Source organism: Nesoenas mayeri (assembly GCF_963082525.1).
Source record: "Nesoenas mayeri genome assembly, chromosome: 16".
NCBI lineage: Eukaryota > Metazoa > Chordata > Aves > Columbiformes > Columbidae > Nesoenas > Nesoenas mayeri.
In genome coordinates this window covers 15,499,371-15,569,585 of record NC_137562.1, presented here as the reverse complement: position 1 = coordinate 15,569,585, position 70,215 = coordinate 15,499,371, and the positions used below count along the sequence as shown (strand labels likewise).

Below are 70,215 nucleotides of genomic sequence, written 5' to 3'. Positions count from 1 at the left end.
AACTCGGGGCCAGAGTTCAGCACGGCTGAGCACGTAAACCAGAGGAGGGACAAACAGAGCAAAAAGGGATCCCTCAGGGCCGTTGTCAGGGATTAAGTCCCGTCATGCCCGAGTGAAGCAAGTGGTTACCGTAGATGTTGCTGTAACTCCCAGCAGCCCCATTTGCAAGAAGGGCTTGGGTCCGCCCCATGTGTGCTATGGGACTGCGGTCAGGTCTCTCCCTGCCCTGCTCCCCATCTGTACTGGGATGCCAGCAGAACCCTTGGGGTGGGGACTAACGCCGTCTTGGTCCCCACATCAGGGCCACCTGCTCAGATGGGAGCTGGAGTGGGACCCTGCACAGACGGGGAGCGAGGAGGCAGCGAGGAGCATTCATCCCACGGTGCCCACCCCGTCGGAGCCGGCGCCGCAGCCCCAGCCCTGGCTGAGCCGCCCGGGGGCCGAGCAGCCTGTCCCAGCACACGGCGTCCCTCCCCGCGCGGCACAGCCCGCGGCTCAGCCTCCACCAGCACAGTCTGGCTTTTCTTCCTCCTCCCGCTTTCTCTTGGCAGTTAGTTCGCTGACGTCTTGTAAACTAAAAGCAGGTTGATTTGAATTTTCCGTGGATGGCTCGGAGTCACGGATAATTCATTATTCACACCTCTCTAATTAAACTGCTGCCCAGCAGGCAAGGCAAGGCTGAAAACAGCCAAATGTCCCCTGGCCAGTGCAGGTCAGCAAGGTCCAACGTGGCCTGAGTTTTGGCTGCAATATCACTTACCCTTCGCTACACGGAGGACACAGAGCTGCTTTGATAAGCCAAGTCCTGCAGGTGGGAGGTATGAGAGCAGTGCAGAGGGGACAGCAGCCCTTTGGGGAGGGCTTTTCCAAACCTGGAGTCCAACACAAAGCCTCTCCAGAGCCTTTCTGCCCCTGGGGATGGGCTGGACGCGGCTCTGGTACCGCAGCAGTGCCTTGGAGCCGTTCATCTCGCTGTGCGCCCGCAGCAGCTCAGCGCAGCTCGCAGCCAGCTCCTCGGGGTTCGCACTCCCGCCTTTGGCGCTGAGACTCGCTTTCTAATTCCCGCTGAAATCAGACTGACCGATACAATTTCATTTTTTAATTCCAGTTAGCTATAAAAACATCTGACTGCTGCAGACAGAGGGATTGGTGCCTTGGGCTACCGGAGCCAGGCTGGGGACGCACTGGGGGGCTGCCCCAGCCTGGGGGTGTGTGCCCATCACCCAGAGCGGGATACGGGCTCCCAGCCCCATAGGATGGGCTGAACGGGCAGGTTTTGCTGCGGCAGCGCCCCCGGTCCCCAGAGCATCCCGGAGCCGCCTGCCCGTGGGGTCTGTGGGGCGGGCAGGAGGGTGCGCGTTCCCAGCCCCCTGATGAGAACTCCAAATGCGGCCGGTGGGCTGCTCTCCGCAGGCAGCTCTGCCGCGAAGGCAGCCAGGGCCATTTTAATCATTTCCAGATTTGTGTGGGAGGTCAGGGCCCTGGGGTGCTGCTCCATGTCAGTTTTATAAACACGGCAGTTTTTCCAGATGGTCTCTGGCTCCAGCCTGGCTAGCAGGTTGATTGGGCCAGACCAAAATAACAACAGGTGGAGAACAGGCCATGGCTGCCTGACGCTATCTCCTTTTCCATCTATTCTCCAAATGATTTTTTTTTCTCTTTGCAGAAAACAATTAAGTTTTGCTGGGGAAGGGGCGGGTGCAGCCAAGGGGCTGCGAGCTGAGGCCCCGCGCCCTCACTGCACGTGTGGGAGCAGCATGTGCGCTGCCCCCGGGCCGGCCGTGGCCGCGCTGCTCCCTGCTCGCTGCGGCACAGCCACCGCGGGCTCCCCGCGCTCGGCAGCTCCGCAGATGGAGCACTTTCCTCCATCCTGCAGGCAGGCAGCTGAGTCAGCAGATCAGTTGCACACCAGCAGCCTTTTCCATCCCTCCTGTTTATTCTTTTTTATAGCGAGATGCATTTTTTACATCTTTTTTATTAACCCCCTGGAGAGCGAGAGGAGCCGGCAGGAGCGTTGGTGCAGCACCGCCGGCTGGCCCCGCGGCTGCCCCGCACACCCGCTGCAGCGCAGGCAGCGCTCGCGGTGCAGAGACGTCTCCCAGCTGAAAGCCAGAGGGATGGAAAAACCACAGTTGTGTGCTGGAGACAAACTGAACTGCTCTCCACATAGAGGGCCCTTTCATATTTCCCACTCGCCTTCGAGTTAACGTCTCTCCGCGGGCCAAATCTTCCCATTCAGGAGATGAAGTTTTTGGCCGGAGATTATAAACTGATTGTGGGTGTAAATAAAAAAGTCGCACATGTAGCAGTGCTGCGAGCCAAGCCCAGCACACGCGCCCCCGCGCATCTGCGCGCGCAGCACAGCGAGCGGCTCCGCCCGCGCTCACCGGCTCCACGCACGGCACGGGGACCGAGCTGGGGACAGACAGGACAGGGGGAGATCGAGAGAGCTTCCCAAGGCCCCTGCTCAGAAGGAGGTTTCCAAGGACCAAGGGGAGGCGGCCACCATCTCCTCTGTCCCCGTGCCGCAGCCCCTTCTTTCCACCTCCACCATCCAAAACCCTGGGCAGCATCCCCTCCTTGCTCCACAGCGGCAATCTGGCGTCATGCAGCTTTATTTCCTAGGCTCGGGCCAAAGCTTAATTAGCCCAGCCCTGTCCCTGCTCGCAGAGCTCACACTGACACCTTTCTTCAGCCTGCCCTGATTTCTGCCATTGCGAACGGCTGGCTCCTGCTCCCGCACACCGACTCGGAGAACGCACATCCCCCTCTGCTAACCTCACAGACCCAGAGTAAATTTGTATAAATTGCTCACTGTGTTGCAATTTCACATTTAAGTCCAATTTATTTTATGTCAATTAATGGGGAAGAGGCTTCCCCTCGTGACCAACAAAAAGCCATGGCAGGCACAGGGCCCCAGCACCAAACCCCGCCGGGCGGCAAAGCCGCGTCTGCCAGGGATGCGGCTGGGGCAAGCGCCGGGTTTGTGGCCAGTGTGCCGGTCGCAGCGGTGCTGGGCTGGGGGTGCTGGCACGGGAACCAGCAGGCGGGTTCATGAGGGCGCCTGGCAATGACGTGCACCCAGAAGCGGTGGGTGCACCCAGACACCCCAGCCCCTCCGGTGAGAAAGGGGGGGGTTTGAACGCCTCACCCTGTTTCCAGCACCTCCTAAAATGGAAGCGGCGAGCGCGGGGCGGTGGGTCTGGACAGCTTTACTGCGCAGGCAGGTAGGCAGCGAATCTGGAAACCTTCTGCAGTGTGGGAACCGGCGGCAGCGGCGCGGGGCTCGCCTCCCCCGGCCCTTTGTTTAGGAATCCCATTTCTGCCATGTCTAAATATGCCCTAATCCTACAAACACTTCCCCTCCAGGAGAAGGAACAGGCCTTGCGCTGATTTTTCTCTGCAGCCCCTTGTGCGCACACCTGAAACCTCGGGATAATGAAGAGCGGCTTGGCTCTGGTACAGCACCTTTTCCCCTTGAATCTTATCACCCTTCCCATGGCTTGAAAGTGTTATCGGCCCCGTTCGCAGGTGGAAAACTGGAGTTGCATTTCAGCGACGGGGGAAATCTGGTCTCAGCGCTTCCGGAGCATTGCCACTGCATGATGCAAAACGCTGATCCGCTGCAAATGCATTCTGCCCGAGCGCGTATATTCACATTTTTTGGTAGGTTAATTTTGTCCGGCCACCTTGTTGCCAGCTGACATCTCACTCGCCTCTGCCGCGCCAGCTGTGCAGCACATCAGCCCTTGCCTGGTCACTGCTGCCTGCAGAAGGCAACAAACCCCCGCAACAGCAGCGGGACCAGCCCAGCATTGATCTCTGAAGCCCAAGATTGAGCTGCAGCGTATGTGTCCGTACCTCTGCGGTGAACCAGGTGTGTTCCCCAGATTTCAAACCCTCATAGCAATTTTTCCTCCTATTGGTACTAATGGCTTTCTGGATCCTGACACCTAGAAAGTGCTCTGGCAAATGCTTTATTTTCAGGCGTAAGGGAATTGTTCATATAAAATCATCGAGTTTCTTCGGAGGATTTGGAAGTTCAATAAATCAAGTAACCAGGCAGGCTACAGCCAACACTCCAGGAGTTATAATCCAAGTGACACGCTGAGGATCTTTGTCCAGAACAGCAGTGGGTGGAAATTATATCACTTGGGAAGGATAAATGGATGATGGGGCGAAGGGGTGTGAAAAGAAGTGCATTTTTACTAGGGACACCGGATAGAAGAGGCCCCGGAGGCCATGCCGAGCAGCCCGGGCACCTTCAGCTGCAGCAGTTGCTGCTGCCAGCCCTGGGCATGGGGACAGGGACGAAGCACCACCGGGTGCCACAGCACTGCTCTGCGCCAACCCAGACTGGGCCCATGGGGCTAATTCTTATTCCTTCAGGACCACTCCTGCCTGCACCTCCTGCTTGCAGGGACAGGTCGTGCTCCAGAAGAGCAACGTCTGTAAGCTGGTAGCTTCTGGACAGCCTCCCACCCTGGCATCCACTTTTTATTATTGTCTACGAAGGCAGCGTGTTTCTAAAATTAATGCAGTAAAAACGGCACACATACATACTCAGGAATGGAAATGGGCTTAAACACCAGCAGACGCATTTGGAAGTGCCAGGATGGAAAAACGTCTCCGAGCGCCGCGTGACCGTCCTGCCGCGGCAGCGCGAGCGATCCTGCACCCGGGGCCGAGCCAGGGGGACGGATCACTGCAGCTGCTGAAGAGGACGTGTTTATATACATGCACATGCATTAATGCACATACGCACATGCGTATAAACTGCACATTACTCGCCCGATTGCATTAACACCACATGCATGTGCCCAAACTTTTGCAGGCACCCCCCAACACAGAGAGCTCTGCCTTTGCGTATATGGACGCGTGCAAACATATAGATGCATATGTGTGCATCTCCCACGCTCGTTCAGCGCCGAGGGAAGGAAACAAAGGCTGGGATCCCCGTGGATGAAAGGGGAGGCAGAGGAAGGGCAGGAGCAGCCCACACAGCGAGCTGCCCGGGGACTGCCCCACCGCCCCGCGTTCCCAGGCTGCTTGCAGAGGCGCGGGTGAGCGTCTCTTATTGCTTGCACCTGGCTGCTATTAAGTATTCAATCAAAAAGGGATCACAAGCCAGATATAACTAATTCGGAGGAACTTTTTTTACACAACAAGCCCCTTTCAGTTTGCTTGTTTGGTTTTATATCTGAAGCTAACTCCGGCGGGTTTGAAAATGAGCAGGGCTCTTGGCTGCGGCGGATAGCGGGGGGACGCGCCACGTTTCCAGCAGACGGAGGTGGGAGCTCTCCTTTGGTGTTTTAAAAATAGCACTACAAAGAGAGGCGGGCTGGGCTCCTGGCGGCGCCGGAGGGGGTGACGCAGCAGGACGTGCCCCGGGTCCCCGCAGCACTGAGGGTGTCCCCAGCGCTGCGCTGCAGCTTGTGTGCCATGAGGGTCTGGGGCTGCCGGGGTCTCCCCACGGTGCTGAGGAAGAGATGCGCCACCGCACAGGGTGCTGCCCTCGGCAAGGTTCCCCGTCACCTGCTCTTGTCCCTCCCCAAAACTGCACCCAGGCAGGGCAGACCATGAGCTGGGTCTTGGCTTTGGGTGCGGGAAGCTCTCCCAGCCCTGACCGTATTTCAACACGGACCTCAAAATCTCATCAATGATCTGTGACACTTCCTTCCCCTACAACTAAAAAGTCCCATGTTCTTTTTTTTATATTATTAATTATGAAAAATCCACATTTAAAAGCTCCTTTTCTTCCACCTTCCCAGAAGCCCAGCAGCAAACGCTGCCGGCTCCTCCACAGCCTTTTCTAAATCCCCGTCCTAAGGGCAGATGCTTTTCTGAAATTCAAAAAAATGAAGGGCATGACACCAATAATCACGTGTGTCCTGTGGCTGCTGCCCGCGGAGCCTCCAGAGGGGCAAGAGCCTTAACCCCCGCGCACCCGCGCTGGAGCAAACGCGGGATCCCCACACCAGCCCAGCTCCCGCCCCGCTCAGCACCAGGGACTTGTCATGACTGGTCTGTCCTGGTCGCACCATCTACATGCAGTAAGTCACTAGTTTCCTCCTCTTTTCCCCCCTTTATGTGGGCGAGGGGCAGAAACCAGAGGCACCCGCAGCTCGGAGGCTTCCTGCCCCGCCAGCCCCCAGGAGCCTGCCCAACGCACACTTATGGGGACCATACATAAGGCATTGCCGAAGGTGCCCCTCGCACGTGGGCGAGCTTGGCTGGGACATGCTGGCTTTTAGGGAAAGGCTCCAAAGAGGTTTTAATTCAGTGCTGGTACTTCCCCTGGGAAGAATTTCCCAAGTAGGTGGAAATTTGGGATCTCCATCAGCACACGGAGAAACAAGGAGCAGGGAAGACATTGTCCTTCCACACTCACCTTCCTCCTTTTGGGAACAGTTTTGGGTACTCATTCCACAGCCACTGATTTTCCTGTTTTACAAACGTGGCTAGCTTTTCTGTGCTATTTACACCAGTTTCAGGTTCCCATGCTGCCCGGCTCGTGTTGGTGAGGGGACCCGAAGGACCGCAGGGACTTTTTGGGGCCACGGAGGGTGAATGGCCCCCCTGCCCGGGACCCCAGCACCGGCTTCCCAGCAGCCTGGGCTGGCTCAGGACCGAGCTTGCTCACCAGCTGCTTTGTGTTCACTCGGGATGACACTCGCTGCTCGTCTTGGTGGTTCCCAACAGATCCCCCTCCCTCCGCGCCTCTGCTGGAGGCGTCTGGGAAGATCAGCATCACCATGGCCAGCACTTGAGGGACCCCCAGCCCCACTGACACCCCTGGCTCGGTGGCCCTGGGAACGCTGGATGGTGCCGGCAGCCTCCTTCTGCTGGCCCCAGCCTGCAATGGTGGGAATTAAGGAGCGGATTTGGCTGGGAACAGCCCCCAGGTTGCTCTCACAGGGGAAGGGGGAAGGCAGATGCAAAGCTTTGTCCTAGGAAGGACATTAAAGCTCTTGCCCTGGAGAAGCACCGCGGCGCTGGGTGATGGCCAACGTGACTAAGCCTCCTCTTCCTCTCTCCTCACCCTCTGTCTGCGATGTCAGGGCTTTTGAAAAAGCACCTTCGGTTTTGCAATGCTTTAGCTCAGGCCATTACTCAGGCTGAGCTGTCCCGTTTCCTCGGAGTGCCGCATCCCCTGCCCGATAAGATAAGCTCCCCAAGAAAGGTTTTGGGACCCTGACTCACTGGAGAAACTTTTTCTGTGGGGCATTCATAGAACCTCTAACACACTTAACTATTTGATGGGCTTATCACTGAAATTCAAACGTTCATCGGTGTTCACTGGAGGACAGTCCCTTATCCAGCAGCAAGGTCATCCCAATCAGGTGTTAAGCACGGAGACTCGCCCTGTGTGCACCCTCCCGCCTCGCTACATATTCACAGCCCTTTCTCAGCCCTGTCCACAAAACCTTCCTGGCCAGGCCTCCTGTGGCGCCTCTCCTGGTACCTCTGGTGCTGGACCCTGTTCAGCTTGGGCTCAGGTTAAATCCCCTTGTGCCCATCGCCAGCCCCCCCGGTGTCCATGCCCAGCTCCCGATTCACGGGCAGGATCTGGCCCTGGGTTATCGCTCCTGCTGCTCCTGCCAGCCCACATCTGGCTTTGCTGTAGGGCAATAAATCCCCAAGGAAAAGCAGCTCTAAGGTCTTGATCCAACTGATCACGGACCCTCCGAGAGAAAGCAGCTCCAGACCCCAGGTATTTGCTCTGGTTGGCCCCTTTGGGAAGGCACCAGTTGTTTTCTTTCCCGGGTCTGGTAAGCTCTCCCCGCAAAGGATGTCAGCCCGGGGAGCTCTGATTGCATCAGCAGGGCTGCAGACAGAGCTGATACGGGGTGTGGGGGCAGAAATCCTCCTTCTCGGGCGATAAACCCACACCAGGTCTAGCAGCAGTTTGTGGGTGCGCTGGGCTCTCGGCGGGTCGATTCGCCGGGCGCTGCTAAGGCAGAGGGAGCCTCAGGCCAAAACCAGCCAAAACCAGCACCCCGGGCACCCCAGGGCTGCCCCAGAGCCCCAGGCAGCGGCCCCACCGCGGTGCCGAGCGCGCCCGCGCTCCGCACGCCCAGCTGTGCCCCTGCAGCAGCACCCAGCAGGTTCCTGGGAGGCGCTGGGAGCCCCTGACAACTGCAAACCATCAACCCCAGGGGGATTTCTTTCCTCCCCTTGGCTCTGGAGTCAATTGTCAGCCCTGCTTTTAAAGACACCCTTGTTGGCAGCCCGGCTATGCTTTTCTGCTTTGGAGGAATTCCTCTAAAACAATAATAGTGACATTGTTCCTCACTTTGCTGGCGGTTTTATAGGGCTCACGTTGGAGAAAGGTGACCATGGCTGCCTTTTGGCCACATGTGTTTACACAAGGAAATGCATGTGGGTTTTGGGGTGGCGCCTGGAGTCAGCAGCCGCTCTCTGTACTCCTGACCCTTACAGAGCTGCTTTCTTGCTTCTGGGTACGTTTACTGCACTCCAGATGTGAGCTGGCTCCAGCAAGGCTGCGGAGCGCCAGGGATCTGGCATCCCCAGACTCATCAGTCCGTGGGGTAGAATGCCATGGTGGTTGTTTTAAAAGCTGTAATGCGTCTTGGTAACACATCATGATTTATTCAGCCCTTGTTTGACAGGGCGCCTTTATCAAAAGCTGATGTGGAGCCCGGCTGCACCGCGCTCGGCTCGGCTGGCGAGGGGCAGCCCGGAGCCGGCCCTGCCCGCGGTGGGGTCTCTGGGAACACTGGGAGCAGGGCTCCCCGGCTCTGCCGAGCCCCCCGGGGCTGCGGCTGGGGACGCCGGTGCTACCGGAGCACCTCTGGAGCGGGCGGATTGAGCTGTTGCAGCAACAAGCCGCGGAGGGTGTTTGGGGAGGGGGACGGCTGTTCCCCAGCGAGCACTGGGGTGTCCCGGGGCGGCTGGGGGGTGACAGTCCCACGGGCCACCAGCAGAGCCCAGCTCGGCGCTGGCCTCGCTGCAGCACACACGAGAATCACTGAAAGGAAGGGAAAGAAGTGAAAAAGAGTTTGGGGAAAACCAGGGCAAGAGTGGCGAGAACACGGGCAGCGGGAGCCCTGGGGAGGCGGCACAGCCAGGGAGTCCCTGCCCGCCTGCGGCTCCCCTGGCCCCGCCAGTGCCCCGCTGCTCCAGCCCGTGCTTTGTTTCATTTTGCTGCCCTTTAACCGAATAAACCACAAAACACGGTTACGGGGGGAAATGGGAGGGAGGGACGGTTTACAACCTGAAAGCAGCTTGCTGCTGGCCCCGCCGGCAGCCGAGAGGAGCCCAGGGAAACAAACCTGCACGGGGCCACGGCCAGAGCCTGGCAATGGGGACAGGCACCCGGCAATGGGGACAGGCACCCGGCAATGGGGACAGGCACCCGGCAATGGGGGACAGGCACCCAGCAATGGGGGGACAGGCACCCGGCAATGGGGGACAGGCACCCAGCAATGGGGGGACAGGCACCCGGCAAGCCCCCAGCCGCGTTCCAGTCCCCCCGGTGCCATGGAGGTGCCATTCTCACGGGCATGGAGATGACACGGGACACTTTAGCCCTGGATTAGGAATGAGCCTTTGGTTTAGAGATATTTGTTTGCTTTTTATCATAATGGGAAAAAAATGAAACAGCAGATAGAAGAGGAAGGGAAAAAACCCCAATCTGGGTCAGGATCTCACACTGGCTAGTTCACTTCACAGTTTAAGTAAATAGTTCTCATCCCAAAACCCTTCGGGGTCATATAAATGTGCCTCTTCGCATAGAAGAGACTATTTTGATAGTAGCTGGGTGCCTGATGAATTTGCAACTTTCCCAAACTGTCGGTGTCTAGAATGTGACTCGGTTTTTCACAGTGAGATATAAAATCCTATCAATTAATCTAACTTTTATTGCACCTCTGGGGCATGAACGTGATGTTATTTAAACAAATGGTTCCCATTACCTTCAATTATTTTATAAATGTTTTTCAGTGATTTATAGGCTTCTATTAAATGGACAATATACTTCTGTGCTCCTCGAGGGGGTAAACAGTAATCTAAGGGCTCGGGCTTGCTGATCTTTCTTTCCTTTTTCTCCTTCCTTTTCCACACGCATAGGAGGCTGTGGGTTAATCACGGGGAGGTGGGACGGAGCCCGGCCAGACGCCCTGCTGACGGCCGCCCTCCCAAAGCCCGGCCCGCGGGGCGCTGGCAGCGCCGGGCACTGACACCCCATTTGCACCGCACCCCGAGGGTGCTGCCCGCCGGGCCCCATCCGCCCTCCCGGGAAACCTCCCGCCTTCCCCCTCCGAAAAGCCGGGACGGGGGCTGGTTGTCCCTGGGTTCCCCAGCACCTTTGCCCACCAGCTGTGCTTGAGCGGCGTGCAAAAGGGCTGGGGACCTGCCTGCGGTCACCCGGCTTGTTCTGCAATGCCCGAGCGATGCAGCTCTGCTGCTGCTCCGGAAGGGATGGGGGATTCATAGTTTGTTCTTTAGGACTGCAGGAATGTCTCCTGCCCAGGGTACCTCCCTGACGGATGGAGAACGCCCCTGGCCAGATGCTCCGTGATGTCGGGGACACGACGCTGCCACCAGCAGCCCCTAGAGCCTGTTCCCCTCTGCAGCCCCGGGGACCCGCAGCCCTGAGCCCAAACCCCCAGCCGGCGCAGGGAAGGGACAACAGACGACTTTTTGCAAACCCAGGCCCGTCCCGCAGTGTTTTCATTCCAGGCTGGGATTCAGGGGGGCCGGGGAGGGTCAGAGCAGCGGGACCCAGCGATGGGGACGGCGCAGGGACCGCTTATCTCGGCGGGGGTCACGCCGGGACGTGGTTTCTGGCGCGGTGACCCCGGCTGCCACCCGGCGCGGGACCCCATCCATCTCCCGCTCCCCTGCGAACCCTCAGCGCCGCACGCTGACAGACAGGACAGCAATTAAGTCCTCGCTGAACTAATTCACTTGAGCCTGTCTACATTTCAAACAGCTTTGGAGATAGGCTCTGTTTACAGAGCCTGCCGCCGTTTATTATTTTTCAGGGGGTGTTGCATGGAGCAGGGAGGGGAGATGTCATGTGGGGAAGATAAATAGGGCAGAAGACCCCGTACAGACAAAGGGCTGAGCGTGGCCCCGCTCGGGCTGGCAGGGGGAGCAAGGAGAGGTGCCCCGCGCCCCGCTCCCAGCCCCGGCGGAGGACGTGCAGCGCTCGCTGCGCACACGGGGACAAAACACTTTTCTTGGCAAACAGCAGCTCCTTCAAAGTTGTGGAGCCACTGAAAATAGCTAATAAGGTTTTACTTAATTAAACAACATGAAGCCTCATAATGCTGACCATCGCTTCTTCCCTTCACCGGGCACCACTGCAGCACCCCAGGTGGGAACTACCCAGCTCTTGTGCACAGGGTTACACTGAGAGGGGTGCGGAGACACCGACAAATCATCATCATAAAAATGCCTTTACCTACCCCCTTGTCTTTGCTCAAACCAGGGCACGTCTGGGAGACAAAAGCACTGCTTACAAGTCAGAGTTGGGAGCGATACAAAGGGGAGTCTTGTCTGAAAGGACTGGCCGGGAGTCGGGGGCGAAGCCGTCGCTGTCCGGGCCGTTTGCACAGCAGCGGCTCCACGATCGCGATTCCCTGCAGCAGCAGAGGCTTCATCGTGTCCTCCAGACTTGGGCTCGGGTCTATTTCTCACTGCAAGGTTATTAAAAACACTCGACCCCTGAAACAGTCTCATTGTGTCCACACGGTTGCTATTTATTGTTACAAACAAGAGCGTCAGGGCCATTAAAAATAAATCAGAACGGTAAAAAATGAGCAAGAAATACAAGGAAACGGAATGACTGAAAAGAGCCATGCAGGGCCGACCATTCCCGCCTGCAGGAATGCCTTCGGTGCCGGAGACACGGAAAAGAGCTTCTCGTTTCCAAGCAAACCGGGACGCCGAGCCGCGGGGATGGGGAGACAACGCTCTGCAGCCTGAGCGAGAAACGCTGGGTGAAACACCTCCAGAAAGCCACTGTCACCCCGTGATTGTGAATCGCACTATAGAAACCACACGCAGGGCTTATCAGAGCCCAAATCCTCAAAATTACAGCTCATAACAGCACGTTTCTGCCTTACAAAATCTCCTTGCTCGCACACAGAAATAACCGATCTAACCAGAGCTCGTGAGCGGACGGGATGCCGCTTGACTCGGAGACACTGATTGTGAAAGTCTGATTTCCAGAGATTTTATATTACTATTACATGTAATCACACACCCAGGTAGGAACGCCACGAGGCCATCGGAGGATGGATTCGACCTGTGGATCAACAGGCTGTGCAAATAACCCAAAACCTGGCAGGGGGACGCAGGACCATGGGAGCGCTGCCTTCCCGCGGGGAACACCAGCTGTTAATTAACCAGGCGTTAATTAAGAGCCGGGGAGGATTTTGACAAGTGAGAAGCAAAGGCTGCCCTGGCCTTCTCAGGTTTGGATTTTTTTGGCTGCCAGTAAATGACATTACGGCCCCAATTTCAGGAGCTCCCGTTCAGCGCCCAGCACAGCAAACAATTCCCATGGTGGTGTTTTCGGGTTTTGCAAGCAGAGCTATAAATAAGCCGGGGGTTTGGGGGTTTGTTATTGCAGCGAGTGTTTGGCTGGGCTGACTGTCCCAGCGAGGCCGGACGGAGCCACCACCTTCCCCCAGCCCCCCGAATTATCACCCATAGAACAGCATCTGCCTCTGCAGGGAAACAGCCCGCACCTCCAGCGGGACCCGGCTCTGGCGTCAGTGCCGCCGGGTCCAGGGCTCGAGCAGGACAGGTCTTGAACAACCGAAGCATTAAAACGCACTGAAAATTACAGGTCTCGTTTCACACCAGTGGGAGACCAAAAAGGGTCATTTCTCATCACCCGTGTTCGAACACCAAAGATGACGGGTGGCATCGGGAGCAGTTCAGAACCACACAGCACAAACTCATTCTGGTTTGTTTGGTGCTTTTTTTTAATAATTAAAAACATGGCTTTACATGTTGGATGTAATGAAATACCCCCCTTCTGGCAGGCCTGCACAAGCCAAAACTGAGCTTAACACGAGTGGACAGTGACCCTTAGGAAGAAGGGACGCTGGAAGTGGTTCTGTTGTACTTGCGAGGGGAGGGGACGGGACGCAGGGCCCGGGGCTGCGTTCTGCTGCGAGCATGACGGCACCAGGGAGGGGAGGGAACGCTCCCAGCCTCCTGGCCTAAATTATCTGCTAACACAAATAATCAAGTTCCAGGGACCACACTGCTCTGGCGCCACTAAAACACGGGGGGGCCGCGGCCCCGGCGCTGCGTGAGCAGGTGGCAGCGGCTCTGACCCGCGCGGGGCTCCCAGCGCCGTACACCAGACACTGATGCTCTCCGAGGAAACCAGCGCCGCTCGCAGCGCCGTGGGAAGGTTTTAATGGCTCGCTCAAGGCGAGGCCTCTAAAATGTTTATATTAATATGCACATGTTGGATCGCCACTCATTGGGTCTCAGCTGGAAAGCAGGCCAAACAGCTGAGAAACATCTGGCCGCTAACCTTGGACAACGTCTCATCTGGTAGCCCGGGGATTTGAGAGGTCTCTCCGCAGGGACAGGAGTTTGGCACAGACCTTCCCGCAAACCTCCGTTGTGCTGCGGTTGTTCCTCAGCCGCTCCCGGGTGACACACGCAGCGCGGTACGTCCCCAACCCGCTCACAGCGCACCCAAGCCCCGGTGACTGCACAGAGCTGTAACTGAACATCACTCCTCATTTCCAGGAAGGCTCTGGAGGTGACTGTGCGCCTCCCCGGCCCCGCGGGGGGAACCAGCACATCCCGCACCCTGCCCAGCGCTGCCCGCACCCAGTGCCGACAAATCAGCACAAATCTGCCCCAGAAAGCAGGCGAACAAAAACTCCTGCTCTCTCTAAAGCTGGAGCCCGCGATCAGACCAACACGCGGTTTTAGAGCAGCTCTAGAAAACCAGCAAATAGAAGGGAAAATGGACTCGTCACTTCTGATGCAGGCGGCTCAAAAGTTCGCTTCCCTTTCCTTTCCAAAACTCCCGCTTGGTGTTTTTTTCCAGAAGAAACTTCAGCTTTGACTGCCAAGACAACAAAAAATACCAAATGTTGAGCAATGGAGAGGGGAAAGGGACTTTCCGACAGCCCACCTGGCATCTGTCCCCCCTCCTGTCACCCGGTACCGCAGGGTCCAGACGTGTCGGGGCAAAGCCACCAACAACCTGGCAGGAAATCAGCACAGGACTCGCGTTTCTGAAAACCCTTTGCAGGCTTTATTCAAAAGGAGATAAGGAGGAAAAGGTGACAAGATATAAAATGATGAGCATCTAGCCTATCTCCTTATCTTCAGCATGGTCTTCTGCTCTTTGCGTTGTTGTTACAACAAATGTGGGAGACATCAGGGACAATGTAAAGGCACAAGCACCAAGGACATAGCACCAAGAAGGGAAGACTAGGAAGAAGATGCTCAATGAAGGCTAAAAAAGTCTCTGTCCTAGCAAAGGCTGAGCGTGCTGGCTCTGGTCCAACAAAGCACTTAAACGTGCGCCTAACTTCCATCTGACTTCGCTGGGGCTCTTCACAAGCTTACAAGTTAAGCCCATTCTCCAGCAATCTGCTACAGCAAGACCAAATCAAATGAGAGGATATTAAGGGACCCGAATGTTAGTCAACAGCACGGTCAGGATGCTCGTGGGAAGCTCCCCAGCCAGAGATTAATGCAATATGGCAATTTCCACTCACTTAGGAAAACTCTGAGCCACCAGAAAAACAGTCTTCAATCTAAAATAATATGTAAAAAAAAAGAGATATTGAGAATATCACCATCAAATTCTCTTCACTTTCTTTCAGCTCAAAAGTAGGGCGAACTTGGAGCAGACGCATATTTACAGGTATGTGCAGAACTGGAACTCCCTTGTTTCAATGTGAGACGGTTGCCAGGTTGAAAAAAGTATTGAATTCACGGTGCTGTTTCTGGATGTAGGAGACGCTGCCCTGTCGGCAAAGCCCCGGCCTCACACACCTAAGGGCCAGTTCCCGCAAATGGGTAAAGCGCAAACAGCTCCCGCGGCTCTGGCACGACACCGCAACGATGGGTGTTTGGCAAAGGAGTAAGAGCGCGCCCACCGCACCTCTCCTGGTTCGTTTCCCTTGTTAAACCCGGCTTAACTCCACACTGTTCCTCCACGTGGCACCTGCCCAGCCACGCCACAGGCAGCACCGAGATCAAGCGTTCAGAGCAAGCAGCTCTAAGAGCACGGAGAAGGCGTATTTAAGCATATACTCCCTACGTACAACAAAGCAAGAAGCAAACAACAGTTAGTCTTTATTAACAATTAAGATCTCACTGCAGTGCTGCTTTTCCCCCTAGCAAGTTAATGCCTGTAGAGCGAGAAAGCCATGATAAACAGGCTTTTAAAACTGAAATTGATTCACGATAAATACAAAAAGAGGACTTGAGGTTTAAAACGAGCAGCACTTGCATCTTACTCAGACGCCGGCCTTGCAAAGCCTGCTGGCTCCCTCTGCCGTCTGCCTGGGCCAGCGCTGCAGCTCCACGGCAGGGGAGCCCGGCAGGACAGGGCTGGCACTGGGGTGGCACTGGAGAGGTGAGGGGTGGCACAGGGGTGTCACTGGAGAGGTGAGGGGTGTCACAGGGGTGTCAGTGGCTGTCGGGTCCCTCTGGCACGAGGTGGCTCCTACAAGCTCTGCAGAAGCTGCCGGGCGATCTGCTCAGACCAGTCTCCTCCAGCAGCTCCTGCTCCACAAGGAACAGCATTTATTTCATGGTCAATACACTTACTCTATTTACTGTTCCTTCTTATCCTTCTCTGGTTCAGGACATCGACTGAGGTCAGCAGGCATCAGCTGAACACTTTGCCTTTATGCTACCAGAGGTAGGACAAATACATGTAAGACACAGTTTCACTTCCCCACCTCATTTCCGAAGCATAAAACAAGCAACCAGGTTGTGGGACGACCGGTCTCCCCCACTACGTAGCCTGTAGGTCACATACACCGACAAAACTACAACAGGTGGGTTCAACGGCAGCTGACTTTCACTGCACTGTTTTTGGCTGCGAGCGGAGCAGCGGCGCGCGGGAGCACCGACGTGCTCAGGGGAGAACATTTACACTGCACCCTTTTTTTGGACGTACCACCCAGTTCCGTGCGGCAGACGCTGCGGAGCGCGGCTCACACCAGCGCAGCGTCCGGCGCAGCGCGGCCCCGGCAGCCCGGGTGCTCCCACCTGCGGAACTCACAAAGCAGAACAGTTTCACAAATATTACTTCAAATACAAAGATTGTGGGAGGCCCCAAACATGCACCAACCATTGTCCTCCTGCCCAGGGCAGGGGCACTCTTACAACAGCTCTGAAAGCAGAGATCATCGAGCAGCACGTCATAGTTATCAAGCACCGTTTCCATTCCCATTTGACATCTTTAGATACTAAGCTGTTTTAAATAAAGACACACACACGATGCTGACAAAGTATCAGTGGCATTGTCTTCATAGATATGCTCCGAGCTACCGAAGGACTGAGTTGTATTTCGGGTGAGACGCCAGCATCAAGTTTCACAAAGTTTCACAAGAAAAGGTCATTCCCTTTGCCATTCCCGACCCCGAAGAACCTCGTGTCAGCACCGCACCGTGCCGCACGCACAGCGGGGACCTCTGGCATCCTCCGCAGCAGAGACACTGCCCACTCGGCAAGGCCAAAATTCCCCGTTTCTATCTGGATGTGGAGAGACGGTCAGCTCTTTACGCTCCACTGTTTGAGGGAAAACAGGTACAATCTGAGGTTGTGAAGTTCTCCTTGCAGCTGGTGGACAGCGTAACACGCAACTGTACAGGGACTCGATCTCCTTGGGACCACAGCACACAGAGGTTACGGCAACAACGGCACCTGCAGATCGCACCGTATCCACAGATCCACTCCAGCAGCTCCTCAGCACCGTGTAACGTCACCGGCTGCCCAGCCTACGTGAGCCTGAGGTTAAACTAAAACTAACCATCCTCCTTGGCACAGCAGCAGCAGCTGGATGAAGCCAATTGCCTTTCGCCAGCGGTTCACACGCTGCTTGCTAAATGTGATCTGTAGGAAGATACTTCCAACAAATCAAGAATTCCATAAGGGATCAAAATTCTAAACATAAATACAATTAAAGCCTTATAATATTAATGCACACTTTTTATTATATTAAAATCAGGCAATGGTCTGATACAATAAAAAGGCTGCTTATGGAATACTGTTATGTTAAACTTTAATTACAGAGGATGTTAAATCCTTACAACTAATATTTTCCTCAAAAGAGTTAATGGAAACATCAATTGTTCATTGACTCGATAGCTGCTGCTTTAAAATGTCTTTATTTTTCCTTTTTTTTCTTTTTAAAATTTTTTTACACAAACACTGAATTTGTGGTAGAGCCCAGGACTCACTAGGTCGGTTGTATGTGAGCTTGCATCCACACTGCAGCAGTTAGTGGTCCAAGCAGTAAACCAGAAAAGGCAGTGATTTGCCAGGATGCAAAGCCAATTAAGGTCCTCAATCTGCTGTACGCACTATCTCCCCAAAGTGGTCACTGAAGAGGTTTCTCTTCTAAGACTCACAGAATCCTAACAAGATCTACTGCACTGATTTGTCTGTAGTCATCACGTCTTTAGAAGGGCCAAACATAAGTGCAACATTTCATTAATTAACATTCTTAGGTCAGTCCGAAGCACCAAAATACAACTATGAGAGAGCTGGAGAGTGTGTTCAGAATGTCTACGTGCAGAGTTTCCCCGTTGGAAGTTTGGCAGCAGAAGGTTTGGGCGATCCTGGTAAATGACTGCTCTTTTCCCCACGTCAAAGCCTACCTAACGCCACGGCCCCGGCAGCCTGGCGGTGTGGCAGCGGTGCTGGGGACAGGGAACATCCAGCTGTGCGAGCACAACAGATACTCTTGTTTCCCAGGCTGGTGAAGACTAAATCTGTTGCAAAATCAAAATGAGAAGCAGGAAGGAACACGTCAAGTTATTGCCCCAACGCTTGCCCCTGGCGCGCAGGGGGGAGGAGAGTCACAAAGAGGGGCAAAGAGAAAGCAGCACCCCCGCTGAAAAGAGGGGAAGGGGGAAGAGATTGAAAGACCCTGAATCCCTCACCCAAGCCCACGTCACTGGTGAGGGGGACCAGGAAGAGAAGTACAATCTACGCCTTGGCCGAAGGGAAGAAGGAAAGCTCGCCCCGGATTAGCAGGGCATTAAAAAACAGAACAAAAAAACCCCAAAATGAGCACAGTCACATTCAGCCTTTACTAGAGATAGCACAAAGGGAGGGATGACCCAGGTTAGCACACATCCCCATTAGTAGTCCGTAAAGCCCAGTGTCGTACTGGAAGCAAAAACCTTTGTGTTCACTCTAATAAATAGCCCTGAGCTTCGACTCTATTGCAAAAGAGAGAAGAACAAAACCAAACAAAACCCCAAACCCAGGCCAGACGCGCAGCGGGCGATTGTGGGACGTATGCGTTCACAGTTAAGTCAGATGTGCCACACTAGTCTTGACAGTAATAAACTTAAATAGACTTTTCCTGATACCAGCAGTTCAGCTATGTGGACAGTGGTTACACAACAGGATTATTTGTTATAGCACAACTTATATTTAAAATGAAAAACAAAAAAAAAATTAGTATCATTTACAGTATCTCAAGAAAAACTTCCTTTGAATGGGAACTTCCTTTCCAGTATTTTGAGGTCTACAAGATGCATCTAGAAAATTTACTACTGTGGAAAATGAAGACAGCTTAAATTGAATAAGGGGGCATGTTTGTTTGTTTGTTTGTTTGTTTTAATTGCTGTAACATTGTCCTTCGGGTGGCTGAGGAAGTTTCATATTTTCTTTAGACATCATTAGACGCCGAAGCTCTTGCAGAACAACTTTGATACTATAAGAATTCTGCCATTTTGCTAGGACTGATATGGCTCTGGGGTCCACCTAAAACAGACAAGAAAACCACTTGGGTCAGAACGGATACGTTACACTGGAACTCCCCACACACCCTCCAGCTAAGATCTGACAGTCTGGGTGTGAGACACCTCAGAAAGCAACAGCAAGCGAGCGGTTTCCTAAAGCGCAACAAATCCCCACATAACGCGACTATTTGTGAGCTGCAAAAGGGCAGGAAAAGTCAATTCTGTGTTCTGATTTCAGAACACACTTGGCTCATGCACCTCCCTTCTACCCCCCTTTCCTTCTCCTCAAAGCAAAAGCAATGAGTAGTGAAGCAAGCTGGAAGTACAGTCATAACATTCATTGGAAACTGCACATTAAAACGAATAAAACCAAAAAACTTACCACTCCATTAGAACTATTTACTCCATTCATATTAATTTTTGTTACAAATCGTACAAATGGAGGTGCTTCTGGATACTTAGGCCCACATTCTATTTTAAGGCTGTATATTCTGTTTTCATAAATTGTCTGAGGGGAAAAGAAAGGGAGGAAGAATCACATCAGGCAGTTCTGTGAGCATCTGGTTAAAACAACGGGAGCTGTCGGGACATGTAAACTACTAACGATAAGATATATGCTACACTGGCTACCTCTGGTTTGGGTACATTTTATAATACTCAGAGTAGCAAATGTTATCTCTTCAAGGTAATAAGTTCTACTGGTCTTTTAAGCATCACATTTTCATATAAAGAACGAAACTGGCATTGCTTCCCATTCACCAACTGAAACGATTTTCTAAATCATCACATAGCTCAGATAACTACTTTCCAACCAATCTTCATAAAGCAGCTTTGATTTATCAGTGTACTAATCACACACTATCCTGAAACTGAAGCCACAGCTTTAGCTCGGGCAACTGTGTAAAGTCGGCCTGTCCTAGAGCTGCATTTTAGGAATATTGGGTGGTGATAAACCAGTGCGGCAGTTGTCGGAGAGGGGAACCCTCGAGATTCAGCACCTTGCAGAGTGCATCCTGGTTCAAATAGCATCACCACTTTGTCCCCACCGCAGTAACACTGTTATACGTTAGGGTTTCTGACCCGTTTTCCTGCACCCTCAACAGTGCAATGAGGATTAAACTCAAAAGGCAGTGGCCATAAGGAAAGATGCAGGGGAAGGCGTGCACGCAGAAGCCCAGGAGCAGCCATGGCAGCAAAGCACGGTGTTCCACCAGCATCTTCAGAAAAGCTGCTCAATGCACAAAAACTTCTCAAGATAAAACTCAGTGCAATACCTTTCAAGGGCCTGTTACACCCCTTGAACATCTTCATATGTCCTTTAATATTGATGAGCATTTTGATGCAGAACACTATCAAAAACCTAAGAACTGGCTTCTGATGGAGCTGCTCCTTGTCCACGCAAGTGCGGAGCCAGGCCGGTGACAAACGAAACGCTGTCACAAAGCGTTGGGGAAACAAAGTGATCCGTCAGCTCTGTCCAGGCCGCGCCACCGCGTCCCTGCGCGCTGGGCAGCCCAGCGCTTCCCGCGGGTTTTAGGGTCTTTGCAAACAGCAGCACCACATGGAGACCAGAGGATGGAAAGCTTGGACTGTGCGTATGCCTACGGCCAATATAAAATTTGCGCAGATAAAGCTGAAGTTGTGACTGCGCCAGCGTTTCTAAATAGCTTGTACAAACAAGATGAATCACGGGCTGCAGAAGCACCCGCAGCAAGCCTGGCAAGGAGCAGCAGGGACGCGCGGCAGCACCCATCTCACTCTGCACCACCGTGCATTTTTCCCTCTGGAATGTCCAACATACGATTCTTCCACCTGCTACAAGCACGACTGCTTTCTACCCATATTTACCAGTATTCCCTCATTCTATTAAGAAAAAAAACGGTAATAAGTGAGTATAAGCAGTGCTAAAAGCAGGACAGTCACTTAGCAAACAAGAATGACCCAAAGTTCACAGAACGTCTCTCAATACAGCCTGTTGCTCTCAAGCAATAAGCTCAAAAGAAGCCAAAGGTACTTTTGGAAAAAATTTCTATTTGTAAGAGTGTTAGAGAGACAAAAGCGGCACAGCTGAATCACTTGGGACAGTGACACACAACCTACAAATTTGTGTCACTGCTGGCGAGTCAGCACACGCCTGTCTGCACAGTGCAGCTTCTAGTTCATTTTCTAAATTAGATTTCGAGTGTGCTCAAATTTTCCATAAAGCATATGCACACAGTGAGCTTTCTTCATTAATGCAGGCTCATTAACACTCTCCTAATGGTCGAAAATCAAGTGCTGTTCTAGAAGATGATTTGGACATGTCATAAACAGACAAAATGATCGTGAATGGGGAGATGTTAAAAGTGGCTGACAAAAAGTGAACACAACTTCTGGATGAGATAGAGAACACTGCACGTGTAATGTTAGAATGTAAATTCTTGTACAACCTCATTGTACGCCAGAAAAGGCAACTGATACAGTAGAGACACACAGCTCCGTAATGGTTTCCATGTAATACGTTGAGAACACTGGAATTATGGAAAGTGATGCTGAGGCCAGATACAGAAGACAACATCTGCTGCGGGAAGGAGGATCGGCTACTGGCCCTCCATGGTAAGGACGTTACGGAAATGGCAGGGACACAGGGTGAAACTGGAGACAACAGACGAGCGGTGGTTTTAGAATAAATGCATAGAGACAATGCACAAGTCCTCAAGTTCGCTACAAGAGTGGAGACCCACAGTTCAGTGGGGTTTTGGGGGAGAAGACAACACAATGATACCACCACAACAACCGGGAGCATTATAAGAAACTGCTCAGGGCAAGAAGATTTGAAGAAGAAATTGAATTCATTAAAATGGGAGTTTCCTGAGTTAGCTGAAACTCTACGAGAGCAAGTCAGTACTGCTGCAATAAAAACCAGCCCATAAACTCAACAAGGAATGGGAGAAAGACTAGCAGTACTGAACAAAACAGCCACTTTCTACCTACATCAGCTCCATCTCACTAGCCAAAGGATTTTAAACTTTGCTGTATTCAAGAGCACAGGATACTACAATCCTGGAACCTCTAAAGTTATGTCTTAATGAATCTGTGAATATAAAGCAGACATGTAACAGAACTACCCAGAGAAAGGCTCTAAAAATATTCCAAATTATAATCAAAAAGACATATAGATACATGAAAGCCATTGTTACACTGACCTTGAAGCTTCAACATAAATCACTTGCTTACGTGTTTTTTCACTCATCGGTGTTTTGTTTGTTTTCTACTTCGGTGGTCAGATTAAGGCAAGAAAAGGGGGAAGAAAAACAAGTAACAGTACTATTTAACTATTTAATGGATACTTACTCTTGGAGGCCCAATAATCATTCCTGTCCATCTTGTAAGTGTCATATCCTCATCATCTTCAAGGCCCCAGCTAACTGTCCCATCTCCGACGCCTTTCTGACCTTCTTCAAGTTCTTCCAACAGACGAAAATTACGAGGAACTTTTACTCCTGAAAACAATCCGAAAAATATTTTGAGTTGAGAAATCTAGTAAAGAAATAAAGTCACTCAGAGCAACTTCACTGACGCTTGTGGTGATTCTACAGAAAGCATTTTTGGTAAAAACATAAAAATATCACTACTTTTTGAATGACAATATTTCAACACTACGGAAAGATAACCCCATATTTAGCTTGGATTTTACAAGCAACGTCAAGGTATCCACAGTTCAACAGGCTGGAAGGCTGACAGGCTGATATTAGCGCAGGCAACACAATGAAAGGCAATCTCTGTCCGTTCACAGATACACACAGTATTGTGGAGCTCTAATTAGCACTTGTCTATATGATACAGTATAAAAATGTAGAAGATTCTACAAAATGACACCATGAAAGGCTTGACATCATTCAACTCACTCAGAGCTTTTAAAAATACCTCTCAAAGCAAATAAAACCCTTTCATAACATTAGTAGGTTAATCTGAAGTTAATTTAAGTGGGCTTTGTCAGCAGCAATAGCATCCTTTGTACTTCTGACCTCTGCTACCAAGGAATTTCAGCACTTCTGAACGGCTGGTATGTTTATCCTCAAAATGCACAGCAAACCAGGAAAATGTCTTATCCTCATTACATCAATGGAAAACAACGGCATACCCAAGCTGGCACACTAAGCCAGCAGCAAAGGAGGATCCCGAAGCCAGGCCACAAGGGACTTGATTTATTCTTCTTCAAGGCACCTGCAGCTCAGGCACCATAAACACACTGGCGCTCTAGGCCACCACTTCTCCTTCGCACTGGGTTTGCATGGCAAAGTTTTGGTAGCGGGGGGCTACAGGGGGGGCTTCTGCCAGGAGCTGCTGGAGGTTTCCCCCGTGTCCCATAGGGCCAGTGGCACCGGCTTCACGATAGAGCCGTCGCCGGCCACACCGAGCCCAGCACAGACGGTGCCTGTGCCTCGTGGGTAACGTGGCTAAGAAAGGGGAAAACACCCACGCAACTGCAGCTGAAGAGAGGAGTGAGAATACGAGAGAAACAACTGCAGACAGCAAGGTCAGGGAGGCAGGAGGGGAACTGGTGCTGCAGGCGCCGGAGCGGAGCTTCCCCAGCAGCGCACGGTGCGCACCACGACAAAGCAAGCATAAAAGAAACCAAAAAAGCAACTTACTAAAGGAATTCGTTGGTTGGCCAGTTTGATACATGTCTAACGTAATCAAGAATGTTCTGGGGAAATACGATTCAATAACACAGCTGTAGCAACAGTAGGAAGAGAAACCCGGAATGGGAGAAGCGGCCACAGAAGACGCCAGACCCGCGCAGCGGACACCAAACCGCACGTCGGGGGCTGCCGAGCGCAGCTCAAACACAAGCCCAGGCCAAATCTGCACCTTCAACCCCCAGCAAGGCTGAGCTGCCACCATGGCTGCTGAGTAATACAGATCTTTGGCTGTGAAAGGAAATGAGTCAGTTGGGGATGGTGAAGCCATCACCATAAGATTAACCGAGTCCCAGCCCCTCGGTGGCAGCAGGACCTCTCGGTGACCACTGCCACTCCCCCGCACAAAAAATCCAGTGTTTCCACTCCCAGTAAGTCTTAAAAGCATAAAGTATGTATCTTGTGTACCTCGGGCATACAAAGATTCACGTATGCTGTTCATACCTGAATCATGACAGATCAGCCACCCCATTTTTCACTCTGTTCCCAATGTTCTCCATGCTCTAGACAGGGGTGGCAGAGAACAGAGCAGCCCAGCTCCAAGGCAGGGGATAAGAGAGCTGGGGGATGGGATGAGTACGAGCTGAAGGCCAAGGTACCACCTTTACTTACACTCACACAACCTATTTCAGGGTTTGTGCTGCAGTGGATCCACGGGGAGCTGGTGATAGGGAAGGACTCACGTTGTGCCATGTTGTCTGGGCTTCAGCCCTGTCTGCTGGCACCCAGGGGAAGAGACAGCCCGGGGAGAAGGACAAACAAGAGACAAAGAAAAGGTCTTCTGGGGGGTGAACTCCACCCTTCGGTCTGACACAGCAGCTCTTCGACAATGCAGGTGATACCGCAAAGGAAACCGTCCGTGACTATTCTTAGAAACCTGCTTGCAGAAACAATAAGCTGAAGCCAGCAGAAGACTTGAGTTGGATGTGTCGTGCTGCTGAAAACTACTCTGCCTTCTGGACCACACCGTCACCGTGCTTAACAGGCATCACCTCAGCCTCCATCCTTCAGTACTTGATAGTACTAATTCATATCCATCACTGGTGCAAACTGATATTCACTTAGACCAAAACAAAGAGGTGGACTTGGCAGCATTAGGTTAGTGTTTGGACTTGGTGATCCTAAAGGTCTTTTCCAACCAAAATGATTCAATGATTCTAAACAAGCTAGGAGGAATCAGCTTTATGGTAAGCAGACACAGACAGACACCAACAGCACTGCCCACCCACCCTTCCCCTGAGCATCACACCCTGTTCACCCAGCGGGGCTGGAATCCTGCCTGAGGACCATCAAGTGATCATGTCATTAAAAGTTACATCATCACGCATATATTTGAGGAGGCCACAACCAAGGCTGAAAGGCGGCCTTAATGCTGACATTTGCTAAGCAGAGCTAGGCTTGGCTTTACAACCTCGCGGCAAGAGAAGGCAACTGTATTCCCGAGCTCTCCCCAGATACAGCTGCTCTGATTCAGCATGAATCAGAGCCATAAAAGAGTCACACAGGATTTTACAGTTCCCTGAGAAGTCGGAGGTCTACAGATAGCTGGCTTGTGCGCTGGCTCCTATCTCACAGAAAAAGTTAACATAAATGACTACTAATTCCACAGCAACTGCTCACTTGTGAGCCCTGCAGCAGCACCAGTGGTAAAGGGAGGTGTGAGAAGTGAAGCACACGTATGTGAGTTTTTATGCACTTCACAGAAAATGATTATGGGAGATAAAAATGTTTTAGCCCTGCCCTAAAGTTCAGGGGTACAACAAGGAAGAGCAGCACCTCAGCCACTGCACACGTTCAGAGTCACATTAAAGGCGATAATTCAGCTCCCTCCCCAACACGTTCTCAGGAGATTCAACAGGAAGAAAAACACACGCACACACACATAAAAGACTACGGCCAAATGATCACAAATGCTTCAAATAATTTCTAAACAACCTACCCTTAAGCAGGCAGAATAAAAGACCAGACTCACTCTTCTGGTCAGCCTGGAGAGATGCATGAAGCCATTAAGCCAAGTCCGGCTCCTCTCCACCTGCCATGGCCTGGAGCACTCATGGTCAGCTACCACATCCTGCCGGGACCCCGACCTCAGCAACCACACCGGCTTTAGCGCTTGTGGTCGTACGCAAACGTATCATCATCATCACACTTGCTGTCCACCAGGATTCCTAGAAAGTGATCTGATCTGCTCTAAGCACCCACAGCATCTGCCCAATAACTCCCACGGCTAAACCACAGCACGCTCAGAGTCAGGACACGTCCAGCGCCGGCTGACACAACCGTGACTGCGCCGCGTGTCGTCCTCCCACTGCCCAATAAATACCTTGCGTAATCTTTTCAGTGTAGCAATGGAGACCTTCAAGGCAGCAACCAAACCAACCTGTTTTTCTAAAAGTCCTTCATTTAACAGAAGTAAACCTAAATAAAGTAAGAGGCAATTAAAAAGCAATCAGGTTGTCGAAAGTACTTTCAGTTATGCATTTTGATTTAGCTTCGCTATGGTTCAAGAAGACTCTCAAATAGTAGCTTCATTTGATACAAAAATACAGTATCTAGATAATTACTTCACTTGCAGCTTGCCTGACTGCACAGAAATACTCCCAGAAATGGAACTGATAAAACATTTCAGAGCAAAAGGAGATATTTGCTATTAATCACAACAGCAAAGCTATAAAAGCTAAATTATAACTCTACTGACAAGGTAAGATCTCCAATGACACGGGTTTGTACGGACTTTCTAAAAATTCCCCTTGTAGTAAACACGCATTGTGAACCCTCAGCCCTGGACGCTAGTTCACCAAATATTCTTGTGGCAAACTAGAGAACAAAACTAAATCACAGACTGAGTTTTCCAGCAAGTCAGGATGTGTTACAGAGTTTAAAGTCACGGTTAAGAAGCTGCTGGGCTTTGGGTGACATGCTCTTCTGCCTTCAAACAGGACCAGGACCCTCCATTTTCCTTGTCACAAATGTCACCCTGGACGGTGCTCCCACGGCCCCTCACAACCAGCCGGCCCAGCTCCCAGTTCAAATGAGGACAAATGGGCTGGGCAGGGTCTGCTCACTAAGAATTATTGCTGGAAAACAGTTACAAGCTAACTTGGGCTTTCAAAGATCCCACAGCACTCTGGGGTGAGATCCATATTTAGTGTATCTCACTCAAGACACACAGATACATCCTTGAATGTGTCTTACAACAGCTATAAAAGTGATCTTGCCAGTCCAGGACTGTTCTCATCTTGAATCTACATTCATGTGCAGTAAGTACATCGTCTGCTTTTAATGAGTTAAAACCAACACCTTTCCCCAGTTGTATAGTGGAAGCAATTACAAATACAGAAACCTCGCCAAGCTGAAAAGAGCACAGCGAAACCAACGTGCCTCTGAGAGTAGATCCTCTTCTGGAATCTTTTTCATCAGTGTCAGCACAAAACATCCACCTCTCACAAAAACTTCAAGAATCCTTTCTTTCCTTTCTTTCTAAAGTGAAATCCAATTACAAGCATTTATTTTCAGGACTAAAGCATAAATATACGGTACGGGACAGCTCAGGAAAGCATGCAGAAAATGCACCTCATTTGTGAGGGGCTCTAAAAAGAGGAATCATCTTTTTGCTGAAAGTTCCTTGACATCTTCATCGGTAACAGGCAATTTATCAAACTGGCCTTTCAGGTCAATTTTAATTCTGCTTCCTGTGCTAGCTCCTGATTTACACTAACTCAAGTGAACTGAAATCCAATAGCTTTAAACACCTCTGTTGCTTAATATATTAAAGCCCCTTCTGTTGGTTGTTTTTGTGTATTTGATATTCAGCCCTCACTACATCTTTTCCAATCTTTACACTAAATCTCCCCAGGGAAAAACCCATCACAGAATCTTGACTTGCAACAGTTAAAAAACTCCCTTACAATCTGAAAAGCCCAACCTTCCTGCACTTTACAAAATTTGTCAGTATTCATCTTCTATGATCCTTACCTACTTACTTATTTAATACCCTAATGAATCATTTTAAGTTCTCACCCAGAATAGCATTTTTCAAATATCTTACGTAATTTATATCATTATACATCAAAAGATTCAACCAAATATCATTTTGTAAGTTTTGAACTATTTACCTTTATATTCAAGCCACTGCACCCTCGCATTACAATAAACAAAGCAGCTCTGCAATCAGCTCCTTTAGCACCTGCTCCTTCATACGCTCCTTATTCCATCTTATCTAAGAAGGCAGAATTTATCTTCCCGGTTTCTCTTCAATTACTTTACTTACAGACTCAGTACTTGGTGGCTGGCAATATTTATTCTGAGATAACAATGACTCCTGTGTGCAGAGCGCTCCAAAGGAGACATCACGGGCCACTTGCAGAGGCAGGGTGCACCTTCCACATCCTTCAACACTCAGTTTCTTCTGCGTTGTAATGTCTCATTTGCTTCTCACAAGCCTGAGTTTGAATTTACAGTGATGTTAGGGGTCCCCCAACAAGTACATACTTTAAATATACTGCACTAAAACCAACCTGAGCTCCTCTCTCTGTCAGCAATATCAAACCACAGAAAGACTGAGCATCTTTCACCCTCAAACTCTGTCTAAGCTCCTCTGCTGAACCACTATAAACTCATGAGATCAAACACATTAAAGTGTTTTATAAACGAATATGAATACAATAAGATTCAATGAAACATGTATCAGCAAAATGTGTTTTACATATGAGTGAAGATGCTGCCCAAAGCCCCACAGTGAATCAATCAGCAGTGGCAAACAAGGTGTCATTTCCAGGCTGCCTGTGTGTGCCAGGCAGTGCCTTCAGCACGGACTCAAGAAGGAACCACACAAACTGCATTGCAGTGCCAGCACCGCCACCAGGACCTGCATGCCGGGGTGTTCTCTTTCTCAGAAGAGGACAATCTCCATCCTTCACTGATACGACAAGAAAACACAGAGCGCTGCTGGTGGGGCAGCCTATGATTTACAGCTGAAGGTTCTCCCGCATTGAATTTAGGGTTCACTGTTAAAAGTCGCACACTGAATTTTCTTCTGTTCTCCCAGCAGCAGTTAAACACAGGGGCTGTGAGGAGCCACCGGAGCGCAGCACCTGCCGGATGCCCATGCTGCAGACACGAGACACCGAGGCCGCTACTCACATGCACCTGGTGCGGACTGCTCCACGCTTCCAGCACCGACGCCACCAGACAGCTTTTGGAAATCCAGGAAACAACAGGAAGCAACCCAAAAGACACAATGTGGCTAGCAGATGATGGTTAACCACAGCTTATCACAGACACTGCTTGCTGCAAAAGGCAAGCTGTGCCGTTGGACCAGCTCTGGGTCACCACAGTCCAAGTCCCTTTGGACACACACCCCTCCGTGACCACCCAGACAATTAATTCACGAAGCTGTACTGGCTTAAAAATAAAATATTTGCCTTGTTCTTCCAGCCAATTACAAAATGAAAAGTCAGCAGCTTGAAAGGATTACGAGGAAAGTATGGCAGCCAGAATGATGTGACATAAGAGGAGCAAGAAGGCTCCACTACCTTTTTTTGTGTATTTTAATCAAGCGTTCCAGCGCCTCACAACCATGTACATTCAAACACAGATCTGTAAATCATATTTCCCAGGACGGCATCTACTGCATTTTAAAAGTGTTTCTGTAAACTTGATACCATGAATTATCTGCATTGTGATGGCTATTCTTAAAAGTTGAAAGAGGATATCAATAGAGCACCTGTAAACAAAAAACCCCAAACATTCCTGTATCCTCAAGAGCAGTGAACTCTCCTGGTGAACTCAGATTTAAACTTCAAAGGAAGCAATTTGAAAATAAGCATTACAGTGGCACATTTGAAACCCTATATGGACTTATCAAAACAGGAAAATGAAGCTGGCTAACCAGAAGCGAAACTGATTTATTTCATCTGTCCAGGAGGATGTCAGTGGGAAAAGCCACATTCAAAAACCTAGTTGCAGTATTTTTGTTTAATGTGCGATGATAAATGTAAATACAGAGTTTGTTTAACTACTCGAAGCAGGCGAGAAGCAATTTTAAAGGTGAACAAAAAAGATACTGACTTCTTGAAGCAGACACGTACTGACAAGGAAGTTACATCCTTCTGATGTAACAGGAAGGTATTACGAGTGACAAAGATTTTTACAGCGGCTCATTTCACCCACGTAAGGCCGGTCCCTGCCCAGGGACCGCTGGCACCGCAGGGTCACTGTGGCCGCCGCAGCTCCCCAGAGGGGCAGGACGGGCAGGAAAGCCCGATCGCCGGCTCCGCCAGGCCCAGCCCCGGGAGGCTCCGCCGCTGCCGGGGCCGCGGGGTCCCGGCTCCGCACTCAGCACCGCGCGGGGCCGCGGGCTCCAGCCCGGGGGGCCCAGCCCGGGGGGCCCAGCCCGGGGGGCCCAGCGCGTCGCCCCGGCCGGCGCCGCTCCCCGGTGCGGGCCCGCGGGGAGCCGGGCAGGGCGGGCCAGAGCAGGCCCGGGCGGCCCTCCCGCGGGGACCCGGCCCGCACCGCTCCCCGCCCGGCCCGGGCCGCACTCGCCCCGCCGGGGCCGCTCACACCACGAGGCCTCGGCAGCCCCCGGGAAGGTGCCGGCGGGCCCGCCCGGCAGCCGCGGCGAAGCAGCGTGTCCCGGCCCCGCACTCCGCGGCCGGCAGCCGGCTCCCCCCGCGCCGCGCCCCTCGGGCCGGCCCCGCCGCCGCCCCCTCCCCCGCCGCCGCCCTCGCCCCTCCGCCGGGCGCCTCCCGGCCTAGCGCCCGCCGCTGCCCCTGCAGCCCCGACACCCCCGCCGGGCCCCCGGCCGCCCCCGCGAGGTCGCGCAGCCCCGCGGCCAGAAGCGGCCCGGGCAGCCCCGTCCCGGCCCCGCGCCGCTCACCCGCACCCGTGGTGGCCGCCATCTTGCGCCGCTGCCGCCGGGCCGGGCCCCGCCCCGCCCACCACGTCAACGCAACGCGGGAAGTGCGGCTCCGAGGGGGCGGGCGGGCACGCTAAGGCGGAGGCCGGGGCGCGGCGGCAGGGACAGCTCTGTGGTGCACGAAGGGCGCTTCCGGAGCTCCGCTGCGCGGGCGGGCTCCCGGGAGGGCAGGAGGCGGGGGCTGCGGACGAGCCCCCCGCCCCGCTGGGGAGAGCAACCCCAGCGAGCTCCCCGGGGAGCTCTGGAACAACAGCATTTAACAGGCCATAAACCTCAAATGCAATTAATATGAATAAGTAGCGAACTCTGTTTATTACTGCCAGAGCTCGAGCAGCATCAGCTCTCCTGCTTTACACGTAGCCGTAGTCAATTTGTAACAACCTGACTCTGTTAATGCGTTTGCATCCCAAACCTCTTCCTGAGATGTCTGAGCCAAGGGAAGCCCCAGGATACTCTGCTGAGCAGCATTAATTGAATTTTCTGGCTTTTGCTTGTGAACCAGCACAGGAATCCCTGCTGGAGCAGCACAGCTACCGCTGTGCGGGAGCACACAGCCCGACACGGCTGTGCGGGAGCACGCAGCCCGACACCGCTGTGCGGGAGCACGCAGCCCGACACGGCTGTGCGGGAGCACGCAGCCCAATGCCGCTGTGCGGGAGCACGCAGCCCCACGCCGCTGTGCGGGAGCACGCAGCCCCACGCCGCTGTGCGGGAGCACGCAGCCCCACGCCGCTGTGCGGGAGCACGCAGACAGGGGCAAGGGGCTGCAGCATGGTGGGATTAGAGCCCAGACCAGAGCACCGCAGCATATGGACAGACAGACGTCTGGGACGCTCTCTCTGCAGAGCAGAGGATGTGAAGCACATCCACATGTTGCTTACTGTGTTTCAGGAGGTTGCTGCTGTCCAATATATGGCCATAAAAGTATTTTCAGGCCTAAGCTGGCTGATATGAATCTAGAAGAAACATAAAAAACATGAGGAAAATCTACAATGCCATGTTTTAATCAACAGCCCATCATCATTTACCCCTCTCCAGTTAATGCAGTAGTTAAAAAAAAAATACAGAGGGAAATGAATTCTGCTTTGTCTTGCAATACGTATTCCAGAAACTGTGCCCCAAGATGTCATACGAAAATTTGCAGAAACAAAGTGTTTTGGAGACTTATTATTGCAGTTGAAGCCATTTACTCAGTTAAGTCAACTTTAACATACCCAGCGTTTGGCAGCAAACAAAGCCAATGTACCAGTTCTATCAATTACTCTTTGAAACTACTTTAAAATAACGCGGGTCTGTGGTTGTGTTTTATTTGCTCAGCCCCAGCGCGGCATTTGGGGCCGGGCTGCGAGCAGCAGCTGCAGAGGCCGGGGGGGCAGGTAGGTGGCACCAGCAGACCTGCCAGCAGCAGGACCCAGCGCTGTGCTGAGCACCCAGAGCCGCCCGCTCCCCCAGCACCTGAGCCAAAACCTCCTCCTTTGGCCTTATTTCACACAGGCAAGTCGGCTGATGCACAAGGCAGCAGGGCCAGCAAACAGCTCTGCGCCAGACCAGCTCTTGAGGGTTTGCTTTTTTATATAGTGCAGAATAACACCACGGCAGACAGACACACTTCTGTCACCGCGCTGCGGTCGGTAGGCTGTGCCCTCTTCCCTCGTGCCGTGCGGCTGCCTCACGCCTGCTGCAGCCCACGCCGGCTCTGAGCAGGGTTTCTCCTTGTCCGCACTGCACAGCGGCGCCAGACGAGAGGGGAGAACACACATAACTTGATCCAGCAGCAAAATGAAGCAAAATTGAAGTTGAGAGACATGAGAAAGCCGAGCAGTTTGACATGCGTCCATGGGAACTCCCAAGCACACACCAAACCCATCAGGCTTAAGAAAAGGCCAACCGGGATTTTAAGGCACAGTGCAATGCTTCCCTTTGCAGACGAGTCCCCAAACAGTGGATCTCTGTAACATCACAGATACCTGTAAAGAAATATATCTGCTCCTGCTAGGCCCTCCCATGACCAGGAGCAGCTAGCTCGTCGGAGGACAACTACAGACGTCGCAGACGTTGAAGGGCCGAAAGCCCTTCCCTGAAGGTCTAGGGAGCAGAAGACCGACCACATCTTTCCATGGAAGTGACAGACTGAAATCAAATAGCTTTTAAAAGCCCTTAGTCAGACTGAAATGCAGGCCATCCCTGTGGAGTTTAAAAGGAGTGCCTTATTCTGCTTTAGCTCTAATCTGTTCCTAATCAACTTAGGACAAATTTATCTTAAGCCAGATTTCCATCTGTTAAGAAGGATCCACGTAGCCTTTTGCTCCAGAATTACTGTACTGATTTTACAGAAGCATCCACTACTTTAAATGAGTGAAACTGTTTCCAGAACCCAACTGAGAAGCCAAGAACAAGCCGACTCCTCCAGGGACTCATGAACCCTCCTCCAGGGAGCAGGGAGCTCTGACATACACCTCGACTCTCAGCAGAGGGGGAAAGACCCGGGATTACAAACCCAGAACCTGCTGGCGGGCTGTGACAGGAACCCGGGGCAGCGCCAGCCCCGTCAGGCACCTCGGGTCGTTCTGAGCCCAGCACAGCATCGCCACGGCAAACAGCATCCAGACACCAACTGCTGTCCCAGTTCCTCATAATTAAGCAAGATTAACAGATAAATAGCCCCAGGGGCCACCAGTATGAGCAGCTCAGATTTGTTTCCAGTAAGACTATAGATCAAGTGGCTGAGAGAGGTCTGGGCACCAGCAATTGCCTTTAGCGGCACTCTTCCAGTTCAAATTCTAATACCTTCTGTGCTTCGCATCCATTTGTTGTGTACACTGTGCTGCTGCTGTTCACTTGGCATTTAAAACCGCAGGAAGAGATGAGCTCTCGGGAGTCAGCGCTTCAGGCTGCTCTACAGGAGCCCTGAGCAGCCGCCCAGTTCCGTACTGGGCTTCTACACTGGTTCACTTGACTCAAACTGGGGTCGCAGGTGGGGGAATGGGGAAGAAAGGGATGAGGGCAGGAGGGACGGACAACCAAGGACTACAGATTGCTTAGAATATGGATTATTGGAGTCTCAAGGTAGAAGCAAGTGTGAATTTAAACTTCAGTCAAGCTGGCAGCAACAACGGCTGCAGCGCTCCGTACTCACAGCGACAGGCGGCGTTCGCTAAGCTCTCCCGCACTTCCAGCAGCACAGGACGCCCGCACGAAGGGGAAACGGGGAGAAGCATCCTCTGCTCTGGACACACGGGGGTCTGCATCCCCCCCACACCAGCATCCAGCACATCTTCAGTTCAACACCTGTTATACCAAAGAAATTTAAAATAAGTTTCAGCCACAAACAGCAAATATGAGTGGATCTAACTTCACTGATTCAGAGTAACATTTGATGGCATGGGTGGGAGAAAAAGGGGAAAACCTGTCTTTTTTCATCAAAGATAGTGTGAAATCACACACCTGGCTCCCACAATAACAGCACTGGAGGAGTATTCCTCCCTCGTCCTCCCATCCAACCAAAAGCATCTTGAAACTCCTACAGAAGTATTCTTTACTGTCAAAGGTACACGGAGACCCAACGCTGACTACGGCAACTGGAGCAGACAAGAGTGTCGTGTGATGGTACAAAGTTCTCCAAGGGTGTGAATCACTTAAACATATAAAATATTTTGTAGCCAAGGTACCCACTGCAATTTTAATCTGTAGAACCCAGCTCAGACAGGTCTGCATTCAGCCACTTCCACAGGAGAAAGCCCAACTCTTGAAGAAGCTGTGCTCCATCATTTCTGAAGAAGCTGAGACCAAGGTTAGTCTAAACCTATGATTCAAACCCCCCCTTTTCCATACACTTCAGGAAAAGACAGTTTGAATTCAATACAATTTACACCTAGGGAAGGGAGAGCAGTCTTAAACCTGACCCCCAGTAAGATTTCATTTAGGATGTAATTAAACCAAGTGCCTTTTGGATGTTCTTAGGAATGATCTTGGGGAACTTGCCCTGGCAGCCCAGCAGAATTACTCCTTAGCCTCCAAAGCAGAATTGGTTGCACTTCTTGCAAGGTGTGTGAGTCTGGTATAACACAGCCAAGCTCCTGCAAAGCTGAAATACAATTGATTGCTTCAATCTAAACAAGACCAAACAGGCTGCGGATGCTTCAGGTGGCGGGAACAGCACCAAGCACTTTGCAGCGAGGGGTCCGGGTTCTTGGACTAAGTGCTGAGAGCGTGTGAATGAAGAACAGCAACAAGACTTAACAAACACGACTAGTAGTATCCAACTGCTTTGTTATAAATATATTATATACATTCAAACATCACATTAAAATATTATTCCATTACATCAGAAGAGATTAAGGCTTTATATTATTTACAGAAACAAGCAAGCACCTTAAAAACAAAAAAAGAACAAAACACCAGTCATTGACCTTTCCCTTCTAATACGACAAGTTTGATACCTTGAGCTCTTGAATACAGCTATTTGCAATGTGCCCAGTGCTACAGCTATTTTAAACATTATTGTCAGGGTACAGAACACTCAACAGAAGACTCATCAGTGAGCTCTCCACGTGACAAACGCGAGCGTGTGTTGTATTGGGTGCCGTCTCCTCGGAGGCTCGTCAGGCTGAAGGCTTATGCAGAAACGCTTTGCTCAATTCCACGGAGAGAGCAGAACGGTTTTATTTCAAGGGAAACTGAAGACACTTGAGGATTCATGGCCCACTGGTGGAGCGGGATTCTCGAGGTCTGTTCCACATGACATCAATTTGATTTAACATGATAGTGAAGATGAAACTGCAAGTTTATCAATCACTAAGTGCATTGAACAGTGATGATTCTATAGGCTTCCATTACTCTGACACTGCTTTCATGCGGTGTATTTGGACTCAAACATGAAGTGACCAACTGTTGTCACCATTCCCCTATGGGTTTAGGCAACAAGCTCTTTTTGAAGTGTTAGATAATGTTGATACAACACATGTTTACCACGCCACCAATGGAGCGACTGTCCTGCCAGGTGCCTGACGAGATACAGTGATGAAGTATTTCCTACAATGTAAGCAGACATGGCTAAACGAAAAGGTGCTCAGTAAGAGTAATCATCTTCATTTCAAGTATTGTTTAAAGAATTAGTTCTTTCATTACAGTCTGTGTTAGCACTTCTTAGTTGTGCTTTAGAGTCTGTTATTTCTTTGCAGGTCTTGAATTTGGCTGATGGCTTGATTTTTTTTTTTTTTTTTAAAAAAAACAACATTGGCAACAATGGAAGGATTGCAGAAGGCTGGCAGCAGTTATTTGACTTTCTGAGCCCATTTCATGTCATCCGCTCTGGGCTTCTCCCCAGTAACTCCTTGAATAATGTTCTCCAAACACCTCCAGAATCTTATCTTCTCTAACGGATAGTTCAGCCAACCTAAGTGATTGCAAAGAAAACAAGGATTAGTTTGTCACGGCATCCAAAGTTCAATGTCCTGCAGTGTTTATTTAATATTCTTTAGACTAAACACAAGGGAAACGGTGGTGTGCTCTATGGCCGCTGCAGAGCCAGCAGAAAAGGGACCGTCAAGTCGAACAAGTGATGTTAGAAGACACATACACTGGTAGCACCCCAGGTGTAGTTTAGAAGACACGTACATTGGTAGCACCCCAGGTGTAGTATTGAAATATAAGCAACTAAATGAAACCCCAACCCAACAGTTTCAGCTCTTTCTCCCTGGTCAGCTCCCCCCACCAAAGCCAGCTCGGCTTTTTCCGGCGTTTCTCACTAAACGGTACAGCAAGAAAGTAAATGCACACAACAGGGGTCTGAAATCTCAAATACAACATCAATGCCACGGCTTCTAGAAAAGAAAACACTGAAGGAAAGACAGAGACTTCTGTTTGGGACCTAAACATTGCTAACTAAGGCTCAGCAAACTAAACCAAGTTTTTTCTTGAATAAAGCCTCAAGCTCAGGTAGCTCCAACATCAACTCTCATTTTTAAGGTACTCACATGTATTATACTCCCCCTGGGTAAAATTAAACTTGCACAACTGATTGCTAATGAAGCTTGTGACAGGAAAACCTTGTTCCAACACCACACTGCACTCATTTAGCTAATCATTGAATCTTGCCTGTCCCCATTTTCTTAAGCAACAAACCCAACCATAGCTTTGCCAAGAGCTTGTGCAGCTAAGAGCACGGTTAACTTCACCGTGTCGTTTCGTAGGTATTTAACAGGCTGTCACAAAACTACATCTTGCCGGGCGGCAGTACCGGTTGTAATGCAGAAATAGGTCTCGTGCGGGGACACGTGATGGATCCTGTGGTGCTTCCGCGGCAGGATGACGTGCCAGTCCTGGAGAAACACGACCCAGCGGGGAAGACCGAAGTACGTGTGAGACCACTTGTGAATCTGGTTCGTCATGGTTATGAAGATGATGAGGGCAAAGACGTAACACTCCCAAGGACATGATTCGCATAACGCTTCTGTAAAACAAGATTGGTGTCCTTAAATATCATTTATGAAAAGGTAAATTTCACTAGGAAAAGGTTGTCTTGCCCCTGACAGATCCGGCCGGTGCTGCAGGAACTAACAAAGGCCTCGGTGCAGCTGCTTTGGCAGCAGTGGCACAAGAGCCGGCGAGACACAACAAACCCCAGCCTAAGTGCCAACGCCTGTCAACCCGCCACAAACAGGAAGTTAAACTCAGAGTTTACCATCCATAAAACTAATCCTTTAATTCCCGCACTTCTAGTTTGCAAATAAAGTACTTCGACAAACAGACAAAGCGTTTTTATGTAGTTTAGAAGAATGAACTTCCCTATGCGCGCACAGCTTGTTCCCTCGGACATGAATAATATTTATCCTCCCGGGAGCATCACGCTTCCAACAGCTCAGACCCGTCACCCCATAGTCACTGATTCCTCCTCACACAGAAAAGTGTTCATTTCAGTATCAACAAAAACGTTACATCCACCAAAGTCAGAAATAACAGCTTACCTGGGGAAAAAGAAATGAATTTGTATGCCATGTTTGCCAACGGGACGAGTGTCATAAAGCAGTTGTCTCCATTGGTCTCTATAAAATCGTGTCTGGTAATTGCTGTGGGGTCAATGTGATGTTCTCGAAAGGGTCTGATGAAAGCCTGAAAAAACAAATTCATAAGCATGACACCATGGCTTGGTAATGATCAATAATGATCAATAATACACCCCCCCAAAACCCACGTGCATTCAAATCTGATGACTGAGTTTAGGAGACTTCCGCAGCACAAAGCACGCAAGCAGGTCCAAACTCTTGTGAGGACAGTTCAGATAATTTGATATATCTGCAGAACGTTTTGGTTCCCAGACTCAAGTCCAGTTTTTGATTGCTTTTCAGTTTTATGCTTTTCACTTAGGAGCTCCAGTCTCTAGATCTCAGAACCAAAGCACCTCATTTCATGGCCAAAACAGGTCTGTGAAATTCACAAGCAAATGAGTCACTTTCTAAGCAGCAGAACACAAGAAAACACTAAACAATGGAAATTCAGCCTAACATTTGGTATGGGCTATAGATGACAGCATTAACAGACTAAATGCAAGCTGAATTACAGAGACAAACCAATGCAAGTCAAACAGACCATACAAAAGTCTCATCTAGAAGAAGAAATCACATTTGAACACATAATTCCAGGAGACAGAGCGAATGTGGCAAGCAGGACTGGGACAGTCAAACAAGCACACTTACCTGCCTTCCACATACACAACATACACAACATACACAACATACACCCCACGGACAGCCTGTGCAAAGGCGTCCTGAGCCATCTGAGCTCTGTTCATTTAGTACAAGGTCTCCTGCAGTGCGCTTTTATTTCTCCTTTGAATACGGTCCCCAACTACAGGGATTCAAGGACTCCTAAGTCCATTGAAGGTGAACCAAAATAAGCCTAAAACTACCAGTCTTAATTCTGCTGTGCTTGTCCATGTATTTCTGGATGATTACAAGTAATATCCCATATAGATTTTTTTAATGGAGATCCTTCTAATGTTGCACTATGAGGAATAATTAATGGTAGCTATAAATAAGTTTATTTTAAAAACCAGATTATTGCTTATTCTAGAAGTCAGCGCACCTTCCACTAAGTATCTGGCATTTATAGCTGCAGATGTATAATGCATCTCAAACCTACATCTTTGCTCATGACTATTCTACCACTATATTTACAACAGCGGCCAGTAGGCACAGAGAACTGGAAAGATTTCTTACTGGAGTGTCTTGTGGTTTACAAAACAGCTTTTAGAGTTGCGCTGCAGGAACAGCTCTCCATGCCTGTGTTTACTGGCCTTTTGGAAGATCTACACGAGCCCAGCCCCGTTTCTGCGCCTGTGCTGTCACGGGCCAGTCCCACAGTTGCTTGGGAAGGTCTGTGAACAGCAGTATTGCAAAACTGTGTGCAAGACTTCAATAACATGATAAAACGGAACGGTGTCACCGTGCCCATGTCACCCAGGCCCAGCGCAAACATGGCACTTGACCAACAACACACTGTACTGTTTAGTGAAGGGTTCTGGAGGTGGGGGAGCTGCTTACATTGGCAAGACTGCAAGATGCAGCTTATATACACTGTCTGACATGCCTGGGAGTACTGGAAGTGTTTCACAAGAGTATTTTGTAACTTTGCATGCTCAAGGATAAGAATCTCAAACCTTTCCAACTATGGGTAGCTCCACAGACCCCCAGGTGTCCGCTCCCCAGTGGAATAATCCTGATAGAAAGTCGGCCGTAATGACTCCTGCAACTTGAATGAGGAGAGAGACGGTTAGATAGACACAACTACTTTTACCGACACGTTCACATTTCATACTTGTTTTACAAATTTACTTGTTTATCTACAACAAAGGTGCATCTTTCCCCATAAGTCATGCGACTTTTATTTACCCTGGTTGTGATCTGCACTTTGCCTGATTTTCCCACTCCAGTTAGGACGCTCGAGTCAGCTGCCTGGAGAGTCCATTTTAATTAAGTCCTCATAACATCAGCAGGACTGCTAAAGGACACGTAGCTCTTAGAACACGGCAGAGGACGAGGCTGTTCTAGCACTACTGACCGAGTGCTCTTTATTTCCAGGGCACAGCAGTTACCGACAGTGCCTTTCGTTTTCAAAAAGGGAGAAAAATATCAGGATCAGAGTGGCACCTCCTACCCCAAAATGCTTTCTTTTCATGTTACAAATCAGTCCCCACTGCTGAATCTATTATCTAGTTGGGCCAAACTCTTAAATACAGCAGGAAACACTTCATGGTTTATGTATTAGCTATTGTACTGAAGACAGCTTGTTTTTTACAAGCAATAAATTCCATACACTTGGTTTTGCCTCAGACCACACACGCAATCTGCCGTGCGGCACAACAGCTTTTAGATCTGCATCTCGCAGCCGAAAGAGCAAGCAGCCCGGACTCAGGGGAAGATATCCAAACAGCGCTTCCTTCGCAGCCACTACAATGCAACCATTACAATGCCTTTCTTGCCGAGCTAATCACCCCAGTAACGCGCAGCGCCCCCGGCACGCCGCACTACGGGAGCCTGGAGCAACAGCAGCAAGAATAGCCAAAATAGAGGCAAGATACCAAGAGTTCAATAGATATTTTGCATGTTCCTTTGTTGTCAGCTGGTAGAAAGCTAAGAGGAAAGAATGCAAGGTGCCCGAAGTAGTGCATTATACTACGGCAATCTGAAAAAGCCTAACTATTAGCAATCATGTTTGGGCTGTATTGCAGAAGGGCTTGCTCACTCCTCAGCAGCTGCGTACGACGAGATGTAATAAAAGAGCAAGAACTGTACCAGAACTGCATGACTAGCAGCGTAACTTGTTTGCATCCCACCTCCAGCTTCAGAAGGCACATCAGACAGCAAGAAATTTAACTCAGTATTCCCATACACATAGTGTTGTCTTTAGTTAAAAGGGGAAAATGAAGACTTGTTGTTCAGCTGCCTCTCTAAGGTGGGACAATGATGCTCTGCCATCTATGCTGGGAGGGCCAGATAGGACTGACAGCCCTGGACATGAATTAAGAGTTAATGTCAAAAAGAGCAGGATACCCACGGTATAGATATATATATAAACTGCAAACGGTGGATTTGCACACTCATAAGAAGCAATTGGTAAAGCATGAGCAAAATACTGCTCTGCACACATCAGTTTTACTCCAGGCTGCAGAGCAGGGGGACGGGGCTCAGCGCATCTGCGGCCGGTGTCTGAGCACCCAGAAGCGGGGCAAGAAGATCCTGCGCTTCACACGAGCTGCAGAACTCGCTCAAAACACCAGGATTTCCTTGTTTTGGAAGCAGAGTGCTGAATCGGGAGACAAGACAAAGGCGCAGCATACGGGGGACCAAAGGTGTGCAAATGAACTCCAACCAGGAGCAGGTATGTCTCAAAGTAAGTGAACACAGGACAAGTTGTACTTCCAAATTGTACAGAGCTACGTGTAAGCCTGGCTTTGCATAGATACAATTCTCAAATTGTAACCCGGAGGCCTCAGAGCAGACCATACAAAGTTTCATCTATTAAATGCAAAAATTCAGTTAGAGTCTCTGAAGAGGAAAATCCAGCATGTTATTAAATAACTCGATGCTATTGTGTAACATCATGGAGAAGCGCAGTCATTTTAATCAGTGACTGTGCAAACTAATTGAATGTCACAACACTAAGGAGCTGGGGGAGTGTTCTCACAACAGAGAGCTGCTTTGTGTTCTAAAAATCAACATGCTAAGTAACAGTTGTTTGTAACTTACACGCTTACAACAGTAAAACGCCTCAGTCACCTGCATTCCACATTTAGAGGCTCTCAGCACAGAGCGGCTCATTTCACATAGAAGGTTTGATGCTATGGCAAGTTATGAGACTATGGAAATAATCCCATTGTCAGTTTGCATGGAAGGGAAAATTTTCATAGGTCCCCAGCAGCTGGACATTCAGCATAGGGCATGATGGAATTAACACCAAAAAATCCACCCCCTGCCTACTTCTATTTTTTTAAATAGAGAGTGAGAAGGGGAAGGGAAGCGCCTCATGACTCCGCTAAAGCAGCCTGGAAGGCAGGAGACGCAGACGGGCTCCTCCTCCTGCCCAGCAAGAGCTCTAGGCAGCAGAAACAGCCCAGCTGGAACTGTTCTAGACCAGCGCCTGAGTCTAGAATCGCACACCGCGCCCGGCCCCGCCGCACACCGCACGGGAAGGCAGAGCCCTCCCACCGCCGGACGCGGGAGCACCGGGTCTCTTTTGTCCCGAGAATTTCTAGATTAAGATATTTACAGTATAACCCATGTTACAATTACGTGTGCCTCTAAAGGCATGAAAAAATAAGATATAACACAGCCTTTAATTATAGATAGAGGACTTAGGCGAGGTTTGGATCTCCTGCATCATTTCACTACTCCCTATTCTTAAAAGCAAATCCATATTTACATAAGAGTACACTGAGGTCCCAACAACGTACCTCAATGAACAGGCTGGTGCAGCAGAGCAGATCCAGCCCACTGGATCACTGATCACGTTCAGATTTCCACAGACCCAATGTCCACTTGATCTAGAGCTGTATCTTCATTAGCAGAAGGCTCCCTTTGTGATCTCAGCTCAAAGGTCAATGTTCTAATCTAGGCTCCAGGAGCGCTGGGAACGGGCACGCGTCTGACCGCGTCTGACTCACTCGCCTATCGCGCCCGTGGTGCTGCACGTGGTACGGATGGAGCGGGACATTTATGGAGATTAGTTTCACAAAACTTAATAAAACCTAATCACTGGGAATTATAGACATCACTCACACTTTACCTGGAGAAACAATGTATTGAAGAAGACGGTAAAACAAGATAGCGTGCAGCACTTATTATTTTATTGCACTCATCTTTGTACACATTATCAGTTATTTCCACACTGCTTTATTTACACAGAATCTAGATTCTGCTACTTTAATCATTCACTACTGCTTAAATAATATTATCAGTGAATTGGCTGCTTTATCAGCTAAACTGGTAACCAGGATATTGGAAAACTCGCCCTTTTATCAATATTAACATTGAGATGAAAGCCAGTTGCAAATAGATTGCAGCACAGGTTAACCATCATCACTGATTCTCTTGTCTACACCTGTCCTTATCATTACGGAGCAGTTCTCATGCCAGTTCTTCTCCATTCCTCCCAACACCTCCAGCTCACAGCTGAGAGCAAGATTAAATTGGGCCAGGCAAGCTGGTGTGATCAACCATGGGAGGACACAGCTCCCCCTGAGCCCCAGCGTCAAGCCAGTAACCTTTACACAGACACCAGAGATGACCATTTCCAGCTTGGACTGAGATTCATAGCACCTACCACATAATCACCCATTTTTTGTTTGGTTGGTTTTGTGGGGTTTTGTTGGTTTGTTTAAAAACCATCAGCGATATGCAACGGTGACCACAAACAAGTGTCATTGTCTCCTAAAACATACAACACCTCGCACAATTTATAGACAATTTTTATTAGGAAGCACAGAAGCCAAAGACCTGTAGCGAGCTTGTATGGTGTCCTAATGAATGACACCACATGTTTTCAGCTAACAAGGCAATTCATACGAAAATATGTGAACACTCATACACACCCAACACAGGCAGGTAATATTGCATCCAATACACATGACAAGCAGATCACCAGTGATCACTGGTGAAATCCTTAGTTCCTATTGCCTTCCCTCCCTCATCCCATATGAGAAGTTTACCAGCAAATGCTGAAAGGCACGGATTGCAGAGGTGCAACAGCACTTCATGCCTACTCTGATAACACAAAGCTCATATAAACACTGATACTTATTGCTTGGAGTGTTAAGCAACATTCAGGTTGCTTAACTTTCGACAATGTAAGAAATGTTGTGGAGCCCCTTTTCACACCCAGCTTATTCTGAGACGAGCTTTCCCTTTAGCTAATTGCAAGCCATTTCCAATTGTATCAGTAAAGCCGTACAGCACCAAACTAGAAGTCTCTCCTAGTTCTTCCCCTCCTTCACCGAAAAGGTGAAATCCCCAAGTCCCACTGCACCCACACCAGCCAACGGTGCTGCCAGGATCCAGCAGCATGGGCACCTCCACACAGCTGAGGCGAAGGACTGAGACCCAGCTTGTGCTTCCAATGGAACACGGACCTAGGAGACCAGGAGTTACATTCATAACCATGAGAAAGCAGTGACTTTCCTTACACTGCTGGAGAAATGTCACCATTCAGGACAAAGGCCAAATTCCACATCCTGACTTGAAAATATAATACTCTAAAATACTCCGTTTTAGTTATCAGCCCTGAGTTTGACGTCTGGAACACTTTTTATAAGATTTCGGGGGGGCTTTTGCTTTCTGAAAAGTTCTTGGCAATATTTTTGTGGATCAATGTGTTTTGTTCCCACCTCTGACCGCCTGGACAGCTGTTTTCCCTCTCAATAACCCTCACTCTTGCAATGCCCATGTAAGAACACCAAACTTAAACAGCTGCGTTAAGAACCTCACCTCTGAGATACTGAGAAGCCACTGAAAGACAGAAAGCAGTAACAATTTCTGAGATGGTCTCAGCTCTGGAGGCACAACTGACCTCACAGCCCTCTCCCTTTCTAACACTAAGCCAAGCCTAAAAGATCGCACATTTGTTTCCAGCATTACAACAGACAGTCTTGCCTTGTTCACGGCAGCGAACAGTTCCTACTTACATATCCCAACAATAACAGAGGGTGTGTGTTCCAGTCGCAAGTAGAAGAGAAGATTGTAAAAATTGAAACAGATCAGAGAGAAGCATAAGATGACAGAGATCCATTCTTGTAGTCTCTTTCCTGGTGGGAAAAAAAGGAAAAAAGCATGTTTTACTTTTAATCTGAGAGGACATTTTGAAGTCTGAAATAATACAGACAGACTGTTCTACTGCCTGGATGACTCGCTGCATTTGTCTGACAGGGAACTGAAACAGAAACTTATTTATCCATGGGACATGGGCATATTCTGCTAAATGACATTACTCATCCCCGCGCCACCACCAACCCCTTACCTCTGCCCTTGCCCAAATAACAGGGACAAATCAGACATCATCTCACACTGTCCTACTTTCCTTTTCCCTGCGGTTGCTGACATCATGTTGTTCCACATCACATCTTTTCTCAAATTTGCATTTCATTCAGTATTCGGTGTTGCTGGTATGGCTGAATCTGGGGCCAAATTCCCCGCCTCAGATGCCCTGTAGTTAAATCACCTTATGATCTGTAATATTTTAAATCTCAGAGCTTGTAAATAAAGCTGTTGCACTAACAGGAAAAAGCATCATTCTGTATTTTGGTGGTTCTAGAATTGCTTTCCTAACCCTGCAAGTATACTTGTTGGATACCATGACCTGTCAGTCATTTGGAGATGATGAGAGACAGAATAAGGAAAGAGAAAGGACTGGCACAAATTCTGTCTCGGGCCTTGCTGTACTACTCAATAGCTCTACAAAAAACCTCATTTATTGACTATTAAAAAAACAAAACCCAAACCACCAGACACGTGAGTGTATGTTAACACTTTGAACATTCAGATTGACCGTCATAAGCTTTCTGCTGCTAATCACTGCCGGATCCTCACCAGGCGCTGATGTTGAGAGCAAGGGAACACAAGAGAGCAAGACCCATATGGATTAAGGCATCAGAAACAGACCTTTAATGCGTAAATCCCAGCAGGAGACCTGACCTGCCGCCGTGGCCCAGGAGGACCCGGCTCTGGGCAGCTCCTCATGCTCAGGGGCTAAAACCAGCGTCCAGCGCCTCCAGGGGCTCCCAGGGCAGGTCACCCTCAGCCCGCCCCCCACTCCCTCCCGCCGCCCGATGTGCGCCCCGCCAGCCGGGGCTGGGGCAAAGCATCGCGTGGGGGACAACCAGGACCGAGCGCACACGAGCTGCACAGGCTCTGCCGGGAGCACAGGCAAACCCGCGCGCCTGCCCCGCGCTGAGCACATGAGCTGCTCTCTACTGCTCCTCCCTGCCGACCCACTGCCTGGTCCAACTGCTCCTCCTAAACGCTAAATCAAGTCCTTCTTCCCAGCTATTCCACCTAACGGGAAGGAAACTAGGAACAAAGTAGTATCAGTATTATCTTCAATGCAATACTTTAAAGAGGTGTGAACAGAGTCTTCTACAGTTAAGAGTTCTGTTCTAGAAAGGCCACGAGCACATAAATTAACATTCTCTGCAGTAGCAGAGAAGAGAATCTTAAAATTAAATTAAGACACAAGAACAAGCATATTTCAAAACAGCATCAGGTCACAATGTGGGAGATTCTATAAAGAGATCCCCAGAGTAATGAAAGTAAGAGTTAATTAACGCTCACTTCCTACACGAGAAAACCACACCCTGATTAGAGGAGCTGAGCGGGTAGATCCTCACGGAACAATTAGCTGGCTCCTTGCTAGCAAGTCCCATGAGCTCCGTTTGTGCAAACACCACCCATCTCTGAACACGGGGATCCCGCCACGACCGTCTGCAGGCACCCGAGCCCAGAAACACAGCCCACATCCGGACAGACGGGAAGGAGAATCGGCCCAAGGAGGAGACTCAACACCAATAACTTGTCTTTAAAGAGCACTCAAATTTAAATGTATGTGCCACATGAAGGAATATGTTGCCAAAGCCACAAAATGCACACTTAAAGCAGCCATGGAAATACTCCAGAGCCGTATTCACTCTGCGCAACTGTATGTAATCCCCATTCTTAACAGTAGCTCAGCATCATGTGCTTCCACCATAACACATCTCTGACATTATTTATGTAACACCAGAAAAAAAAATGCACATCTAATATATGACCACAGCTCGCTGGTGGTTGATACCCCTACACATACAGTACTTCAGACTTGCCAGGACCTTCACCTACAGCTAAAGGTAAGGGTAGCAAGTTGTTTGGGGAAGAAAACCTTTTCCTTGTGATCACAGTGTGCAGGTAAAGTCAGTGATTGCTGTAAAGCAGAGGAGTCGGTCCCTGCCTGGACCAGAACTGCACATCTAGACCAGCGTCGCACACCACCTTCTTTCGAGGCAAGGAAGAGATGACCAGTACAAGCTGGAAAGGGCAGACTTGCCCTGAACAGTCTAGAAAACTGACAAAGTAATGAGCACATTTGTTTTCTTAACATTATTTGGCTCTGTGCAGTAAAAACACCTGCCTTTCCAGTAATTGCCTTGAATATGCAAGTTAAGCTGATCCTGCTGGGAACCGCAAGATGCTGGAAGCATCTTCCCCCTCCTAACCCTTCACCTGCAAATGACTTCACAGGGAATGGCAAGAATACCTGGAATTGCTGACACTTTGAGCTAGAAACAAATTAAATATTTTACTATAAGGAGTTCACCTTTATTTCCACAGAATAATTGAATAGCTGCAGCCACTTTATTGAGCTCTAACAAATAATAAGCTTCAGGAACACAAGGCCGAAACAAAACTTCAAACACTCCTTTGCCTCTTCTTGAGGTGCCAGGACTGGGTATCTCAAAGCAGTTCACTGAATAAATATTCTGAAGTAAAAGCTTCTGTTGTTATTTCGCTTGGCAACCAAGTTTGTGTATCTGCTTTTGTATGGAAAGGTTAACTTCGTTTGTTCCTTTTTCAAGGGAAGAGTGCTCTGGGCAGGTTCTGCTGCAATAGTCTCCACTCCAGCAACCAGACACCAACTCCAGCCTCTTACTGGCACTTTTGCACAAGCTGGCCAGCTCACCCCTGCAGGACAGAGCCTGCTCACCCCCTCACAGGTTGGCTTGCAAAGTGGCGCGTAAGTACTTCCATAAGTCCGGGTTTATAACCGAGACTTGTCCAACACCAAGGGCACAGGAACCTGGCGACGGACGCACAGGAAAGCGCCTCCCGCAGCGAAACCGCGGGGAGAAGCCCGTGGTTTGACAGAACATGCCCGAGGCAGCGGGAGCCAGCGAGAGGGCCCTCCACGGCACCGGAAATGCAGCGAGGGGCCCGACGCACAGCCCGCTCCGCAGCGCGGCCCCGAGCCGGCCCGCTCCCCGGCGCTGCCCAGGCCAGGGCGGGCCGGGGCGGACGCGGGGCCGCCAGCGAGCGGCGCCCCCGGCACGGGCCCCCCGCTCCCCGGGCCCGCGGCCGCTGCAGGGAAAGGGGAGCCGGGCCGGGGCAGCGGGCCCAGCTCCCGAGGGACCCCGCCGTCCTCACCTGGGGAGTAGAGCTCGGCCAGCTCGCGGGCCCCGGCGTGCTGCGCGCCCCAGCGCCGGCTGCCGCCCTCGGGCTCTTCCGCGGCCTCCGCCTGCGGCCCCGCCGCCTCGGCGCGCGGCGGGACGCTCTCGGCGGCGCCGCTCGCCATCGCCCGGCCCGGCGGCGACTCCTCCTCCTCGAGGCCGGCGAGCGGCGGCGGGCGGCGCCCAGGCCCCGCCGAGGCGGCCGCGGCCCGGGGCAGCATCGCGAAATGGGGCCGCGCCGCTGCGGTAAGAGGCGGGCGGGCGCGGCTGGCCACGCCCCTGCGCCGCCTCCCGCCAATCGCCGGCGCCGCCGTGCTGCCGCCGGGCCAATGGGCAGCGCCACCCGGCGCGGCGGAGCCAATGGCGCGGAGGCAGGGTCGTCGGCGCATCTGCAGGCGGCCCCGCCCCACGGGCCGCAGCTGGCGGCGGGACCGGAGGTGCCGGGGCGGGGCCGGGGCGGGGCCGGGCCGGGCCGGGAGGGGCGGGGCCGGGCCGGGAGGGGCGAGAGGGGCGGGGCCGCGGGCGCTGGACGGGGCGGTCCTCGCAGGCCCCTCGCGCGCCCCCTGGCGCAGCTCTGCGGGGACACGGGATCCTGGAACAGGAAGTTGGGTGCATACGGGGCGAGACGATGCACGTAGGGGGAATATAAAGCGGGGCCTGTGCAGCCATTCAGGAGCTACTGAGATGTGACACATCTTTTGTGTCGTGGATACTTAAAATGCCACGGGGAGGCCCACACGTCTGCTGTCAACCAGAATACTCTTACGAGGAGTGGTTGAGGGACCTGGGGGTTCAGCCTGGAGAAAGGAGCTGCGGGGAGCCCTTCTGATCTCTGAACATTTCTCAGCACTGTCGGCTTGTGCACACTGGAACAGCAGCCTCATTTTTCCAGTCTGCTATGAGCTGGACCAGTGCAAAATCCACAGATTGAAGGTCTGGATTTCCCCCGGCTCTCCTGCATTGAAAGTGTTTCCGGCCTCCTGAGGAGCCCAAGACCCCCTGTGAATCCAGATACGTTACTCAGCTCAGTGGGACACACATTGTGTGTGAGAAATCAAATCCTGTGGGCAGAGATGAAGCTTAGGAAGGGAAAGAATTACTTGTCTGAAATAGAGCAAAAAAGTGTGTGTTATATGGATGTATAACAGAGAGAAAAGAGAGTGCAAGCAAATTAGATTTCTTTCTTTTATTATACAGGATTGTATGTACAAGGTCACCTTTCTCCCAAACATCAGCATCACAGTCAGTTCATAGCAAAAACTGCAGCTCATCTCTCAAAGCCTAGAAAACAGCTCTACAGCGGCTCAGTACAACACAATGGATCAATTGTACAGGAACCGGAAAAAGGGAGGGGAAAGCACGGTTATCCCTTTAATCCCTCGTGAATTATTGGAATCTAAGAAACGCAAATAAAACCTTGTGCTTCAAGAGCCATGCCTGCTCCGGGACGGCCCTCGGGGAGGCAAGCGTTGCCCTGGGACCTGCTTGCCCCTCCACCCCTCAAAGAGCGATGCCGTAGACAAGGTCCGGCTTTGAGCGCTGGAGCAGGAAGCAGGAGCACTCTTCAGAGCACCCTACAGAGCTGGGGGGCACACGGTTTGTGGGAGTTTGACCGAGGAGGTGTGGACACTGTTGCGGATTCAAAGCACTGATGTGTGTGTTTTGGAGGGGAAGAGAGGAGATGGGCAGGACACGCCTGATCTGAATAAAGTGCTACGTGAGTCTCAGTCCCACCCACCCCTGAACTCCGGAAAAACGCATAAACCCATGAAGGAGGAAGGAACAAGAAGAGAAAAGGCCAGGAGCCTCCCTGGGTGTGGTGGTGTGAGGGGGCTCCCACGCCAAGTGGCATGCTGGCTGCCGCCCTCTGCTCGCAGGACGTGGCACGGGTCAAACGCAGCCGGAATTTGGGCAGGAGGGGGAGGCGCTTGCATGCCCACATGCATCGTGCTCAGGGTGTTCACCGTTACCGGGCAGGCTGGGGATGCAGGAGCAGGAGCTGTCGTGCCGCCCTCCCGGGGGCCAGGTCGGTGTGAACACCCAGCGAGGCTGCAGCACAAGATGTTGGCGCCCTGGGGAAGGGGCTGACACTGGCACCGGGCTGGAGAAGCGAGTGGATCACATCCCTTCCACAGAGCAGCTGGGCCACGAAAAGGGTCTAATCCACACGTGCTTGCACCCCCTCACTCTGCAGAGACTTGCTCAGCCTTTACATAGTTGTTTCCCAACGGAGAACGAGGAGCCCAAACCAATGAAGACGACGTATGCTTTGCTCCCCCTGCTCGGGATCACTTGCTTGCCTCCTGTCCCCTTCCCTCTCTCCAAGCAGCTGCAAAGAGCACAGCACATGCACCAGCACCGACTCCTTCCCGCCTGGATGCCGCCTGTACCTGCGGCAGCTCATGGGGCAAAAGAGACACGACAGGAGGTGACCGTTCTGGGAGGAGAGCTCACCCTGCAGCCTCAGCACGACCTTTAGCGTGAGAACACACATTGTCCAAACTGAGACAGTACTTCTCCTCCAGTCAGCACATGCTCTGGCTCTCACCCAGCACAGGAAAGAACGTCTTTATTAGGTCAGGCTTTTTTCTCCCTCCTCTCCTACAAAAAGCTCTGTAACATGTCTGACTCATTTGGTGACACAACCACTCTCTCGTTATCCAGTCGGTGGTGGTTATGGGTTGTGCAGGGTTCGGTTCCTGCCTCCGCTGCTGCAGAGCTCCAAATCCATCGCACAGGGTGGTGGGGATTCACTGGGATGATGACTTTTGTCTTTGCTTTACAGATGGGTGGAAGATGTCGGGCCGGGTTTCTCCTTTGAATGCCAGGCAGAGATGACAGCAGCACTTTGATTCAGCTTGCCTTGCTCACCGTGCCAGGACAGGGTTTATCCTCGTGCTTTCCTCACGCGGTTGCTCTCTGCTGCTCTGGAGAGGAGACGGAGAAGGTGGGAAAAAAGGTACAGAATTTTCCTTGAACTTCAAAGATTTGTGATTCAGGAAAGGGACGGAGGGGCTGATCAGTGGCCACGCTCAGTGCCAGGAAAACACAGAGGATCAATGGAAAACAGCACCTCCTGAAGCAGCACCCCCCGACCCCAACGTGCACGGAACGGCAGCTTTTGCGCAGCATCAGCCTCCAAACAGCAGCGTGTGAGCTGTACCTGGTTACTGTAGTCTGGCATCCTCCACGTCTGTGTAATGGCTGTTCTCCTGGACAGAAAAGGGAACCAGCAATAGTTAATCACCACGTGTCCCCGCTGCCCTGCCTGGGACACTGTGACAGCGGCACGTGGTGAGCAGCTGTCACCACGGGTGGGACGGCTCACAGGGTCAGATCGCTCAGCGTGGTGGACGAGCTACAAACCACAGCTCATGAGGACACCCGATGTGTCTTCCGGCAGACACTGTCCCAGGCAAACCCAAATATCTCCTCTGGCTCCTTACTCTGGCAGGGTCCTGCCCAACAGACCCGGGAGCGTTTTTGCAGGCAGCAGAACACTTAGAAAGAACAAGCTGTGAACAATCATGGGATTTAAGTACAACAATTTCTATTGAGGAAGGCAAATCTATTTTTCTGGGGGTTTAATAAGTCCCAGTGGTCCATTCCTGAACTCCCTCCGCTGGAGGGATGCGCTACCCAAACTCTTACCAGTTCATCTTCACACTCATCCCGTGCGAGACCCTCCTCCTCCCCCTCGTCCCCATTCAGCGGCTCCTCCGTGGTGACCTCGGCCTCTGACGCTGTGTCCTCCTGTGAGATTTCGCTTTTGCTGCCCTCCGCCTTCTTCCGTACCTCTGAGAGAGGAGAGCCGAGGGTCAGGGCTGGGGGGCAATGTCTGGAGCCCGGCGACACTAATGCAGTGCGCCCCCAAATTCAGTCAGCAGGTAAAGAATGGATCTAAGTTCTTCCTCTGCAATGGGAAGTTTTGCTGACTTTGCCAAGGCTGCCTGAAAGCAGCCCCAGAGAGGGCAGAGCGAGGGGGGAAGATAGAACAGAATAATAGAACAAAAAAGCAAACTAAAAAAACTCCAAACTATATGACAAAAGGAAAACAAAATCTCATTATAACCTAGGGATTTTTGGCATGTAATTTTGGCCTGTGATTCCACCCTGGGAGCTGGGGGTTGACACTTCCCTACCAGAGCCTGGAGGATGCTCTGACCGCGGCGGTTTCCTGGCCAGCTCTGCAGGGCACATCCCTGTGCTCATTGCCCATTTCCAGGCATCGGTGAGCATGCAACTGACCTGTGGACAACTTCTGCTCTTCAGCGATCTGCTCCAGTCGGCCCAGGAGAGCATCGATGTTGGATTTGATTTGTGTCAGCTCCGTTTTGATTGTTTGCAGCTCGCTGCACTTCACTTGGGAGGAAAGAAAGAAGGAAAAAAAAGGCATTCGGTGTCCTGCAGAGCACGGAAGGCTGAGGGGGCTGTGGGTGGTCATAGGCACCCAAAAAAGCCTGTGTGTCCATTGTCCAGGCATATTGTGGAGGCTGACACCGGGCTTTGGCATGCTCAGGTTGTACTTGCACCTTCCCCTGCTGCACCTGCAGGATTCCGAACAGCCCCTGCCTGGCCTGTTGTTGTCAGATGGGGAGCGGCTGAGGGACCTGGGGGTTCAGCTGGAGAACAGGAGCTGAGGGGAGACCTTCTGATCTCTGAACTGCCTGAAAGGAGCTTGGAGCCAGGGGGGTCGGGCTCTGCTCCCCAGGAACAAGCGCCAGGAGCAGAGGAAACGGCCTCAAGTTGCGCCAGGGGAGGTTGAGTTGGATCTGGGAACAATTTCTTCCCCAAAGGGCTGTGGGGCATTGGAACAGGCTGCCCAGGGCAGTGCTGGAGTCACCAGCCCTGGAGGGGTTGAATGGATGTAGAGACGAGGTTCTCAGGGACACGGGCTGGGTTATGGCTGGACTAGATCATCTTGAGGGTCTCTTCCAACCAAAACGATTCTATGATTCTATGTTTTTTTCTTTTTGAAGGTTTTCCCTGGGAGCGCCTGGCCTGACTGGCTGGGGATGGACGTCCACACGCACACTCGTCTCCACACCATCCCGCACACCCACGCACAGACTCACGCTTCAGCTTGGCCGAGCTGTTGGCGATGGCGGCTGATCTGGCGAAGAGCTTGACGGGCAGCGTCGCCTTCACGCGCCGGACAAGGGGGATGGTGACCCGCGGCCGCTTCACGGGGACCACCCTGGGTACCGGAGAGACCCGGCCCCGGTACTCGAAGAGCCTGGAGAGGGGGGAAGGATGGGGGTGAAGCTGCCCCGCAGCACCCCCAGCCATCAGTGCCACGACCGGAGCCAAGCAGCTGGTGGAGAGCCAGGGCCAGCGCGGCCATCGGGCCCCGCTGCCCCCATGGCAGGAGCCGTGCTGCAGCAGAGATCTCACCCCACAACAAACCCCTTTGGCTGATGGGTCCCCTGCTCACCTGTCATAGAAGTCGTCCCTGTAATAGTCATAGTCGAAGTCGTAGCCGCTGCAGAGACAGAGGCGGGATGACACGGGTTAATTAGTGCTGGCAACTTATTGTTATTACTCCCTCACCACCTGCAAGGTGGGACTGGGGACAAGTGTCCACCGACACCCCATGGGAATGTCTACATGTGAGGTGACGGCCGGGTCTGGGGTGCAGGGACCAGCCCCCCGGCCCCCATGCACTGCTTGGGGAAGCTCAAAGTGCAGCTGACGGGTTGTGGCTGTAAAACGTGGGCTGAGCTGCTCTCACAGCATTGCCGACACCCCTCCGTGCTGCCTTTTGTCCAGCGGGACCGCGTCAGGAGGGCTCTGCCCCGCACCACCCGGGGGGTGCTGAAATCAGCCCCAACCAGGAGGCAAATCCCAGCCCGGGCACTGTGCCGCGGGGGAGACCGACCTGTACAAGGCGGAGGCTGCTCTCTTCAGCCCTTTGGGTCTGTTGGGTTTGGGCTCCCCGGCCATGTTGATATCTGCAACGAAGGGACAGGCAGCTGTGACACGGCACGTCCCGCGCACTCGCAGCTCTACCCGCACGGCCAAACCAGCTCCTCCACACCTCCCACCGCATTCCCACCTGCTTTTGGCACCTCTGGGGCCAGCTGGACCTCCACACAAAGACAAACATACTCCTGCACTTGGCAAGCCTCCTCCTTTCCCTTTACAAAGCTACTAACCGTTGATTTTTTGACGTCAAGGCCTTGCACATGGTCTAACCTCCCCTCACAAATTCAGGACAGGCTTCTCAGGAGAACTCGGTGCTTTTATGATAAGGCACGGACAACATATAAAACCGCTGCACTCTGCTAACAATTCCTCCCTTGCTCCTTCTGGAACAAAAACGAGCGCTGAGCACGGGCCAGCCGGCGTCGCTGCGGCTGCGCTGCGCTGCGAGTGCCGGCACACGGCCCGGCTCATCTCCGAGGAGCATCTTCTACCAGGGGAGGTGAGAATGAGCCCTTCTAATCCGCCAAGGAAATTCCTCTGCTTGGCCTCCATGCCAAACGTGCCTTAGTCGTGCGAATAAAGTGATAGAGCCAATTTCGCAGAGGCTGCTCAGAGCCTGGTGATCTAACACCGATTGTGGCCCCAGAACCGCAGAGAGAGGAGCCACAGGAGCACGAGGCTTCACCTCCTCTTGATTCCTGGCTCGGAAGTGAGCAAATCCCTGCTGGTTTCTCCAAACAGCCCTAAATACTCTCGTTCTTCAAGTCCTTTCTGTCTAAATAGGCGTCAGACCTCTGGGCATGCCAGATCTGAGCCAAGCAAGACAGCATTTCCTCACACAGACCAAAAGCAGCGTCTCCACGGGGCTGGGCAAGGCTGGTCCTTGTGACAAGCTAGTGGCACAAGTTACAGCTGAGGTGCAGGTGGATTTGAAGGTCTCCATCTGGGGCTCGGGCTTTGTGGACCTGTGACTGCAAACACAGGTACTGAAGATCTCAGCTCTTCCAGACTCACAGGATATGCCATGAAACTCAGCGGCTTTAAGCTTATTAATTGTTGCTTTTTTCATGCTGCATGAAGGGACTTTATGGAGAAATGTGGACAGGCTGGTCCGCTCACCCTCAACATCAAGAGCTTGCGAAGTGATCCAAAGTGAACAGTCTGCTGACTTCAATATTAACCAAGAAAATGACCTACAGGAGCACAACAAGCTGCTGAGACAACGTGCGCAGGAGCAGAGGCTGCGACGCGCCGCGGACTCGGCTCTGCAGGAGCACGGGCACGGTCCCACTGCTCAGATGCCTGGATGTGTCATTCCCCAGCCTGCTTTTTAGGGTCTAGCAAGAGACCTCATTCCCTCTGAAGCTGCAGCTCAGCCTGTTTACAAATCGCCATAGGAGGGAGTCGCCCGGTGACACCGAGTGTCCCTCTGCAGGCACATGCAAACCAGAGCGTGCCTTCTTTGCCGCCTTTCGCCCTCCATCGTCCCGCACTCAGCGGCTACGGGCAATGCAGAAGAGCGTCCCGCCTGGCGCTGGCAAGGACACGCATGGCCACAGGACAGGTCTGCGGGCAACTGCTGCCAGCGTGAACATTATGCATGTGGTTTTCTTTCTGAGTCTGCTGAGCAACGCAACGCTTCTGGCAATGCTGTTTGCTGTAAGGGGAGAGAGGAATAAACTCCTTGGTGCTTCCCAGACCACATCCCTGCTCAGCTCCAGTTCCCTTGTCGTGAACCCTTTTTGCTGTCAGGGTGCATCCTGCCAGCTGCCAGTCACTTCTCTTGCAAAGTGGAGAGCTAATGACAGCACCATGTTGATTAACACCTTTCAAGGGCGATGCAATGAAAGCCCAATGGTGGATAATGACAACAATTAGCTCAATCTGCTGGTACGCACTGCTAGAAATAGCACTGCAGAGCCTTCAGCAGTATAGGCAGACAGATCAGGAAATTTATCCTTTCAGCCTCAAGTGGTGATGGGCAGTCAGATCCCTCAGGATTCCCTTGACAGTGAACGAGGAGACAAGAGCTCAGCACGCACAACCTGGACAGATGTTGTATCTCATTCCCATTCTGGCTCCCTTCTCTCCATCACTGAACCCATCTGCTCACCCCAAAGCAGCGTCTGTCCCTCCTGCTCATATCCAGGCACCTCTGCCCACACTAAATGGGGAGGTTGTGCTTTGTCTGGCCAACGTGCCAGGGTCAGGCCATGGTGTGGACCCAGCTCTCAGTGCAGAGCTCCCGCACTGTACTGGGCACTGTCCCCCGCAATGACTGGGCTGACCGGGAGCCTCTGGAGAGAGCGCCGAGGCTGCCAGGACCTGCCTGGCAGAGCAGTCCCTGCCCCAGCGCAGGATGGGCTGCGGCTGTGCTCTCAAACACCTCCGCTTGTGATGCATTCAGAATCTTGCTGATCATTTAAAATGCAAGTTTGCGCATCTGGTAAAAAAGGAAGGAAAAAAAGTAAAAAATGGAAGAAATGCTATTAGACCACTTAGCTTGAGAGCTGACCTGAGCTGAGAGCTGTGAGATAGAAAGATGCTGCTTGCTTTGCTCATTCACTCAGACAAGAGGCAGGCACAGCACTCCTGTCACATGCAAAACTATGATGCCTTCCTGTTTCTTAAATGAAGGTGCAAAGTCTCTTTCCCAACTGCACACGGAATCAGACAATTGTTTTGGTTGGAAAAGACCCTCAAGATCATCAAGTCCAACCATTAATTCAACCTTGGCACTGCCCCGTGTCCTGAGAACCTCTCACCACATTGTCAGCTCTTCTCTGCTGGTTTCTCCTCAAAGGGGAGCGTCCCCGTGGTTTTCCAGGTCCATGTCCAGCAAAGGAAAGCCTGCTGAGCTCTTCTGTGGGACAAGTGGCCATGAAGGGAAGGCACATGAAAGCCAGCTGAGTTTGCACCTTGTCCAGTACATGTGTAGGACTCCCAGCTATAATGCAGTCCTCTGTCTTGTTGGCATGGCAGAGCTCTGGACCAGCACTGAGAGGAGAGTAAGAAGTTCCTATCATGCTAAACCTTTCATCTTTCTCCAGCTACATAAACAAGTGTTGCCCGTCTCTTGGCTGCATCTGCTGTATCCGTCTGGAGCATCACAACAAGCTCCTTTGCTCCCCAAGGCCCTTTTCACCGTATCTACGGGCTCTGCACAGGAGGGCTGGGAGCACCCCCGGCACGCTGCGCCCGCCTCGCTCTGCAGCTCCTCGCTCTGGACCGCACGAGAAGTGGAAACAGGTTTCTGGTATTTGAACACACCACAGACAGAAACAGCACACTGTCTTCACAGCACATCTAGCGCACAGCTTTTTATTTCAGACCGCTGTGCCAGAGGCAGGTGGGAATGGGCTGCAAATCGCTTTCCTGGGTGCCCAATAACCACCGCCTGCAGCAGGCTTGGAAATAACAATTTTTCATTAAAAATACTGTCTCCAGTTCCAATTCTCGGCTTAGAGCTGGTGGCAAGAGCTTCTCAGCATGTGACACTCCAGAGCAATCTGCGGAATAAGGATGCAGCTGGGAGCAGCTGGGGTGGTTCTGTTTGTTATTTCTTATCTCACAGCAGTGCAGATGAGACACTTCCATGTGTCCGGGGGGAGTGATCTTGTTTAACATCACCTGCCTAAAGTTAGTCTGAGCTAGTCTGAGTTAGACTATCACCTCTCTTGACAGGCCTGGTCCAGAAAGAGAACCAGACAATGTCTTTTCCCACCCTTGCTCTTCCCCACCAGATCAAGGACAAGGACACAATTCAGAACTGTGTTTTAGCTTCTACAATCACAGCCCATAACATGAACTTCTGGGCCACAATGCCACAGCCCTGAGGGTACTAAGAATGGCCAAGACCAGCCCGCTTCTGACACCCACACACAGGGGACCTGGGCACCTCCAGCCCCGCCTGAGCGCTGTGGCAGGAGCGCTGGTCTCCAGCTCCGTCACAGCTGTTCCTGGCCACGGACCCTGCTCATCCCGACTTCCCAGCCTGGCCCCAGATCCACCTTGTCACTATGTGCCTGCCCGGCCATCACCGGGCTGTGCTGACCTGCTCGCCATCACTGAACCCAACCCTCATCTGCAGATGGATGTCCCAGTTTGGCCTTGGACTGGCCATCCCTTGACCATCCCCTAAGGAGCAACCAACCCGTGTTGCACCTGGACACGCAAAGTGGTTGGAGAAGCTCCTTACCCAGCGTCTGGCCAGCGAGCACCCGTCCGTTCTCGCCCAGGACGGCGGCGCGCGCGTGCCTCTCGTTGGAGTACTGCACGAAGGCGTAGCCCTTGTGGACCGAGCAGCCCACCACCCGGCCGTACTTGGAGAAAATGGTTTCCACATCGGACTTCTTGACCACGGCTGTGTTGAGATTGCCAATGAAGACTCTGGAGTTAATGGACTTGGGGTCATTCTTGTTCGTGATGTTGCTCGTCTGCACCTTCAATGACATCTTGAAGACCTGAATGAACAAATGGAGAGTCAGGGAGGTGTGCAAGGGAGGGGTTTACAAAACGGGCTGGGGGATACATCTCCCGGTGAGCCTGGAGTGAAGGAACCAGCTCCTCAGCTTCAAGCAGTCACGGCTGGGGGGATCCCGTCTCTGGGGAGCCCCTGTATGTTAGGGGGTGACTGTCACAGCCAGCACGGAACTCCTGCTGGAAACCTGTTTATCAGACCTGCTGGGTAGAAGCTGGTTGCTTTTAGAGCACAAACCAAGTTTTTAAAAAATTTACATCTTTAATGCTACTGTATGAGAGACTTTACCTCTCTATACTTAATGACAATCCCAAGGACCGCTCTTTATAAAGCAGTTTGCATTCAGCACCTTTGCTCGTGGCCAGGCTGAGCACCTCCCAGCCCAGGCCAGTTCTCACCATGCACAGGGACACAGCGGCAGGCTCGTCCCCACGGACCCGCACTCACAGCTGCAAGTGGACTTGACTTTTCTGGAGGCAAATGAAGGGATTAAGTGGTGAAGCAGCCCATGTGCTCCTGTCTCGTACCCGCACTCTGCTGCCTGCCTGCGCATGTACTCGCTGGGCTCCGAGTTGTGTTTTTGTGAACAGGAGGTGTCACTGTTTGCTTGGGAATCACTGAGCATCCTCCAGAGGAGCGGGAAGCCGCTCCAACCCGCTTCCCGCAGCTGCAAGGCACGATCCTCCACTTTCTTACCTGGGGTGTTTCACGGGCAGCCCCCGAGAACAGGTTTCACCTCTGAGGACCAAGAGGACCAAGGGGCAAGGCTGGAAATTGCACGAAATTAAAGGTGGTCTGGCAGAGGGGGTGCTTTAGGATCGCTATTGGTGCTGCATAAATGGTGTGTGGTTTGTGGTTTTCACCCGGGAGAAGTCAGCTCAGAGCTGTGGAAGGTATTTAAGGATGCACGTTGAGGTGCTGCTCTTCCCCAGCTCCGAACAGACAAGCTGTGATGTGCAGACCTCCACCTTTTCAATTGTGCTTTGGAGAGCACAAAGGACCAGACACTCGACTCCTTTCAGCATTCAAGCCGGAGCACACAGAGCGCTGGAGACACCTGGCCAGGCTGGGACTCTCCATGGAGCAGAGGGAGGAGGCCATGGCACAATAAACTCACCCAGCTCTGAGCCCTGTGGCTCTATTAACCCATCACTGAGGCTGGAAATGATCTCCCTGCGAAATCCAATAAAAAAAATGTAGACTTTGTCTGAGTCTGGCTTGGTTTATTTCCCCTTTCACCCTTATAGATTAAAAGAATCAGAGACTTTTGTTTTACTCGTTTAGAAACAATTCCGAGTAGACACAATGTTCCTAAAACAAATGGAAAAAACAACCAAAGGACAGGAATTTTAAAAGCATATGAGTGAATTAAATTCTCACATCTCTGCCAAGTGGTGCCCAACCTCTTCAGGCTGCTCCAAGTTCCAACCTATATAACAACACTTGTTTAATGCAATCTATTTTCACGTATTTTTGCAGTGCAGTCAGGAGGTCGTTCACCAAGGAAACTGTCCCCAGTCCTGCTGCAGCAGTGGACAGACACCAGGGCCAAGGCTGTTTTCAGCTGTCTGGTCACTTTGAGCACGCAGCCTGAGCCCCGGGGTCTTGTTTTGCAGAAGTACTTGCACAGAGCCGGGCTGGAGGCTGCTCCAGGATGGCCAGTCCCAGGAAAATCCATCCTAGACCCGCTGGGACGGCCGAGGCTCGGCGGGACCTTCCCGGAGCCCGCACACACGCAGGGTGCCAGCAGCTGGGTGGCCCTGCTTGGTCTGGCTACGTGTCTGACCTGGTGTTGCAGGACAGTGACTTCAGCACGTGGCTTTACACTTGGTGACTCCTGGAGTTCCCAGTTCCTGGCGCCCACATTTTTGTTTCAGACTAAATCTGCCCTGGCAGCTACTTCACCCACACGAGGCCATGGCACACGGACATCCCGGTCCCACGTTGCTCCTTCCCCTCGAGATGATACGCTCCCACTTCTTCATCCTTGCTTAGCCGCCAGTCTAAGCAAGCCTTCCACCTCCCCGTGGCCTCCGTTCCCCATCCCCACCACCCAGGTTGTGCTGCTTTGAGACACCACCCACATGTGCTGCCCTGTCCAACCTGGATGCCAGGATGCTGCAGGAGACCATCGCAAAAGCCGCCCCAAAGGCCTGGGAAACGTCACCCATGTCACATCCTCAGCCACACACTTTGCCACAGAAAGCCAACATGTTGGTGAAATGCAGCCATGCCATTGCCAGGTCTGGCCCAGCTGCAGGCGTGCAGGAGGAATGCTCTCTTCCTCCAAATAAAACATAGTGCTCAAATAAAACACACCTCTGGAGCTGTTTTCACACTCCAACGCTGTTGCTACACCCCGAGTCCCAGCTTAAGGAAACCCCTAAGCTGTTGCTCTTTGCCCAAATCCTTCCCAAATACAACCCAGCCCAGCAGTGTGTTATTTACACTGGTCTGAATCTCTGCCCAGCTGTTTGCAGTTGCAAACACCAATTACATCAGGGTGCTGAGCTCCTTAAGCCTGTGTAGGAGGGACGTGGGTTAAGCTGCCTCTGTGCATGGGAACAGAAAATACTAGCTGGAGGATTTGGGTAGGATGGGGGTTGTGTGGGGGCATAAAACGTGTTTTTCCCCAAATCTAGTGGGCTGCCCCCTCTCAGCAGGTGTAACATGAGCCAGCTCTGCTGCTGCCAATGGACCCTCCACTCGGTGTGTTTGCTTTAAAAATCAAAGAGCTGGATGGAGTCGAGGTGTTTCTCAGGTTGACACTAAGGTACCAGATGGATCTTCACTTGGAGAAGGACAATTCCTAAGGGACAGCCCAAGGTATGACCCTAGGTGGAGAGGGTCCTGCTCCTCTGCTCTGCCCTGGGGAGACCACACCTGGAATCTTGTGTCCAGCTGTGGCCCCTCAGTTCCAGCAGGACAGGGAACTGCTGCAGAGAGTCCAGCGCAGCCACCAAGATGCTGCAGGGAGTGGAGCATCTCCCGTGTGAGGAAAGGCTGAGGGAGCTGGGGCTCTGGAGCTGGACAAGAGGACACTGAGGGGGGACTCATTCCTGGGGATCAATATGGAAAGGGGCAGTGTCAGGAGGATGGAGCCAGGCTCTGCTGGTGACAACCAGGGACAGGACAAGGGGCAATGGGTGCAAACTGGAACACAGGAGGTTCCACTGAAATTTGAGAAGAAACTTGTTGGGGGTGAGGGTGTCAGAGCCTGGCCCAGGCTGCCCAGGGGGGTTGTGGAGTCTCCTTCTCTGCAGACATTCCAACCCGCCTGGACACCTTCCTGTGTAACCTCATCTGGGTGTTCCTGCTCCATGGGGGGATTGCACTGGGTGAGCTTTCCAGGTCCCTTCCAACCCCTGACATTGTGGGCTCCTGTGATGATCCTGGCTGCCATGCAGGTGGGAGGGTGTAGGGGATCCCGCTCCTCTCTCAGGTCCCTGTTCCCCAATCCCCACCTCGCACCCCTCTCTGGCTCCTGCGACCTTCCCCCAAGCTCTCTGCAGCTGGACCAGCGTGTGTTTGTCCCCTGTGCTGTCTGTCTCCTCCCCACTGCGCTGGAGTGGGGAGCTCAGCACCCTCGTCCCTGGGCAGAGCCTTCCCCTCGGCTCCCCGGTGGCTTCGGGGCCATGTGAGGACACGGCAGGTCTGCGCGGGAGACGTGCCTGTGGCTGACGAGCGATGGGACGGGGCCACCAGATGGCAAAGTCAAGGTCAGGCAAGGTGACGGCCACGCTGCTGGGAAAGCCTTGGGAGGCAGCCAAGGAGGACCTGACGTCTCTGCAGATGGGACGCTGTCCCCGTGCCATCTGCTGTCCTGCCCAGGCGCGGCGCGGGCTTTGCCAGGGACCTGAGGAGCTGGGACTCTGGGCTTATCAAAGCCCAGCATCGCTCGGAGATTTTGGGCACCACCAGTGACGGCCTTCATTTAACAAGTGGCCTGCACCGCTCTCATTTCACAGCTTATAAAATACTGAGTATTGTGTGTTTGAAAACCCCGTGCAAAGTGCTCTTCTGCTGCCCCACGCAAGCCAGGCATCCCCTGCAGGAAACAGCCTCCCTCACCTTCTCCATCCCAGCCATTAAGACTTTTGTCTTTCAATGTTCATTTTGCACCACTTTTTGGCTCCCTTACTGTAACAACTGGAAAAGGACATTTTAATCACCACACATTAATATTTCATACTCCAGGTAAGTGTGTTCCGGGAGAGCGCTCTGCATGGTGCCCACACTAAACCCAGCCCAGGAACCAGCCGCGCTGGCTCCGTGTCCCCCCACGGGCAACGCCACAGCAGTGACCGAGCGCCGTGTCTCCTCAGCCTCCCCCTCCGACCCACCACGTAACACCAGCGGGCATCAGTCACAGCAGAGCATCTTGATTAGAAACACATACACAGCAGAGACACATATTGCTGGTTATGGATTAATATTCTAGTAACTATCACCGTCTTCAGCAGACGCATTTTCACAGCTATTATTTCACTTTTCATCCCCCAACCCACAACTGCAACAAGACAGACTCGAGTTGGAAAAGACAAGAAGACAAAATGCAACTTGTAATAATAATTGGACACAGAGAAATGAATGTATAAGGGGATCCTTCATCTGTAGGACCCCAGAGGACACCAAGGACAGACTGGCAGGATTATCCTTGTTCTCTGCAAGGGAAACTGAGGCCCAGACAGGAGCGGTCTGGGGTGGAGGGGTGTGTGCCTCACCACAGCCTGCAGAAACATCATAGCGATGCCTCCCATGCCCAAATGCCACAAAGACATGAGAGCAGCCTGCCTTCCTGCCTTCCTTCTTTCCTCTGCCATCCCAGCACTCTCCAGCCATTCTTTGACCATTCTTTGCAGCCTGACCCTTCCCCAGATCCCAGAACCACAGCTCTTCGTAGAATTTATCCAGGCTGGACATGAGGAAGAAATTGTTGTCCCTGAGGGTGGTGAGAGCCTGGCCCAGGTTGGCCAGAGAGGTGGTGGCTGAACCATCCCTGGAGACATCCCAGGCCAGGCTGGACGGGGTCTGAGCACCCTGAGCTGGTGCAGATGTCCCTGCTCATGGCAGGGGGGCACTGAGGGGCTTTGAAGATCCCTTCAACCCAAACCATCTGTGATTACCATCCTACGATGCACAGCACAAGGAAAACTGTTTGCCAGCACCAGGCTGAGAAGAAAACACAATATGGGATTAACTGAGCTTTGTACCCCAAAAAGTCAAGGATCCCCTGTGCCATTTCCTCAAGGTGCTGAGGACGCTCCGAGGTCCCACGGGGCTCCTGTGCACCCCCATGTGGATGCTGCAGCACTCGGAGGTGCAAGGACCCACCGACCAAGCACTCCCCGCACCAGCACCTCTCCTCGTCCTGGGACAGCACGGCTGGCACCAGCGTCACGGTCCCTGCTGCCACTAACGGTCAGGAACGCCTTAAAAATATCGATATTCAATCCGGTAACAGCCCAAGGCCAGAACTGGTTTACTTGATAAGCTATTTTTCCTCCCTGCTTCAAGTGCCTTGCTTCACAGATTAGCTGTTTAATTGAGAGCCAGGCGTCTGAAAACCCCAGAGGCCTCAGTCTTAGTGACGAACTGTCAAAGAAGGCGGCGAAGAAAAGCCACCGCGTGCCACCACTCCCTCCCGCAGAAAGCTCCCTTCATTCCAGAGCGATGGCTCCACACAGCCAGGCTGTTATTCTCCTCTTATCATGCTTGTTCACAAAAGGGGAGATGTGGTTTTTTATCCTGTCCCCACCTCCATTCACTAACAAGTTTTCCCAACTTGGTGGCTTTCCATTGGGAGCCAGGTGACAAATGAAGACGTCCTGCAGGGACTGTGGCGCGGGGTGAAGGGCAAAATCCCCTTTGGCATTTAGGGTGCCAAAAAAGCACCAGCAAACCTGTGCCTTGCTCGCATATGGATGTTACACCCGGGCTGCGGCACCCCTGAATGATGCACCCACCCCTCTTTAACCATCTCATATGCTCCTGCATAGGACAAAACACAGTCCTGCACCACCCCAGTGCTTTCTGGAGGTCGCCCCCCTGCTTTCATCCCAAACCTTTAACATCTGTACCTGCAAGCGGCAAGAAAGATGATTTTTAAGGAGGAATAGGGCGGTTAACACACACAGACTGGCATGGCTGGACATGGCGAGCATCTCGCTTCAGGCAGCGACTGGCACAGACACTTGGCTCCAGGGGATTTCTGACTAAAATAAGCCTTTTTTTAGCTATATATATATATATATATATATAAAAAAAGCAGTTTTAAAAAGCAACACAGGCCGCTACAAGACAGAGAGACCCCACTGACTGCACCGGCACAGCACCATCCAGAGCACAGAAATGCACGTGCATTTAAGAGCAAAGTCCCCGCCACCCCCGGTGCCAATCATCCCTCCCCCGAGAGCTGCAAGTAATTTGCTAGTGAGTCCCCAAACACCGGAGCCAAGCTCCAAAGCATTAGTTTAATAACCAACACAAACCCTGCAATCTTTTTAATAACTTCTGCGTCCCCACAAGTCCTGCACGGAAACCCGGGGGGGCTGAGCCCTCCTGGAGAGCAGGACGGCCCTTCTGGCTGCTCTGTGGTTCAATAAACACAACAAGAAGGAAACCAGTCCTTGGGTGTTCTGGGGAAAACAGCTTCCACGTGATTGTTAAGGGACCAGAAAGTTATTAAAAAAAGGAGATAGACAAAGATGTCACAATTATTAGACTAGCTCTGCAGGACCAGGGCTGTCTTGGGGGGAAATCTCCACTATGCTGAGCAAGCTGGAGCGCCCAGAAAGCTGGAGAGGAGCTTGGCAGGAGCCAGACCAGCTTGTTGTGAAGCCACATGTTCCCTTTGCACATCGTTATTCCCCCTGTAAAGTACAAGTGAGCACAGCCCGATGGCTTCGCTGCGGGCAGGGTGGATCCCCGGCTCTCTCGAGCGCTGCTCTGGGCTGTCCCGTCTCCTGTCAGACCAGGGGCTCCTTGCACAGGGTGTGTGGATTTTTCCGAGCGCCTCCCAGGGTTCCGCCGCGCAGACGGGCCGGCCCGGCCCCGCGCAGGCTCTGCTGGCGCCCACCGCGGCCCTGGCTGCGGGTCAGCGCCCACCTCACCGCACCCCAGTGCGGGACCCCCGGGCCACCCACCCCATCCTCTCTGCACACTCGGGCCACCCCACCAGGGTTACGTGGCTGGAGCAGAGCTGGAGAAGGCACCGAAGCTGCACTGTGCACCCCACAGCCCCCAGACATTCTCGCTCGGGGGCCACTTTCTGCCCGAGGACATTTCCCCCCCCGAGCTCTGCAGGCTTACGCAGTGAGCCCAGCTCCAGCAGATTTCCGCCCTGCACATCATATTTTTCTTTGGTAGAATGAAATCGTGTTAACACCTGACATGAGGAGGCGATGCCGCTGTACCAGCTCCCATGGGAACTGCCCATGTCGCATACACAGTGATGCAGCTGCAGCACCCCGGGTCAGCACTCAGCTGCCTTCGCAAGCGCCCTGGAAACCCCTGGGGATTCGGGTCACAGCCATGCTTACAACCTGACCTCGTTGCCTGCTCTCCACCAAGCACTAGGGTCTCAGTTTATGGGGTGGGTGAAGCGGGGAGCAGCTGCTGCCCACCCCGGTCCCCTTCGCCGCTGTTTAGATGGAGGCTGAACCCACCCCGCGCATCCCCCGTGCAGAGGAGAAAGCAAAGCTACCAAGAGGGAGAGAACATCAGCCAAGTCTGGTTCACCAAAGCACATTTGCTGCAGGACGTAAGCAAGTAATCCAGACTGACACCCTCAGCCTGCGGCAGATGCCGGGCTCTGCATTTCCGGGGCTCTGGCGGGAGGGGCTGACGCCGTCCCCTCCATCCATCGGACTTTGTGCCACCTCAGACGCACTGTGAACTTGTACGTTGTCCCCCAGAGCCGCCCCGGGCTCGGCGTAGCTGCAGCACATTGTCACTGGTTTATGTCACCTATTGCTGAAGCACCTGCAAGCATGGGGACATCTGTGCCCCCCGCTGGTGCCTCTGTGCTGGACGGCAAAGAGAATCAGTCTCTTTAACCCCTCTGGGTTTGAGCGGTATCTCCATGAATGTGGGGTGCGCTCCTGTTCAGTGCAGGAGCCCAGAGAGGTGGTTGCTGAGCGCACAGCAGCGTGAACAGAATTAGCTCCCTTATAATCTTCCTTCAACGATCCATCCTGCTATGCAAATAGCCTGCTTTTTAAATTTTTAATTAAAACAACAAGTCATTTCGAACTGCAGAAATCTTGCCAAGCCTTTGAAAACCTGCCTCTGATTTAAATTTCAGTGCAACTGGCAAATCCTTCATAAAGGAACGATAAATAATCAATTGCTGTTTTAATAAGTATTTAATCCATTGTTAAAGGTACAATGGTTAAAAACCCCATCAGCTCAGCATACAGTTTATAGCCGTGGTTTGTCACCATCTGTCCTACTATTATTCGTGCCTATAGAAAGCTTAAAAATCTATTCATTAGAGCCTTAAATCATAGAATGGAATCACAGAAACGTTTTGGTTGGCAGAGACCCTCAGGATCATCGAGCCCAACCATATCCCAACTCCAGCACTACCCCTGTCCCTGAGAACCTCGTCTAGACGCCTTTTCAACCCCTGCAGGGACAGTGACTCCAGCACTGCCCTGCGCAGCCTGTTCCAATGCCCCACAGCCCTTTGGGGGAGAAATTGTTCCTAATATCCAATGTGAACCCTCCCCTTCCTAACAAGCGTGATAAAGGGAGGACCAAGAGCTCGGAGGTCCGCAACGCAGCCGCTGGCTCCTGAGCTTGCCCGTCCCCGCAGGCTGCGCTCGCTCCAAACCCTGCACAGCTCATTAAGGCATTTTTTTCCCTAAAAAAACCAAAAAACAACGACAACAACAAAACCAGGATCATCCTTTGACTGCAGAATATGCAAGCAACAAGTAGACTTTTCAGTAGCCTCTGCCTCTAATCGTCTCAGAAATCCCTCGTGAACAGACTAGCATGCTTTCTGACAGCAGCAAAATAAACTTTAAAGGTCAATCGAATCAGATAAGCCCCGTCTGGCAGCACTTCCACATGCAGAATTCCATGGATAACATTTAGGTTACGTTCGAGAACAGAAACAAAATCCTTTGGAGGAAAGAATCTTTAAAAGGAAAGAAAGAAAGAAAGAAAAAAAAGGAAAGAAAATGAAAAGGAAACAGCAATTAAATAGAATGTCATCCGTAATCCCACCGGTGCAAAATGCAATGATTACCCACTGGGCTATGGACAGTGCTACATGTATTAATGTAATTAAAGTCCCTTTTTACAGGCATCTGAAGCCAGCTCATTAGCGTTACCAAGATGCTCATTAATGGCTGGCCATGACTAATTTCTTGAGAACTATTCTTTAATTCTTCATCATTCACAGCCTAATAGGAAACCACAACGTTTCCATCTCCCGCTCTCCCACTCGTATGCAGTAGAGACGGGTTCTCATCAGCCACCCATTGACTTGACGTTCCTTAATGAACAACACCCCCCACCAGCCCAGATGTTGTTTTAACAGCAAATGATTTATTTATGAGGAACAGCAAGTGAACTTTCTGGGAACTTTCTTAGCTATTAACAAACTGGCACCTTCGCTGCTGCTTTTGCGTTTCCCTGCGTGCGGCAGAGAGGACGCGGAGCGGCGGAGGAGCCACGCGAGAGCCACCGGCCCTGCTCCATCCACCCAGCACCCCCTGGTTTGTCACAGCCGCCGACAGTTCTGGCTCCCAGCAGACTGATGCCGCACACCAAACCGCAGCCACGCGCTACAAGAGGCTCCGCTCCCGACACTCGCTCCCACACGTATGGGATTCGGGCATCCCGGTGCCATTCCGGGGAAACTCAAAAAGCAAGGACAACATGGAAATTGCCAGAATATGGATATGTTTTTTTCTCATGCCGTGATTCGTTAGGCAGTAACTGACGGCGTGCTGAAAGAATGGTTCAGATCCTTCAGGAAAAAAAGAGATTCCACTGCTTTTTTCCCCTTCTTCACGATTTAGTCCAACAGAACAGAACACTTCTCAGTCCAGGTTATTTACACACCAGAACACCAGAGGCGAAAGGATTCTTGCGATGCACATATCCCAGACCTTCTCAGAGGTGAATTATAAGATTCAGTTTATATTACAATGAAGAACCCCAAACCCCTCTGTGGGTTTTGCTGTACCTGGGGGGTGGCTTTAGGAGCGCTCCCGAGCGCCAACGTTGGGCCATGTCCCACCCTACACAGGGCACGACGCAGGTTCCTGCGGGAAGGACCACAGGGCCACACTGAAGCAGCGGGAAGATCTGGGGTGCAAGAGGGACCCCATTTCACGCTGCCGACCCACCACAGGTAACTGAATCACCCACCAGGGCCACCGGGCGCCCAGAAGGAGCTGCTGCAGATGGAGCTCTGCTGATGCTCATTATCTTGCTCCACTGCTGTCTTCTAAGCACAAGTCCTGCATCCTGACGCCACGGCTTCTTGAACACACAGATGCTGCTCTGTTGCCAGCCAAACCGGTCCCGCTCCTGCCCGGGGCTGTGCGGGGCTGTCCCTGCCTCTTCCAACACAGGAGGCTGCAGCTGCTTCTTCCGAATGACTGAGCACAAGTCAGAGGTTTCCGTATCACCACGTGCCTCCTGCTACGGGGGGGTTTAGCAAAACCCGAACACCAGGAGACTTGGCAGAACCACAGGCTGGTGGATGCCTCTCCAGCTCTACGGAGCTCAAAGTCTGAAAGAAAAGCCTGGTTTTACAGATGCTGCGCCTGCTCCCATGTGCTGTGCTGCCATTGGCATCAGTTCGCCTGAAGCCCAGAGGCGACCGATGCTTTGGGGATCTTCCCACTGGTGTGAGGGGGTTTTGGGTCAGAGATGATAGTATGTTGTCTACTGCTCTCATTCTCCACCGATAGCGCCATGCCGGTCCCGCACGCTGTGATTCTGTGTGACAGTTCAGGACCGCAAGGACTCTCGGGACTCCCTGTTGATACTGGTTTTATCCCTTCACACACAGCGTCACCCTTCCCTTTGCAGCATTAAGCTCCCATAGAGGGGGCTAAAGACAGAGACCCCTTTTTAATAATACAGAAAACTAGTAACCCATCATTGTTTGTTGATTACGGTCATTCTTTTCTGTAAATGAGGTTTAAAAGTCATTAAAAGATTTGTCAGCTGTGACTTACGAGCTCGTCTTGCTGTAGGGGAGTGAAGCTATGACAAATTCCATCCTTTGCCATATCATCTGTTACGTGTTAAAAGTTGCCATGTTCCAATTACCAGAGACCCACTAAATCCGCAAACGAAAAGCAACTCAAGTATCCTACACAGCTGCTGGGACCATTAGTCAGAGCTGCTGGGTTTCACCGCCACAGCATCGGCTGAGAGGGCCTGGGGAATAAAGAGCACTTTGCACGTGTGCAGGGGGGCGTGTGGCTCTATCAACGTGTCTCATGCCTCGGGGCCACCTCGGGGAGGTGGAGCAGCTCCTGCCTTCCCGGCAGGACACACGGCTGGGGGCTGCGGGAGCCGCGGCCGCTGGGACGCGACCAGCACGGGGTGGCGGGTTGGGCCCAGAACAGCTCTGCAGCCCGGCAAAAAATTAAATAAAAACCATCATCTTGCTCATTTTTCTTGCTTTTAGCACAGTGGCAAAGGATACAGTCAGTGCCAAGCGCCGTGCTGCCTTGTCGGCCACTTGCAAGGGAGCCTTTCGCACTAGAGCAGCCACAAAGCCCTGAATCCCAGAATGTCAGGGGTTGAAGGGCCCTGGAAAGCTCATCCAGTGCAATCCCCCCAGAGCAGGAACACCCAGATGAGGTTACACAGGAAGGTGTCCAGGCGGGTTGGAATGTCTGCACAGAAGGAGACTCCACAACCCCCTGGGCAGCCTGGGCCAGGCTCTGACACCCTCACCCCCAACAAGTTTCTTCTCATCTTTCAGTGGAACCTCCTGTGTTCCAGTTTGTACCCATTGCCCCTTGTCCTGTCACTGGTTGTCACCAGCAGAGCCTGGCTCCATCCTCCTGACACTCCCCCTTTCCATATTGATCCCCAGGAACGAG

General features: G+C 51.9%; 3 protein-coding genes across 8 annotated transcripts; all 3 read right to left on the bottom strand.

Moving 5' to 3' along the window:
- Positions 1-18,268: 18,268 nt before the first annotated feature.
- On the bottom strand, positions 18,269-34,105 carry LOC308046842 (ubiquitin-conjugating enzyme E2 variant 1). Of its 5 annotated transcripts, XM_080354903.1 has the most exons (5): positions 33,990-34,105; positions 33,682-33,833; positions 22,281-22,429; positions 19,330-19,455; positions 18,269-18,969 (listed from the first exon to the last, which is right to left on the bottom strand). In XM_080354903.1, exons 3-5 carry the CDS (start codon positions 22,323-22,325, stop codon positions 18,823-18,825), a joined length of 318 nt encoding a protein of 105 aa, XP_080211029.1. In that variant the 5' UTR covers positions 22,326-22,429; positions 33,682-33,833; positions 33,990-34,105; the 3' UTR covers positions 18,269-18,822. The 5 variants fall into 5 exon arrangements, with proteins under 5 accessions (XP_080211029.1, XP_080211027.1, XP_080211028.1 ...); XM_080354901.1 differs by lacking the exons at positions 33,682-33,833; positions 33,990-34,105 and adding an exon at positions 30,507-30,552; XM_080354902.1 differs by lacking the exons at positions 33,682-33,833; positions 33,990-34,105 and adding an exon at positions 30,513-30,552.
- Positions 34,106-34,687: 582 nt separating this feature from the next.
- Positions 34,688-48,032, bottom strand: LOC308046841 (plasmanylethanolamine desaturase 1-like). Of its 2 annotated transcripts, XM_080354899.1 has the most exons (6): positions 47,705-48,032; positions 44,221-44,340; positions 39,202-39,293; positions 37,511-37,655; positions 36,784-36,996; positions 34,688-35,940 (listed from the first exon to the last, which is right to left on the bottom strand). In XM_080354899.1, the coding sequence occupies exons 1-6, from the start codon at positions 47,946-47,948 to the stop codon at positions 35,819-35,821; spliced, it is 936 nt and encodes a 311-aa protein (XP_080211025.1). In that variant the 5' UTR covers positions 47,949-48,032; the 3' UTR covers positions 34,688-35,818. The 2 variants fall into 2 exon arrangements, with proteins under 2 accessions (XP_080211025.1, XP_080211026.1); XM_080354900.1 differs by lacking the exon at positions 44,221-44,340.
- A 2,862-nt stretch (positions 48,033-50,894) lies between these two features.
- On the bottom strand, positions 50,895-58,106 carry LOC308046664 (RNA-binding protein Raly-like; the record flags this gene model as incomplete). The annotated part of the gene is made up of 7 exons (XM_080354661.1): positions 50,895-50,939; positions 51,379-51,524; positions 51,976-52,089; positions 52,803-52,963; positions 53,162-53,209; positions 53,606-53,678; positions 57,851-58,106. 7 exons carry the CDS (start codon positions 58,104-58,106, stop codon positions 50,895-50,897), a joined length of 843 nt encoding a protein of 280 aa, XP_080210787.1.
- Positions 58,107-70,215: the final 12,109 nt, after the last annotated feature.

Excerpts from the sequence above, each read along its gene's own strand:
- LOC308046842 (XM_080354901.1), bottom strand. The coding sequence starts at position 30,528 with ATGGCGGCCACCACGGGTGCGG. Across the intron at positions 19,456-22,280 it reads TGATTATTGGGCCTCCAAGA|ACAATTTATGAAAACAGAAT; the intron begins GTAAGTATCCAT and ends TTTTCCCCTCAG. Across the intron at positions 18,970-19,329 it reads TAAATAGTTCTAATGGAGTG|GTGGACCCCAGAGCCATATC; the intron begins GTAAGTTTTTTG and ends TGTCTGTTTTAG.
- LOC308046841 (XM_080354899.1), bottom strand. The coding sequence starts at position 47,948 with ATGCTGCCCCGGGCCGCGGCCGCCTCGGCGGGGCCTGGGCGCCGCCCG. Across the intron at positions 44,341-47,704 it reads GGCCGAGCTCTACTCCCCAG|GAAAGAGACTACAAGAATGG; the intron begins GTGAGGACGGCG and ends TTTTCCCACCAG. Across the intron at positions 36,997-37,510 it reads ATTCATTTCTTTTTCCCCAG|AAGCGTTATGCGAATCATGT; the intron begins GTAAGCTGTTAT and ends CTTGTTTTACAG.